This window comes from Thalassophryne amazonica, chromosome 6 (genome assembly GCF_902500255.1).
Source record: "Thalassophryne amazonica chromosome 6, fThaAma1.1, whole genome shotgun sequence".
NCBI classification, from domain to species: Eukaryota; Metazoa; Chordata; class Actinopteri; order Batrachoidiformes; family Batrachoididae; genus Thalassophryne; species Thalassophryne amazonica.
The window spans coordinates 29673780-29745868 of NC_047108.1; the positions used below are offsets into that span (position 1 = coordinate 29673780).

At 42.3% G+C, this 72089-nt stretch overlaps 1 long non-coding RNA gene across 2 annotated transcripts; it reads right to left on the minus strand.

The window, feature by feature from the left end:
* Positions 1-18174: 18174 nt before the first annotated feature.
* LOC117511591 lies at positions 18175-40961 on the minus strand. 2 transcript variants are annotated; one of them, XR_004560983.1, is made up of 3 exons: positions 40951-40961; positions 35445-35449; positions 18175-18329 (listed from the first exon to the last, which is right to left on the minus strand). It is a non-coding gene; the product is annotated as an uncharacterized LOC117511591 (long non-coding RNA). The 2 variants fall into 2 exon arrangements; XR_004560982.1 differs by lacking the exons at positions 35445-35449; positions 40951-40961 and adding exons at positions 22644-22649; positions 36547-36558.
* Between the last annotated feature and the right edge of the window lie 31128 nt (positions 40962-72089).

Genomic DNA, 72089 nt, shown 5'->3' on the forward strand with positions numbered 1-72089 from the left:
AAACATAACATATAAAGTTGCATTTTACTAATTTACTGAGCAATTGTTCCCCTTAAAATAGTGGCATTACTTTTGTGTTTTAAATTGCTAAACCAACAACAAACTGTGCCAAGCAAGAGAGAACCATCCTCAATGAACAAAAGTGCATAAAGGCACCATTACCTTCACAATTCACATACTGTACCTAAGTTTTGGAAAAAGAAAAAAAAAGTGCATATCATGCAAATATTAAATACAAAATACAACGGCCATATCAGTCTACATTCTCACTCTTCAGCACACTTGAATATTTGTCTATTTTAAAGAAAACTCTGCCCAGAAAGTAATTAGGGCTAACTATCAGAATCATCACATTCAGCTAACATCTAACACGTTCCTAACTATTGCTATGTAGGAAAAAAAATGCATCTACATTTTCTGGACTGAGGGTGGCGCACCTCTCCTCACGTTTTACAAGCAGCATATAGCGTGTTAACACCGTCACACGCGACTCTCCTGCAGTTCAATAATATTTCCGCCTTCCCTGCCAATTCGGTGAGCTTAATAGATAAGTCGTTATTTCTGACTTTGCACTGGTTTCTTCTATGGTGTTTGCACCGTCCATTGCTCTTCTTCTTTGAATTCCTGTGGAAGGCAGCAGTCAGAAACACTGTTGGCTTCTGGGCCGTGTAATTCTTTTGACTTGCATTACAGTTTAGGTTTACTTTGTTTTCTTTATTCGATTAGTCGGTTCCCGCTCCCATCTGCTCCTGGTAACTTTTTAATCCTCTACCGTCCCAATCACGTGATGAATAGTAAAGTTGACTCTGATCCTGTGGGGTTCCCACAGGACTCCCGTGACCTGTGGGATTCCTGAAAAAATGTCAGCCTGTACCTGGGGTTATATAAGTTCATTGGGAGTGTTTGTCCCTCGCCGGTTTGTCGTGCCTTGTGCCTTCATCCCAGCTCTGTTCCTGCATTCATAGTCCTGCCTGCCTCATTGTGTGTATCTGACCTCCAGCCTGTAGCCTTGACCACGCTGTGTGCCTGATGTTTCTTGTACTGCTGCTTTTTCTGGATTGCTTACTCATGTACCGACCTCTGCTAGCCACATCATTAAAGCCTTATAAAAACCAGAGCTGTTTGTTTGAGCTGTGCATTTGTGTCCTGCAATTCTTGACCATCCAGCCTGATACACCAGTACTAGACCACTGTGTGCAGAGGTGCTGCTCTGGTTTTGAAACTATAGATCCTCCAAGAGCATGGTTGGAAATCAATCAAGAAGATAAATTGTAACTTCAGCACATATCACATTTTTAGATTATGTTACAACCCCAATTCCAAGGAAGTTGGGACGTTGTGTGAAATGTAAATAAAAACAGAATACAATAATTTACAAAGCCTCTTCAACCTATATTCAATTGAATATACCACAAAGACAAGATATTTAATGTTAAAACTGATAAATTTGTTGTTTTTGTGCAAATATTTGCTCATTTTGAAATGGATGCCTGTAACACATTTCAAAAAAGCTGGGACAGGGGCAACAAAATACTGGGAAAGTTGATGAATGCTCAAAGAACACCTGTTTGGAACATTCCACAGGTGAACAGGTTAATTGGAAACAGGTAGTGTCATGATTGGGTATAAAAGGAGCATCCCCAAAAGGCTCAGCCATTCATAAGCAAAGATGGGGCGATGATCACCACATTGTTCTTAAACTGTTGGACAATTTTTTCATGCAGTTGTTCACAGTGTTTCTCAGTGTTCACTTGCAAGGAATTTAGGGATTCCATCATCTACAGTCCACAATATAATCAGAAGATTCACAGAATCTGGAGAACTTTCTACACTTAAGTGGCAAGGCTGAAAAAGAACATTGAATGCCCGTGACCTTTGATCCTTCAGGCGACACTGTGTTAAAAACCAACATCATTGTGTAAAGGATCTTACCGCGTGGGCTCAGGAACACGTCAGAAAACCATTTTCAGTTAACACAGTTCATTGCTACATCTCCAAGTGCAAGTTAAAACTCTACCATGCAAAGCGAAAGCCATACATCAACAACATCCTGAAACACTGCCGCCTTCTCTGGACCCAAGTTCATTTGAAATGGACAGATGCAAATCGGAAAAGTGTGCTGTGGTCTGATGAGTCCACATTTCAAACTGTTTTTGGAAATCATGGACATCGTGTCCTCTGGACAAAAGAGGAAAAAGACCATCCAGATCGTTACCAGCGCAAAGTTCAAAAGCCAGCATCTGTGATGGTATGGGGGTGTGTTAGTGCCCAACTTACACATCTGTGATGGCACCATCAATGCTGAAAGGTACATCCAGGTTTTGGAGCAACACATGCTGCCATCCAAGCAACGTCTTTTTCAGGGACGTCCCTGCTTATTTCAGCAAGACAATGCCAAGCCACATTCTGCACGTGTTACAACAGCGTGGCTTCGTAGTAAAAGAGTGCAGGTACTAGACTGGCCTGACTGCAGTCCAGACCTGCTCCCCATTGAAAATGTGTGGGGCATTATGAAGTGTAAAACATGACAACGGCGACCCCAAACTGTTGAACAACTGAAGTCGTACATCAAGCAAGAATGGGAAAGAATTCCACCTACAAAGCTTCAACAATTAGTGTCCTCAGTTCCCAAATGCTTATTGAGTGTTGTTAGAAGGAAAGGTGATGTAACACAGTGGTAAACATACCACTGTCCCAGTTTTTTGAAACTTGTTGCAGGCATCCATTTCAAAATGAGCAGGTATTTGCACAAAAACAATAAAGTTTATCAGTTTGAACATTAAATATCTTAAATAGAGAATGGCAGAAAGATATCAACTTTGCCTTTATCAGTCTATTCATCGATTCAATCAATCACAACATGTTATGAATAATTCTCCAAAAATTTGGATGCCCTCTGAAGTTTCTCACTATACTTCAGTTCTATTATGGCATGATGGCAACGTCCTTATGGCTGATGAAACCTCTTCAACCTTTGATTCACGGTTGGCATGAAATAAGGCTGTATTCTGCCACCAGTGTTTTTCAACATCTACCTCTGAGTTACTCTGCTCTACAGAGATGCACTCACAGTGAACAGTGGCGTATGCATCCATTATCATCACTCTAGGACCTCTTCAGTCAATATTTTTAAACTTCAGTATGTTGCCAATTATGCTGATGTTTCCTTCCTCACAGATAGCCTTCAAAGGGTTGTTGCATCTATAAACACAATCTATGAATGGATGGGACACAACGTCAATGTGCAGAAGACACTGACGCTGCAAACCTCTTCAGCACAAGCCTCCTATAGCCATGACAGTACTAAGTGGTGCTGTACTATGGTGCACAACGTCCTTCATATACCAAGGAAGCATTGTCTCAGAAGATGCTTCACTCAACAAGAGGATCACTAATCGGATGTCCCACATTCGGCTGTCTTCACAGTCAGATATTCTCAAATTACCACCTTTACATTCATACATTCATTTACATTCCATGTCTGCCTTGCTGTAAGCATTTCCACTCTTCTGTGTGGATGTGAAACATGGACATGCTACAGAACACAAGTCAAGATTTTGGAAGCCTTCCATATCTGCTGCTTTCAATGCATCCTTGAAGTTTGTCCAAACTAATCTGATTTGTGCACATAATTATTGCTTGTTAAAGTCACTACTGAAGTATGCTATACAGTCATTCCAACCTGACAAAAGAACAGTTCAAGGACGTCATTAACGGCCCAAAATTGCCATAACATTCATGCCCATGATGAGTGTATGCAAACGTCCAACTACAACTGTAGCTGGCTACTTATGGCAGGTTGAGATGGACCAGTGGACTGCCTGAGGTTGTGCTGATCAGGACCTAGGACTGATATGGTGTTGACTGCAGCTGCTTTCTGCATAAGCACGTTTCCAGATTTGACCTGAGCCAACTTATGTACCCTCTGCTCACTGAAAATGCATTCACTGGCACACTCTTTTTAAATGGGCATATAATTATAAAAGTGTTGGCCGACAAATTATTTCTTTGCCTGTGAATTATAATGTTTTATAAAAATTATTTATTTATTTATTTATTTTTGCCCATTTTGATGCAGTATGTTTTGAATTATGAAGTGTGATTCATGTAAATGCAACCTTTTTATGTGATGGAAAAAGAGATACAGTTAAAAAATGGAAATGAAAGCACACAGCTGTCCTTTAAGGAACAATTGTGTCCACAGACTCCAGTCACACAGCATATATATGAGCTTACAGTCACGTCTTACATTCACAATTGCATCAGGTGCAAAATACACCCACACAAAATCAAAACACCATACAAAATGCATTTACTTTGTGAGAGCTCATATTTAACGGAAATCACTTTCTTTGTTGTTACTTGATGCCCAGAAGATGTAGAGGAGAACAGATTGTGTTCGGGCACTTTTCATTGCTGATTGCAGCCTTGACAGTAATTCTATGTTATGTTGTAGGAGGCGCCGGCCTATTCTCTTACCTGGAGATGGAAGTAATTTTAATGTCAATCCTGCCGAGGATAAAAACGCCAAGATTTTGGTATCAAAGCCATGTTCTTTGTTATAAAACTGAGCAATTTCAAAGACTGAATAGTGCATGCAGACTGTGCTGTGAGTGCTCACATTTACACACTGATTCTGCACCTGTCATTAGATTTTGACAGTATCAGTATCTGTTCCAGTCTGCAGCAGCCCGAGAAACAGACAGTGAAGTTGGCCTCCATGTCAGTGCCCAAAATGTGAAGCTTCAAAACTGGTGCTGTAAGCCAGTTAAAACAATAATCCAATTAACCAGAAGGTTTGTGATTATTTCATTTGCCTTTAATCACATGACGAATTGTTGAAAATAATATGCGTATGTCGCAGACATGAATATCTCACCATGTCATTTTTCTTTATTTGCCTCTCACATGCCTGGAAAAGCTCCTCGCCGTCTAACCATGTCCTTTAGGTCCTTAAGACTTTTTTCAATAGAACGGTTCTTGGGAGCATGACTAACCTTTTAGCTTCCACCTTTTGAAGCATTTTCCTTATTTTGCCTTTAGCTTCTGGAGGGGCTCTGCCCCTGATACCCCCCACCTTTTTAAGCATTTTTTCTTTTTTTGCTTTTCAGCTGACACCCCCCCCCCCCCCCCCCCCCCCCCCACCATTACAGCCCTCTTAACCTCCTGCCACTTTAAGCATTTTTTTTTATGTAGATGTAAATTAATATTCAAAGTTTTCAGCTAGTTGATAGTAGGGCAAATTATTGTATCTCAATTGTATCTTTTTTTTTTTTAAGATATTTATGTGTACCTCAGTAAACACTAGTAGAATTCCACTTTAGATTTGGAATGTATAATAGAAGATATACCTTACTGAATTTTCATACCAGTATGATATACAATATGACTATGATTTGACACAAAGTGCAGCAACAGTGAAAATTAAACATTCTTAAAGAAAACAGTAATAATATCACACTCATTTTGCACTCGTCATAAGGTTAAGATACTGTGTCCTCCAAAAGTATTGGAACACTTGGAATTTCACACATTTTAATTTGTTTATGTCATTTTAAATATAAGAAATACAAAAAATAAAGAATTAAAATTTCTAAAATGATCTTCCTCAAACTCAAACTGAAAGCAAGTGTCTAAAACCTGATAAAATCTATAAGTAATAATTAGGTTTATTGCCAGTTTTCTTTAAACAAGTCAGGAGATGGAAACATGAACATTTCCAAGTCACTGAATATGTCTTGGACTTTAGAAATAGAAATACAAATGTTTCTTTCACCAAAACATCAAATCTAGGCTTTCATCGCAAATGTACTTTCTGTCAAATTGTAGCTGAACTTTCAGGTCTTCTTTTTAAGAAACTCCTCCTCTACACCACTTCATCAGGAAGCTGGATTTTATATTTTTAATTAATTTATATCAAGTTGTAGAGATTTGCTTTCAGTTTCAGTTAAGGAAGATCATTTTATAAAAAAAAAATGTATTTCAAATGGAATAAACAAAGTAAAATGTGTGAAATACCAAGTGTTCCAATACTTTTGAGGGCAACTGAGAAACACTAATGAGCAGCATCTTACATCTCATATATATAGTGCAGCAGATAAGAGAATATTTAGAGTGGAATCCTGCAAATGGTGATACAAACATCAAATTTGGCACAAATAATCCATAGACATTAACTCTTAAAAAAAAAAAAAAAAATGATTGCCCACTTGGATTTTCAATAGGCAGCCAGTTAGGGGTCAATTGAAGAATTACACAGGGGTCAAAATCATGGGTGGGCAACTTATTCCAGAAAGTTCCAAGAGGGTGCAGGTTTTCTTTGCAGACACTGACTCCACCAGGTAATTTCACTGATTAATATCACTTTGAACAGATGGAAAAAGTCCCATGGGGTTGTAATGACCATTACAACCCCATGGGGCTCAGGGGTTGTGATGGTCAATAAGAAGAACAGTTCAAAGATGAGGTTCTGTGTCGACTACACACCGCTAATCAGTGTGACCAAGAAAGACTCGTACCCACTGCTCCACATTGACGAGTCCCTGGACTTGGTGTCCAGCTCATCCTGGTTGGACCTATGCAGTGAGTATTGGCAAGTGCCCTGAAGCCCTGAAGCCAGACCAAAGACTGCTTTCTGTACCGGCAGAGGGTTGTGGCAGTTTAGAGTCTGGCCATGTTTAAAAGACTGATGGAAAAGGTACTGGCTGACATCCCTCGACAGGAATGTCTCATCTACTTGGATGATATCCTGGTAAACAGAATTTCCTTCCAAGCAGCCTTGGGGGTCCTGCAGTTGGTTCTACAGAGGATAGCAGCAGCAGGTCTGAAGCTCCACCCCGACAAGTGCTGCTTCATGAAGAAAGAGTTGGAGTTTTTGGGACACAAAGTCAGGGTAGAGGGCATAGGCACTTTGGAGTAGAAAGTGTGGGCCGTAAGGGATTAGCTGATGCCCACCAACCCGCGTGAGCTGAAGAGCTTCATTGGGCTGATGTCCGACTGTCAGCGGTTTGTGCATGGCTTCTCTTGTATACCTGCACCCCTGTTCTGCCTGCAGAGGAAAGACAGTGAACTTTGTTGGACACCTCAGTGCAAGCAGGCCTTCAGCTCTTTGAATAATGTTTTGACAGAGTCCCCCATTGTCACCCCTCCAGACCCCAACCCGGAGTTGTTCTGTGCTGAGCTGTGAGCATTGCTGTGTCATTGGCGTGGTTACAGCCGACAGCAACCATTATTTTGCAGTAAGATAAAGAGCCGTTTTCCTGAAACTCCTCATTTTTTCTACGTCTTGACAGATGTTAAATCGGTGTGTAACTTTGCAAAAACAATGTCGGACTCTGTAGTTTTCTCTGGGCCCCTCCCCAATCAGACCGGGAGTGACATGCTTAGCCGCATGTTCTCCTTGAATTGCTGGCTGTCTGAGTGGTGTCCAAAAAATGAGGTGGGCTTCATAGATAATTGGCAAAGCTTCTGGGGAAAACCTGGTCTTGTTAGGAGAGACGGCATCCATCCCACTTTGGATGGAGCAGCTCTCATTTCTAGAAATCTGTAATGACTTCATGACTTTCTTTGCTAACAAAATTTTAACTATTAGAGAAAAAATTACTCATAACCATCCCAAAGACGTATCGTTATCTTTGGCTGCTTTCAGTGATGCCGGTATTTGGTTAGACTCTTTCTCTCCGATTGTTCTGTCTGAGTTATTTTCATTAGTTACTTCATCCAATCCATCAACATGTTTATTAGACCCCATTCCTGCCAGGCTGCTCAAGGAAGCCCTACCATTATTTAATGCTTCGATCTTAAATATGATCAATCTATCTTTGTTAGTTGGCTATGTACCACAGGCTTTTAAGGTGGCAGTAATTAAACCATTACTTAAAAAGCCATCACTTGACCCAGCTATCTTAGCTAATTATAGGCCAATCTCCAACCTTCCTTTTCTCTCAAAAATTCTTGAAAGGGTAGTTGTTGTAAAACAGCTAACTGATCATCTGCAGAGGAATGGTCTATTTGAAGAGTTTCAGTCAGGTTTTAGAATTCATCATAGTACAGAAACAGCATTAGTGAAGGTTACAAATGATCTTCTTATGGCCTCGGACAGTGGACTCATCTCTGTGCTTGTTCTGTTAGACCTCAGTGCTGCTTTTGATACTGTTGACCATAAAATTTTATTACAGAGATTAGAGCATGCCATAGGTATTAAAGGCACTGCGCTGCGGTGGTTTGAATCATATTTGTCTAATAGATTACAATTTGTTCATGTAATGGGGAATCTTCTTCACAGACTAAAGTTAATTATGGAGTTCCACAAGGTTCTGTGCTAGGACCAATTTTATTCACTTTATACATGCTTCCCTTAGGCAGTATTATTAGACGGTATTGCTTAAATTTTCATTGTTACGCAGATGATACCCAGCTTTATCTATCCATGAAGCCAGAGGACACACACCAATTAGCTAAACTGCAGGATTGTCTTACAGACATAAAGACATGGATGACTTCTAATTTCCTGCTTTTAAACTCAGATAAAACTGAAGTTATTGTACTTGGCCCCAGTGTTACAAGGACAACTCTTCACTGAGCCTTTATTGTAATAATTATCTTAATCATAATACCTCCAATGAAGAAGAAAATATACGTGTACAGGATGACTGCGGTCGCTGTGTGAACGTAACATTCTCTCCCTGCCAAGTGTTATTTGTGTCACCAGATCTGCAGACACCAGCGCCAATACGTCAAAGACTGTCACATATGATTACATCACGGTAACGGTCACAGCATTATTGACCTCTCTGTAACTGTTTCCTTGTGTGTTTTGAAAGGTTGTGTGCATTTTTTAGTCCTCCAAAATGCTACAATTTGTTTGGTAACTCATGTGAAATAAAGTGAGGTGACATTCAGTAAAATATTTAATACTTTTTCTTATGTGTCTTGAGAATTTCAGGCTTTGCATGCACTTTGTAATACTGCTGTTGACACTAAAACCATCTAAAAAACATTTAACCCATACAACAAGAAAATGGATTATTATGGGATGCAACATGAATTATAGCCCTTCAGCGCATCAGATTTTCTTCTACACCCACCTTTTCACAATAACTTCAAAACATCAAGTTCTGATGATAACCTTAAAATAATCATTCATCTATGTCACCCTGACAATAAAGCGCCTCCAGCAGCGCGCTGACAATGTGCCGGTGGGATTACAGTCATACCACGCAGTTTGTCGTGCCGCACTTTGCTGGGATCTTGAATAATTCTGCTCCTGCTGATGTTTTCATTTTGCAGTGGCACTACCATTACCAGTGTAATTGCATCTTCAAGCCGTCCAGAGATACAACCTTGTTGCAAAATCCATTAGCACACCACAACACTCTGCCCATGGGACGAGGAAAGGGGGCTTCCAACAAAGCTTAATATCACTCTGTGAGAGTGAATGAGACATGAACAGTTAGTCCTCTTCATCTGCCCTTCACTCATTTTTCAGCCACATGACTCATTTGTAAAATGAACATTACATCTTGTGTGTTTCTTAGTGCTAAAACATTTGACAACATATTTGTAAAAATGCAGTTAACCCTCTGGGGTCCGAGGGCATTTTTTGGACAGTTCACTCGCCTGGCATAAATGTTTATTATTGCTGTTAACAGCTCTCCCTGCATCCCACAATCAAATTTTATGTCTCTTTTTTTCAGGACAACCTGTGCTTTCAGAATATATATGTTTTTGTTGTGTTTTATAAGTGTAATAAAGGTTTACAATCAAAAATAGGCAAGGAAAAAATAAAGTGAAAAATAATTTTCCACACACATTTATTCAAAACACACAGCAAACTATAATAAACAACTGTTTTGACACTTTATAAAGGTAATTTGAGGTCTTGTGTGAAAGTCTGTACAACAAAAAGGTTTAAACAATAAACACAAATGCACATTTTGAACAATATATACAAAATGGTCTATGCGTTTTGTTGTCCATTGATATGGTAAACAGTGCTTTATGCAGAGAAAGCAACAAAGTTATCCAGTAACATTTACATGCAAACTAGTGGAGCAATCCTGATAGTTACACACTCTTTGTTTGAGCACGTGAGATTGTCATCAGAGGCTCTCTGTCTACCCTGCTTTCACTGATTGCTGTGCGTAATGGCGCAGGGGTGCACTGAGTATGTACTCACTGGAGTACTAGGGGGCTATTCAAACGGGCCAACTAGTAACACATCACTCCTGAAAATGATCTTTGGCTTTTCACATGAGGTAAATCTGCCCTACGATTGGATTTTTGAAAACCATGTGACAGTGAACCAATTCCGATTGGACATTCACATTGCGCATGTCATCACACAGCTTCTATTAGGAGTACAAAGATGGCCGATGGCTGGCTCGAAAGTCCGCGGAGTTAACTTTCAGCAAAAAAAGAGTAAGTTCTATCTCATATCATTCAAAAGTTATTTATAATTTAGTAAAGCTTGGTCTTAGCCGTCGTATATGACGGCGACGGCCCCAGAGTGTTAAAAAGGGTCCCTTGCTTTTTATGCAGAGTCACTATAATAGATTCAAGGAGGACCTACCTGACCCAACTGCAGATTGCTTAGAAAATGGGCAGAGTGGCCTTGAACCAGGAACATTCTGTGCTGGAAACAAGTGCACTTAATCACTTAGCCAACACCACTGATATTAAAGCAGTAAAGTGCCCTAAATGTTATTCTTCCAGGCTGAAATTTGATAAGGTTTCCTAAATTGACCCCCAAATTTAAATATTTAAAAATTTATACAGGTGCTCTAAAATTTTGTACATTTGACTTGGTTTGAGATGTTTATATGTGGAATGTGTTTTACATATGCACTTTGACATGTATAAATGTTACTAGATAAACCAGAGAAAAACACAAAACAGCACAAAAATGTGTTTCCATTGTGGTTCACATTACCACAGGCCCAACAATGAGGCTGTTCTGGGTCAAATTTGACTTGTATCTTTTCACATGAATTTAGATTTAGTGTGTGTTAAATCAGGCAGCATGGTGGCTTAGTGGTTAGCACTGTTGCCTCACAGCGAGAAGGTCATGGGTTTGATTCCCACCTGTGGCCTTTCTTTCTTTCTTTCTTTCTTTCTTTCTTTATTTATTTATTTATTTGTCAAGGACATTGCACAATAAATGTGTTGCACAGACCAGATTTAGCTACAAGCTAATTTTCATCTGTTGTCCCCGGGCAGAAGAAAGGCCAATTTTCTTAAATCCTCCAAACCGTGACTATCCAGGGTTGGGACCAGGAAGCAGAGTTGTAGTCTTACACACCTCTCTGCAGCTTCTCTCCCCCTGCCATCCTCTCATTACCCCATCCCCGTAGAGACGGTGCCTGCTCCCAGACTACCAATAACCAGCAAAAATCTATTTAAGCATAAAATTCAAAAAGAAAAAATAATATAGCACCTTCAACTGCACCACAGACTAAAACAGTTAAATGTGGTCTATTAAACATTAGGTCTCTCTCTTCTAAGTCCCTGTTGGTAAATGATATAATAATTGATCAACATATTGATTTATTCTGCCTTACAGAAACCTGGTTACAGCAGGATGAATATGTTAGTTTAAATGAGTCAACACCCCCGAGTCACACTAACTGTCAGAATGCTCGTAGCACGGGCCGGGGCGGAGGATTAGCAGCAGTCTTCCATTCCAGCTTATTAATTAATCAAAAACCCAGACAGAGCTTTAATTCATTTGAAAGCTTGACTCTTAGTCTTGTCCATCCAAATTGGAAGTCCCAAAAACCAGTTTTATTTGTTATTATCTATCGTCCACCTGGTCGTTACTGTGAGTTTCTCTGTGAATTTCAGACCTTTTGTCTGACTTAGTGCTTAGCTCAGATAAGATAATTATAGTGGGCGATTTTAACATCCACACAGATGCTGAGAATGACAGCCTCAACACTGCATTTAATCTATTATTAGACTCTATTGGCTTTGCTCAAAATGTAAATGAGTCCACCCACCACTTTAATCATATCTTAGATCTTGTTCTGACTTATGGTATGGAAATAGAAGACTTAACAGTATTCCCTGAAAACTCCCTTCTGTCTGATCATTTCTTAATAACATTTACATTTACTCTGATGGACTACCCACCAGTGGGGAATAAGTTTCATTACACTAGACGTCTTTCAGAAAGCGCTGTAACTAGGTTTAAGGATATGATTCCTTCTTTATGTTCTCTAATGCCACATACCAACACAGTGCAGAGTAGCTACCTAAACTCTGTAAGTGAGATAGAGTATCTCGTCAATAGTTTTACATCCTCATTGAAGACAACTTTGGATGCTGTAGCTCCTCTGAAAAAGAGAGCTTTAAATCAGAAGTGCCTGACTCCGTGGTATAACTCACAAACTCGTAGCTTAAAGCAGATAACCCGTAAGTTGGAGAGGAAATGGCGTCTCACTAATTTAGAAGATCTTCACTTAGCCTGGAAAAAGAGTCTGTTGCTCTATAAAAAAAAAGCCCTCCGTAAAGCTAGGACATCTTTCTACTCATCACTAATTGAAGAAAATAAGAACAACCCCAGGTTTCTTTTCAGCACTGTAGCCAGGCTGACAAAGAGTCAGAGCTCTATTGAGCTGAGTATTCCATTAACTTTAACTAGTAATGACTTCATGACTTTCTTTGCTAACAAAATTTTAACTATTAGAGAAAAAATTACTCATAACCATCCCAAAGACGTATCGTTATCTTTGGCTGCTTTCAGTGATGCCGGTATTTGGTTAGACTCTTTCTCTCCGATTGTTCTGTCTGAGTTATTTTCATTAGTTACTTCATCCAAACCATCAACATGTTTATTAGACCCCATTCCTACCAGGCTGCTCAAGGAAGCCCTACCATTATTTAATGCTTCGATCTTAAATATGATCAATCTATCTTTGTTAGTTGGCTATGTACCACAGGCTTTTAAGGTGGCAGTAATTAAACCATTACTTAAAAAGCCATCACTTGACCCAGCTATCTTAGCTAATTATAGGCCAATCTCCAACCTTCCTTTTCTCTCAAAAATTCTTGAAAGGGTAGTTGTTGTAAAACAGCTAACTGATCATCTGCAGAGGAATGGTCTATTTGAAGAGTTTCAGTCAGGTTTTAGAATTCATCATAGTACAGAAACAGCATTAGTGAAGGTTACAAATGATCTTCTTATGGCCTCGGACAGTGGACTCATTTCTGTGCTTGTTCTGTTAGACCTCAGTGCTGCTTTTGATACTGTTGACCATAAAATTTTATTACAGAGATTAGAGCATGCCATAGGTATTAAAGGCACTGCGCTGCGGTGGTTTGAATCATATTTGTCTAATAGATTACAATTTGTTCATGTAAATGGGGAATCTTCTTCACAGACTAAAGTTAATTATGGAGTTCCACAAGGTTCTGTGCTAGGACCAATTTATTCACTTTATACATGCTTCCCTTAGGCAGTATTATTAGACGGTATTGCTTAAATTTTCATTGTTACGCAGATGATACCCAGCTTTATCTATCCATGAAGCCAGAGGACACACACCAATTAGCTAAACTGCAGGATTGTCTTACAGACATAAAGACATGGATGACTTCTAATTTCCTGCTTTTAAACTCAGATAAAACTGAAGTTATTGTACTTGGCCCCACAAATCTTAGAAACATGGTGTCTAACCAGATCCTTACTCTGGATGGCATTACCCTGAGCTCTAGTAATACTGTGAGAAATCTTGGAGTCATTTTTGATCAGGATATGTCATTCAAAGCGCATATTAAACAAATATGTAGGACTGCTTTTTTGCATTTACGCAATATCTCTAAAATCAGAATGGTCTTGTCTCAGAGTGATGCTGAAAAACTAATTCATGCATTTATTTCCTCTAGGCTGGACTATTGTAATTCATTATTATCAGGTTGTCCTAAAAGTTCCCTAAAAAGCCTTCAGTTAATTCAAAATGCTGCAGCTAGAGTACTGACGGGGACTAGAAGGAGAGAGCATATCTCACCCATATTGGCCTCACTTCATTGGCTTCCTGTTAATTCTAGAATAGAATTTAAAATTCTTCTTCTTACTTATAAGGTTTTGAATAATCAGGTCCCATCTTATCTTAGGGACCTCGTAGTACCATATCACCCCAATAGAGCGCTTCGCTCTCAGACTGCAGGCTTACTTGTAGTTCCTAGGGTTTGTAAGAGTAGAATGGGAGGCAGAGCCTTCAGCTTTCAGGCTCCTCTCCTGTGGAACCAGCTCCCAATTCAGATCAGGGAGACAGACACCCTCTCTACTTTTAAGATTAGGCTTAAAACTTTCCTTTTTGCTAAAGCTTATAGTTAGGGCTGGATCAGGTGACCCTGAACCATCCCTTAGTTATGCTGCTATAGACGTAAACTGCTGGGGGGTTCCCATGATGCACTGTTTCTTTCTCTTTTTGCTCTGTATGCACCACTCTGCATTTAATCATTAGTGATCGATCTCTGCTCCCCTCCACAGCATGTCTTTTTCCTGGTTCTCTCCCTCAGCCCCAACCAGTCCCAGCAGAAGACTGCCCCTCCCTGAGCCTGGTTCTGCTGGAGGTTTCTTCCTGTTAAAAGGGAGTTTTTCCTTCCCACTGTAGCCAAGTGCTTGCTCACAGGGGGTCGTTTTGACCGTTGGGGTTTTACATAATTATTGTATGGCCTTGCCTTACAATATAAAGCGCCTTGGGGCAACTGTTTGTTGTGATTTGGCGCTATATAAAAAAATTGATTGAAATTGATTGTTACAATATTTATATTTCAGCACTTGCAGTGTGAGACAGCAGTGATGAAATTAAATTAAATGTGTACGTTAACCATTTATCAGTCCCAATGGAATAATTATGGCATACAAATAAATATGCTATTTTTTTTAATTCTGATAAAGTACATGTACATGTCATGTGTGTTAATGAGTGAACACGGTTAGTCAGGTTTTGACTCACTGGCACACGACATCATTATATGTAATGCTGCCATTCACAGTTTTTCGACTATTACTTCAGTAAGTCCCTTCGGCTGCTCCCTTGTTTTGCACTTGGGGTCTCCACAGGTAATCCGAGGTGGATCTGCATGTTGAACTGGCACAGGTTTTATGCCCTTCCTGATGCAACTCCACAGTACATGGAGGAATGTGACGGATGGAGTTTGAACCAGGAAGTGCATTAACCACTTGGCCACCACCATCTCCAAAATGTTTGTGCATGTATGCAAACACTTCTCCATCTAATTCGTTTTCATAAATCCCAACAAATTCATTAAAAAAATTGTCCACATGTTTTAGGGCCTGTTTGTATGTGCACAATGGTTATAAATGAGGGCTCTGGAGTTTTGCTGTGGTGGATTTATCTGTGTGCTGTGACTCAGAAGGAGTGAGGTGTTTCTCTTCAAGCTGGAGTGTGAGATTAGTGTTTGTAATGTGTTACTTTACCAAAGTACGAGTTGTTGTGCATATTAAATTTTCATTTAGCTGTTATGGGATACTAAGTGGTTGATGAATGAATAAAGGGCTGGAAACACTTTCTGGATACACTCTTTTAAAAACTGGCAAAATCCAATGTGAAACACTGAAAATAGTGACAATTGAGGCCAGTGTTACAAGGACAACTCTTCACTGAGCCTTTATTGTAATAATTATCTTAATCATAATACCTCCAATGAAGAAGACAATATACGTGTACAGGATGACTGCGGTCGCTGTGTGAACGTAACATTCTCTCCCTGCCAAGTGTTATTTGTGTCACCAGATCTGCAGACACCAGCGCCAATACGTCAAAGACTGTCACATATGATTACATCACGGTAACGGTCACAGCATTATTGACCTCTCTGTAACTGTTTCCTTGTGTGTTTTTGAAAGGTTGTGTGCATTTTTTAGTCCTCCAAAATGCTACAATTTGTTTGGTAACTCATGTGAAATAAAGTGAGGTGACATTCAGTAAAATATTTAATACTTTTTCTTATGTGTCTTGAGAATTTCAGGCTTTGCATGCACTTTGTAATACTGCTGTTGACACTAAAACCATCTAAAAAACATTTAACCCATACAACAAAGAAAATGGATTATTATGGGATGCAACATGAATTATAGCCCTTCAGCGCATCAGATTTTCTTCTACACCCACCTTTTCACAATAAACTTCAAAACATCAAGTTCTGATGATAACCTTAAAATAATCATTCATCTATGTCACCCTGACAATAAAGCGCCTCCAGCAGCGCGCTGACAATGTGCCGGGTGGGATTACAGTCATACCACGCAGTTTGTCGTGCCGCACTTTGCTGGGATCTTGAATAATTCTGCTCCTGCTGATGTTTTCATTTTGCAGTGGCACTACCATTACCAGTGTAATTGCATCTTCAAGCCGTCCAGAGATACAACCTTGTTGCAAAATCCATTAGCACACCACAACACTCTGCCCGTGGGACGAGGAAAGGGGGCTTCCAACAAAGCTTAATATCACTCTGTGAGAGTGAATGAGACATGAACAGTTAGTCCTCTTCATCTGCCCTTCACTCATTTTTCAGCCACATGACTCATTTGTAAAATGAACATTACATCTTGTGTGTTTCTTAGTGCTAAAACATTTGACAACATATTTGTAAAAATGCAGTTAACCCTCTGGGGTCCGAGGGCATTTTTTGGACAGTTCACTCGCCTGGCATAAATGTTTTATTATTGCTGTTAACAGCTCTCCCTGCATCCCACAATCAAATTTTATGTCTCTTTTTTTCAGGACAACCTGTGCTTTCAGAATATATATGTTTTTGTTGTGTTTTATAAGTGTAATAAAGGTTTACAATCAAAAATAGGCAAGGAAAAAATAAAGTGAAAAATAATTTTCCACACACATTTATTCAAAACACACAGCAAACTATAATAAACAACTGTTTTGACACTTTATAAAGGTAATTTGAGGTCTTGTGTGAAAGTCTGTACAACAAAAAGGTTTAAACAATAAACACAAATGCACATTTTGAACAATATATACAAAATGGTCTATGCGTTTTGTTGTCCATTGATATGGTAAACAGTGCTTTATGCAGAGAAAGCAACAAAGTTATCCAGTAACATTTACATGCAAACTAGTGGAGCAATCCTGATAGTTACACACTCTTTGTTTGAGCACGTGAGATTGTCATCAGAGGCTCTCTGTCTACCCCTGCTTTCACTGATCGCTGTGCGTAATGGCGCAGGGTGCACTGAGTATGTACTCACTGGAGTACTAGGGGGCTATTCAAACGGGCCAACTAGTAACACATCACTCCTGAAAATGATCTTTGGCTTTTCACATGAGGTAAATCTGCCCTACGATTGGATTTTTGAAAACCATGTGACAGTGAACCAATTCCGATTGGACATTCACATTGCGCATGTCATCACACAGCTTCTATTAGGAGTACAAAGATGGCCGATGGCTGGCTCGAAAGTCCGCGGAGTTAACTTTTCAGCAAAAAAAGAGTAAGTTTCTATCTCATATCATTCAAAAGTTATTTATAATTTAGTAAAGCTTGGTCTTAGCCGTCGTATATGACGGCGACGGCCCCAGAGTGTTAAAAAGGGTCCCTTGCTTTTTATGCAGAGTCACTATAATAGATTCAAGGAGGACCTACCTGACCCAACTGCAGATTGCTTAGAAAATGGGCAGAGTGGCCTTGAACCAGCAACATTCTGTGCTGGAAACAAGTGCACTTAATCACTTAGCCAACACCACTGATATTAAAGCAGTAAAGTGCCCTAAATGTTATTCTTCCAGGCTGAAATTTGATAAGGTTTCCTAAATTGACCCCAAAATTTAAATATTTAAAAATTTATACAGGTGCTCTAAAATTTTGTACATTTGACTTGGTTTGAGATGTTTATATGTGGAATGTGTTTTACATATGCACTTTGACATGTATAAATGTTACTAGATAAACCAGAGAAAAACACAAAACAGCACAAAAATGTGTTTCCATTGTGGTTCACATTACCACAGGCCCAACAATGAGGCTGTTCTGGGTCAAATTTGACTTGTATCTTTTCACATGAATTTAGATTTAGTGTGTGTTAAATCAGGCAGCATGGTGGCTTAGTGGTTAGCACTGTTGCCTCACAGCGAGAAGGTCATGGGTTTGATTCCCACCTGTGGCCTTTCTTTCTTTCTTTCTTTCTTTCTTTCTTTCTTTCTTTCTTTCTTTATTTATTTATTTATTTATTTGTCAAGGACATTGCACAATAAATGTGTTGCACAGACCAGATTTAGCTACAAGCTAATTTTCATCTGTTGTCCCCGGGCAGAAGAAAGAAACAGCAGGTCACAATGTACAAAATACTACAAAATAGAAAAATAGAAAATAGAAAAATAGATACAACCCCCACAAGCACCAACAAGAAACACCAGCAACGGATTACTCATAATTAATTAATGTTTGGTGGAATGTCTCAGTGGAATGGTGTTCTCTGAAACCGAACTGAAGGGGATTCAGAGGGTGGTCACCATAATTTAAATGGTCTCTCAGTTGTATGGCCACGACCTTCTCAACTACCTTAGATATTATAGGTCTTCTGTGTGGAGTTTACGTGTTCTCCCCGTGTTTGCATGGGTTCTCTCTGGGTGCTCCTGCTTCCCCTCAGCCAAAGACATGCAGGTTAGTTGAAATGGAAATTTGAAATTGTCCGTATGTGTGCGTGCGGGTGTGGCTGTGTTTGTTTGTCTATATGTGGCCCTGTGACAGACTGGTCCTGTTCAGGGTGTGCCCTGCCTCCCGCTCTCTATGACTGCTGGGATAGGCTCCAGCCCCCCACAACACTTAATTGGACAAAGCAGTTGAAGATGTGTGTGTGTGTGTGTGTGTGTGTGTGTGTGTGTGTGTGTGTGTGTGTGTGTGTGTGTGTGTGTGTGTGTGTGTGTGTGTGTGTGTGTGTGTGTGCGGGGAGGGGGGGCAAATCAAGGAAAAATTTGGTCTGAGGGTATTTTGAAACTTTGAAACTGTAATTGTCATATTTGTATTTTTTTTTTTTATGGGACAGTGGTTTCAGATTTCAAGGGGAACCTTGACACTGTCACGAGAACTTTCTCTGTTCCCACCACATTTACCCAAATTCCCAGAGAGAGAACCTGGTGGTCTTTGAGGGGTTATGGGTGAATATCGAAACAGTGAAACAGCGTAGGAGTAATCATATATGGTGCACATGTATCAAGCCTGCCCCAACATGGTAATAATATCTATGTTGTGTGTTGAAGTATGATAGACACAAGCAACAGCTGGCTTCCCAGCCGGAGGGGCATTTGTGAAGATGTTTCACTACCGCTTTTCCACATGGACACCTCTCATCAACTCGTGTGGAAGCTGACTGAAGAGAATGGTGCACAGCAACAGGGAGTGACATTGTCAGACACCACACAACTAAAACAGAATTCAAATAAAAACTTGTACTGAAGCTGATATATACAGGAAAATCAATGACAAGATGTAAACAAAAAAAAAAAGGAATGTGGATTATTGGTTACACACATAAGGAACAGAGGTCATACAGAGGACAGAGGGCGCCCTCACATAGACACAAGATATGCATCTACAAAAACAAACATACATTTATTAATGTCAGATAGGCTCTTTATACATTCCAAATTGATGTGTAATTCAAAATTCTGGATTGACACTTATTATGAGGGAATTTTTGGCCTGAGTGAGAATGCTCCAGGAGATATTGTGAAGACATGAAACATTAAGAGTATGTAAGCGTTAATATTGTAACATATCTGCTGCATATTCACACAATGCCATAAGACATGTTCCAAATAGGCACAGCCCCAAGTCAGAAACCACTTGCATGTATGGTATACAAATAATGAATGTTTATGAGTTTAATGATACAAATATTTCATGAGGTGAAAGGTACGTTCCATCTTTTTAAATATTGTTCCAACATTTTCTGATTTGGGATTGTAGCAACACAAAAAAGAGGTTTCTGCATGGAGACGTTTTAGACCCTGTCACATATAGGCAGGGGTGGGCACAGTTCAGCATTATCGAAGCTAATGTTTTTGCTATCGGATTAGCTTTTCAGATAAGTTTAAAACCATCATCGGACCAATTATCTTCTGATAAATTTAGTTCTGAGAACTTTCAGTCCGATAACATTTTTTTTTTTTTTTTTTTTTTTTTGCTAGTAAAGTGAGCAAAGTTTAACGGTCAAAAACGTTTGTAAACCCTAAAATCAAACATTTGAGTCCATCTGTTGTATGTTTGTAGCAGACTGGCTGCCTGTCGCTTGCTGATGATCATCATTAAGCGCAAAACGTGATTGGCCAGTCAACACAGGGAGCATTGTGGGTAGCATGGGAGCAATTTGGTGGGGGATAGGGGGAACATGTCCCCCCCCCACCTTTTCAACCAGGGGGGACAGAATATGGTATGCCCCCCCCCACCTTCTGACATATATGTGTGTACTTGAAACATGCTATACCAGTCTTATGTGCAATATGTCAGTTTTATGTGCAAAACCATGTCAGAATAGTATCTTTGTTTCTGCAAGTTTGTATTTTTAGCAGCATTGACTTTTTTACAACACCTGTTTCTTGTTTGTCACATTCAGAATTTTCTGGGACTGCATTTGCCCAGATTTGAAACCAAAAATAGTTGCCTCTAGGGACTAGTGTCTACACATAAGTATCAATGGACCATATGCTAATTTACTAAATTCTGAAAGTTAGAAAAGGAAATCAGAAAAGCTATCTGGGACCTCAGAAAGCCCATCTGCAATTATTGATCTACAAAATCAGTCTATGCAAGCGAAATTATGTTCAGTATGAGTGTTGTCATTAGTGCCACTTCGAAAATTAAATTCATGATAAGTAATTTATCCTAAACTTATGATCTGTTGTTTTTTCAAACTTATGCAAAAACAAATCTTGAGAAAAAAATACAATATGCGATAGTTAATAATTATTAAGAGCCTGTTCTTTCATATTTATGAATACATTTTACCACACTGCAGTTGTTTTTTAATGAAAACTCAACCTATCATTCTTTTTGAGTTCTACACATGTGGTGATACCTTATTTACACCAGGATGTTAATAAAATTAATACTGGCTATTCTCAGAATAAAGTACTTATATATCCACAGTTTCAAATTGTATAAGTCAAATGGTGTCCACTTTATGGTCTTCTCAAAACATTAAAATTACTGTTCTGGATGCTCAGAATGCATTTGAGCTTATCTAGAAAATGTTGGCTTCTGGGGGCCTAAAGCAGCCCCCAGACCCCTGGCCTATGGGCTTCGGCCCTGCGGGCCTCGCACTTTATCCCCCCTAATTTCTAGTACTAAATTGTGTCCTTGGGTGATACCTTATTTACACCAGGATGTTAATAAAATCAATGCTGGCTATTCACAGAATAAAGTGCTTACAGTGAGGAAAATAAGTATTTGAACACCCTGTGGTTTTGCAAGTTCTCCCACTTAGAAATCATGGAGGGCCCACCCGGAAACCAAACGTTTTTTGAATGTTCATATAACGTTTGCATGCAAACGTTTGCAAACAAGCCATGAACACTGCATGAACGTCAGACGAACAAAGAATGAGGACAGGTAATGTTTGCACATGAACATTGTATGAACAGCTGAAGCAGAACATTCAGTGAACATCTGTATAATGTTCATGTAACATTTTGTATGCAAACATTATATGAACATTATACAAATGTTCATTGAATGTCCTGCTTCAACTGTTCATATAATGTTTGTGGACATTTGTATAATGTTCATATAACGTTCATATATGAACGTTATATGAACATTCCAGAAATTTTCATTGATTGCAAGTGGGACATGTCCCGCTTCAGCTGAACATTACAGAAATTTTCATTAATTGCAATCAATGAAAATTTCTGTAATGTTCAGCTGAAGTGGGACATGTCCCGCTTCAGCTGTTCATGTTTGTATGTTATATATGCCAACATTATACATTTACATGCAGGCATTGGCCTACAATTTGATTGTATGAAAGGTTTACTCTCCATATTGAAAACCAAAAAGTGAAGTAAAACAAACTATGAATGTTTCAAAATTCAGTGTTTTATTCCGATGACTTGGAAATCAAATGAAACAAACCACCCCAAATGTTTTCATGCAGACAAGAAACTTAAGTTATAACACACTGCAAGCAATATTTCCAGAGTGGGAAAGAAAAAAGTACAAAAAGTGAAAAAAAAAAAAATACTGCAAGTTTTATTACATACAGACGTTGAAAATAGTATGGCAGTCAGATACTGTTTGGAAAGTGTAAGTACACGGACCCACAACAGGGGGCGCAAATGAACGGACAATGGAATAGGTCAAATAACACACTTTACTGTTGTGAATATGCACAACAAGGACAACAGATTACAATAAAGGACAAAGTCAAATTCACACAGGTGTCGTGTGGGCAGGCTCGAAGATAGGAGACGCCTCTCCAAAGTAGAACCGGAACCACACGGTTTCCTCCGCCACCAGACCCCGGGAATACTGGAGCCGCCAAGTCCCGAACTCCCAGGTGGCCACTGCCTCCGTGTGTCGGACCTGGTACTGCTGGCGAGGAATAAAGAACAGTTAAAGGAGGGCGCGTTCGCACCCAGGAATCCGAACGGCAGGTAAGCTACCTCCACCTCTCGTTGGGAAGTTCTCTCAGAGAAATGCACAAAGTCACAAAGATCACTGTCAAACAGTTAGCTGAGTACGTTACCTTCTCGGTAGAAACGATATCTCGGCAAAGAGGTGGAGACGTCGTCCTGCTGATATACTCCTGCCGATCAGATGATTGGTAACAGCTGTTGCAGGTGATGCGTGACAGCTGTCACCCTGGCTGCTCCTGTGAGGCGGCTGCGCCCTCTGGTGCCTGGAGCCCGCACTCCAGACAGGGCGCCCTCTGGTGGTGGGCCAGCAGTACCTCCTCTTCTGGCGGCCCACACAACAGATACAACACAATGGAAATGAGCATTATGCTTTATTATATTATCTGTGACATTGAGACATTCACCACATTTTAACGGAGTCTGAAAGAAAAAACAAAAAACAAAGGCGTATCTCCATGTGAGGAAACTGCTCCTCGACCGAGGGAAATGGTAACGTATGGCACTATGGTGTTTTTTTTTTTTTTATGTGGTTTTGGCACTGATCTGACACCCTGCAATTTGGAAGTGGATTCTGCCATGACCTGATGTCATGGTGCATCTCTACTCTGATTGGCTGTCATCACAGTCATCTAAATAATCCACCTCCAGTACCTCTTCAGATTCAGAAGACGACACCCCGGGTGCAGACAGAACTCCACGTGTCTTCTGAAGATTCATTAATGGAAAAAGAGGCTGTTGTCTGGTAGAGCACTCTGGAGATGAGGCCGGAATGTCCTCCTTGGAGTACTCATCAGAGGAGAGAGGCCTACCATTGACAGAGCTGATGGCAATGGCTGGGTGGATTATGGTGTCCTCAGTTGTTTTATTCTCCTTTTTTCTGGTCAGGAAAAAGTTCAGGATGGTCCTGTCTATACTTCCTTGATTCTTCCTCATTGAAGACAGCTTTGGATGCTGTAGCTCCTCTGAAAAAGAGAGCTTTAAATCAGAAGTGTCTGACTCCATGGTATAACTCTCAAACTCGTAGCTTAAAGCAGATAACCCGGAAGTTGGAGAGGAAATGGCGTCTCACTAATTTAGAAGATCTTCACTTAGCCTGGAAAAAGAGTCTGTTGGTCTATAAAAAAGCCCTCCGTAAAGCTAGGACATCTTTCTACTCATCACTAATTGAAGAAAATAAGAACAACCCCAGGTTTCTTTTCAGCACTGTAGCCAGGCTGACAAAGAGTCAGAGCTCTATTGAGCTGAGTATTCCATTAACTTTAACTAGTAATGAGTTCATGACTTTCTTTGCTAACAAAATTTTAACTATTAGAGAAAAAATTACTCATAACCATCCCAAAGACGTATCGTTATCTTTGGCTGCTTTCAGTGATGCCGGTATTTGGTTAGACTCTTTCTCTCCGATTGTTCTGTCTGAGTTATTTTCATTAGTTACTTCATCCAAACCATCAACATGTTTATTAGACCCCATTCCTACCAGGCTGCTCAAGGAAGCCCTACCATTATTTAATGCTTCAATCTTAAATATGATCAATCTATCTTTGTTAGTTGGCTATGTACCACAGGCTTTTAAGGTGGCAGTAATTAAACCATTACTTAAAAAGCCATCACTTGACCCAGCTATCTTAGCTAATTATAGGCCAATCTCCAACCTTCCTTTTCTCTCAAAAATTCTTGAAAGGGTAGTTGTAAAACAGCTAACTGATCATCTGCGGAGGAATGGTCTATTTGAAGAGTTTCAGTCAGGTTTTAGAATTCATCATAGTACAGAAACAGCATTAGTGAAGGTTACAAATGATCTTCTTATGGCCTCGGACAGTGGACTCATCTCTGTGCTTGTTCTGTTAGACCTCAGTGCTGCTTTTGATACTGTTGACCATAAAATTTTATTACAGAGATTAGAGCATGCCATAGGTATTAAAGGCACTGCGCTGCGGTGGTTTGAATCATATTTGTCTAATAGATTACAATTTGTTCATGTAAATGGGGAATCTTCTTCACAGACTAAAGTTAATTATGGAATTCCACAAGGTTCTGTGCTAGGACCAATTTTATTCACTTTATATATGCTTCCCTTAGGCAGTATTATTAGACGGTATTGCTTAAATTTTCATTGTTACGCAGATGATACCCAGCTTTATCTATCCATGAAGCCAGACGACACACACCAATTAGCTAAACTGCAGGATTGTCTTACAGACATAAAGACATGGATGACCTCTAATTTCCTGCTTTTAAACTCAGATAAAACTGAAGTTATTGTACTTGGCCCCACAAATCTTAGAAACATGGTGTCTAACCAGATCCTTACTCTGGATGGCATTACCCTGACCTCTAGTAATACTGTGAGAAATCTTGGAGTCATTTTTGATCAGGATATGTCATTCAAAGCGCATATTAAACAAATATGTAGGACTGCTTTTTTGCATTTACGCAATATCTCTAAAATCAGAAAGGTCTTGTCTCAGAGTGATGCTGAAAAACTAATTCATGCATTTATTTCCTCTAGGCTGGACTATTGTAATTCATTATTATCAGGTTGTCCTAAAAGTTCCCTAAAAAGCCTTCAGTTAATTCAAAATGCTGCAGCTAGAGTGCTGACGGGGACTAGAAGGAGAGAGCATATCTCACCCATATTGGCCTCTCTTCATTGGCTTCCTGTTAATTCTAGAATAGAATTTAAAATTCTTCTTCTTACTTATAAGGTTTTGAATAATCAGGTCCCATCTTATATTAGGGACCTCATAGTACCATATCACCCCAATAGAGCGCTTCGCTCTCAGACTGCAGGCTTACTTGTAGTTCCTAGGGTTTGTAAGAGTAGAATGGGAGGCAGAGCCTTCAGCTTTCAGGCTCCTCTCCTGTGGAACCAGCTCCCAATTCAGATCAGGGAGACAGACACCCTCTCTACTTTTAAGATTAGGCTTAAAACTTTCCTTTTTGCTAAAGCTTATAGTTAGGGCTGGATCAGGTGACCCTGAACCATCCCTTAGTTATGCTGCTATAGACGTAGACTGCTGGGGGGTTCCCATGATGCACTGTTTCTTTCTCTTTTTGCTCTGTATGCACCACTCTGCATTTAATCATTAGTGATCGATCTCTGCTCCCCTCCACAGCATGTCTTTTTCCTGGTTCTCTCCCTCAGCCCCAACCAGTCCCAGCAGGAGACTGCCCCTCCCTGAGCCTGGTTCTGCTGGAGGTTTCTTCCTGTTAAAAGGGAGTTTTTCCTTCCCACTGTAGCCAAGTGCTTGCTCACAGGGGGTCGTTTTGACCGTTGGGGTTTTACATCATTATTGTATGGCCTTGCCTTACAATATAAAGCGCCTTGGGGCAACTGTTTGTTGTGATTTGGCGCTATATAAAAAAAAAATTGATTGATTGATTGATTCTGCTCTGTTGGGACAGCTTCGTATTACGGTACTAATCGTAGAAATTATAGTGTTGCTGTCCATTGATGTAATAGCTATTACAGCTGCCATGACAACCCTATACATTTGTGGAAGATCCCTGGCAAGGCTGCCTTTGGCAGTTCCCGACTTTCCCTGACTGCTGAAGCACTGCCAGAGATAAACTGGGGCTATAGCATACAAGCAGTCCCTGACAATGCTGGTTATAGTATTCTTTCCATGTCCAATTCCAGGGGCATATGCAGTCAAAGCGTTGATGAGGGCATTCCTTCGGCGCCTGGCTCCCTTGTCCTCACCATCAAGTTTCTCATTGGCACTCTTCAGCTGCAAGTTGAAAATTGCCATTGTTATTCATAAGAAATGAGACACATTTTACTATTAAGATACTATACAATTTCAGCAGCATGGTCAGAATTGGTATTCTCAACCCAACAACCTATTGTACAGGCCCTATATTTTTTATCAAGCTGTTTATACTGGTTGCAGAATTTTCTCAAGTTATGTAGTTATCAGCTACCACAATGGAGAAAACTCAGAAGTGGTATATGCCATAAATACAGCATGTTGTTTCATAATATACTCTAAAAAAAATAAAACAAAATTTTGTTAAGTGAAGAGGATAGACAAATGTAAAATGTATTAACTCACTTCTTCAAGTGACTTTACAGGAAGGCCCAAGACTTCCAGGCACTGCTTGTAATTTGCTGTAGCTCACATTTCCGGATTAGAGCTGGACATTCTTCTAACAATCATCTCAGTAGCATCCTCATCATCAAGTTCAAGTTCCCTCTCCTGGTATGTTCGGGAACGGACACTTTATGTGAGCAATGCATCAACTTTGCAGATGAGGTCATTCTGCTTCTCCTGGAACATAAAATGTGCACACAAATATTACTACCTTAATACAGAAGTTCCCATTGACACCCCCCCCCCCCCAATCTACAACAAAATCAGTTTTTAGTTGGGACAGGTCACTTTTTTTTTTGCCCTAGAGAGAGTATACAGTTTTGTGTGTGTGTGTGTGTGTGTATGTATATATATATATATATATATATATATATATATATATATATATATATATATATATATATATATATATATATATATACACACACACACACACACCATGGTCAGTGAGAATTACATGTCTAACTGGCGTGCATTATTTTTGTGAATACGCACACGTAGTTCAGCAAGTTAAGTCAGTGTAATATCACTCCGTTGTGGTCGGCACCACAGCAACGCACAAATCATTTGGCACAGATCAGCTGTGTTTTGACAGGTGAATAACAGAAACGTGATAAAACACGGATTTCCAAGTGAATTTTAATATTTTTGGCCTAAATTAAATGTTTGAGGAATGGGAAGAGGAGGAGAGCAAATAGTGCAGCAGATTTGAGAATATTTACAGGGGAATCTTTCAAATGGTGATACAAGCACCAAATTCAACACAAATAGTCCTTACACATTACTCTTTTGAAAAAGCAGAGTATCCACTCGATTTTTCAATAGGCAGTCAGGTAGGGGTCAATGAGAATTACACAGGGATCAAAATTAAAAGATGCTGCAATCATATTGAAAACTATACCACATTATTCGTCCAACCATAAAGATTCCAAAAGATATAGTTTGGACTATCTTTGACTGAATGTTCCGAAGTTATGGGTCAAAAATAGCAAAAAACTGTGACAAAGCTTAATTTCAGTTTGTACGGGAGGCAAAAGTTCCAAGCTCCAATTTTGGTAAATAGTGATAAACAATAAATAGTGGTAATGTTGTGTGGGCCGCTGAAGAGGAGGTACTGCTGGCCCACCACCACCAGAGGGCGCCCTGCCTGGAGTGCGGGCTCCAGGCACCAGAGGGCGCTGCTGCCTCACAGGAGCAGCCGGGGTGACAGCTGTCACTTATCACCGACGACAGCTGTCATCAATCACCAGATCTACAGAGGTATATCAGCAAGACGGCATCTCCACCTCATTGCCGAGATATCGCTCTACTAAGGAGGTAATATTCTCAGCTGACTGTGTTTGTTGACAGGAATATCTGTTACTTGTGTGAGTTGGACAGTATTCATTCTGTTCCTTTTTTCGACGAGAGGTGGAGGTGTTTTCCCACCATACGTGTTGCTGGGTGCACACGCACCCACTTCTAACTGTGTTTGCTCCTCGCCAGCAGTACCAGATCCGACACGCGGAGGCAGTGGTCACCTGGGAGTTCGGGACTTGGCGGCTCCAGTATTCCCGGGGTTCGGTGGCGGAGGAAATCGTGTGGTTCCGGTTCGACTTCGGACCGATGTCTCCTATCTTCGAGCCTGCCCACATGACATCTTGTATTTGACTTCATTCACTATTGTAATCGGTTGTTGTTGTGCATTTTCACAACAGTAAAGGGTTGTATTTGGCTTTATCCATTGTCCGTTCATTTGCGCCCCCTGTTGTGGGTCCGTGCTCCTACACTTTCCCAACAGGATATCTCGGCCAACGTCATGGATCCCGAGGGGCGTCAACCGGCTGTTGAACGGCCAATGGAAGAACAGGGCGCACAGGCGTCCGCAGGAGGAGTGATCGGTGAGTTGCAGCGAATCGTCACCGCTTTCACGGCTCGGATGGATTTAATGACCGAGCAGAACGTCCTCCTTAACCGCAGGGTGGAGGCTCTCGCCGCACAGGTGGAAGCGCGCCCTCAGGGCGATGCTGCGGCTCTCCCTCCTTTCTACCCTGTGCGTAACAGTGACATTCCACAGGTCGTTCAACGACCCCTCCCACCATCCCCGGAAGCATACATAAGCCCGCCAGAGCCGTACGACGGTTGTGTGGAGACGTGCGCTGATTTCCTTATGCAGTGTTCGCTCGTCTTCGCACAACATCCCGTTATGTATGCGACTGATGCTAGTAAAGTAGCTTATGTCATAAATTTGCTTCGTGGTGAGGCACGCGCTTGGGCTACAGCACTCTGGGAGCAGAATTCACGGCTCCTTCAGGTGTATGATGGGTTTGTGAGGGAGTTCAGAACAGTGTTCGATCACCCAAATAGAGGTGAGACCGCTTAAGCCGTGATGCTGTCAATGAGACAGGGGCGCCGGAGTGCAGCTGCCTATGCAGTCGACTTCCGCATCGCGGCTGCAAGGTCCGGCTGGAATAGCACTGCCCTCCGCGCCGCCTTTGTAAACGGACTGTCACTGGTTCTAAAGGAGCACCTGGTGGCTAAGGACGAACCGCGGGATTTAGATGGGCTAATCGATCTCGTCATACGATTAGACAATCGGTTAGAAGAACGCCGTCGGGAACGAGACGAAGGGCGTGGCCGGGCACGCGTCGTTCCTCTCCCTTCCAGTTCCGACCGCGTTCCGCCCTCCCCACGCTCCACGGCCCCTGCGCTCCGTGTGGTGACAGCTCCCCCTGCTGACGAAGCTATGGACACGAGCAGGGCCACATTTAGGGCACCAGATAGACAGAGGAGGCTGGCCCGCGGAGCGTGTTTTGTTTGTGGCTCGATAGAGCATCAGGTAAGAGACTGCCCCGAGCGGTTAAACGCCAACGCCCGCCCCTAGAAACTGGGCTAGGGGTGGGCTGAGACATTCACGTGGGACACACCCACATTGCCACACGACTCCCAGTTACAATCCTTTATGAGGATTTAACCCTGAAGGCCCCAGCACTGGTGGACACGGGCTCTGAAGGGAATCTGTTAGACAGCAGATGGGCCAGGGAGATAGGGCTCCCTCTGGTTGCTCTTACCTCGCCTGTGCAGGTACGGGCACTAGATGGCTCCCTCCTCCCTCCAATCACACACAGGACACCACCAGTAACTCTGGTGGTGTCAGGAAATCACCAGGAGGAGATTGAGTTTTTTGTGACTCCAACTACCTCCCGTGTGATTTTAGGGTTCCCTTGGATGTTAAAACACAATCCCCGGATCGATTGGCCGTCCGGGGTAGTGGTTCAGTGGAGCGAGACCTGCCATCGGGTATGTTTAGGTTCCTCGGTTCCTCCCGGTTCCCAGGCTAAGGAGGATGTCAGAGTCCCACCCAATCTAGGGACGGTGCAGGTGGAGTACCACGATCTTGTGGATGTGTTCAGCAAGGATCTGGCGCTCACCCTTCCCCCCCACCGTCCGTACGATTGTGCCATTGATTTGGTTCCAGGCGGTGAGTTCCCGTCCAGCAGGCTGTACAACCTCTCACGGCCTGAGCGCGAATCAATGAAGACCTACATCCGGGACTCTTTAGCCGCCGGGTTGATCCGGAATTCCACCTCCCCGATGGGTGCAACTTTCTTTTTTGTGGGTAAAAAAGATGGCGGACTTCGTCCATGCATTGATTACAGGGGACTGAACGAAATCACGGTTCGTAATCGATACCCGTTGCCCCTGTTGGATTCGGTGTTCACGCCCCTGCATGGAGCCCGAATATTCACCAAACTGGATCTTAGAAATGCGTATCACCTGGTTCGGATCCGGAAGGGAGACGAGTGGAAGACGGCATTTAACACCCCCTTAGGTCACTTTGAGTACCTGGTCATGCCGTTCGGTCTTACAAACGCCCCCGCGACGTTCCAAGCTTTGGTTAATGATGTCTTGCGGGACTTCCTGCACCGATTCGTCTTCGTGTATCTAGACGATATACTCATCTTTTCTCCGGATCCTGAGACCCATGTCCGACATGTACGTCAGGTCCTGCAGCGGTTGTTGGAGAACCGGCTGTTTGTGAAGGGCGAGAAGTGTGAGTTCCACCGCACATCTTTGTCCTTCCTGGGATGTATCATCTCCTCCAACTCCGTCGCTCCTGATCCGGCCAAGGTTGCGGCAGTGAGAGACTGGCCCCAACCCACAAGCCGTAGGAAGCTGCAACAGTTCCTCGGCTTTGCTAATTTCTACAGGAGGTTCATTAAGGGCTACAGTCAGGTAGTTAGCCCCCTGACAGCCCTGACCTCACCAAAAGTCCCCTTCACCTGGTCGGATCGTTGCGATGCCGCGTTCAAGGAGTTGAAACGGCGCTTCTCGTCTGCACCCGTTCTGGTGCAGCCCGATCCTAGCCGCCAGTTAGTGGTTGAAGTGGACGCCTCGGACTCAGGGATAGGAGCTGTGCTGTCCCAGAGCGGGAAGACCGATAAGGTCCTTCACCCGTGTGCCTATTTTTCCCGCAGGTTAACCCCGGCCGAACGGAACTATGACGTCGGCAATCGAGAACTCCTTGCGGTGAAAGAGGCTCTAGAAGAGTGGAGACATCTGTTGGAGGGAACGTCCGTGCCATTCACGGTTTTCACTGACCACCGGAACCTGGAGTATATCAGGACCGCCAAGCGGCTGAATCCCAGGCAAGCCCGCTGGTCACTGTTCTTCGGCCGTTTTGACTTCCGGATCACCTACCGTCCCGGGACCAAAAACCAGAGGTCGGATGCTTTGTCCCGGGTACATGAAGACGAAGTCAAAACGGAGTTGTCGGATCCACCGGAACCCATCATCCCGGAGTCCACTATCATGGCCACCCTCACCTGGGACGTAGAGAGAACCGTCCGGGAGGCCCTGGCACGAAGCCCGGACCCCGGAACTGGACCGAAGAATAGACTTTACGTCCCACCAGAAGCTAGGGCTGCAGTCCTGGACTTCTGTCACGGCTCTAAGCTCTCCTGTCATCCAGGGGTGCGAAGAACCGTGGCAGTTGTCCGGCAGCGCTTCTGGTGGGCGTCCCTAGAGGCCGACGTCCGGGAGTATATCCAGGCCTGTACCACCTGCGCCAGGGGCAAGGCCGACCATCGCAAGGCTTCGGGATTGTTACAGCCGCTGCCCGTGCCTCATCGCCCCTGGTCCCACATCGGCCTGGATTTTGTCACGGGCCTCCCGCCGTCCCAGGGCAACACCACCATTCTCACGATAGTGGACCGATTCTCCAAGGCGGCCCACATCGTGGCCCTCCCGAAGCTCCCAACAGCCCAGGAGACAGCGGACCTCCTGGTCCACCACGTCGTCCGGCTGCATGGGATTCCAACAGATATTGTCTCCGATCGCGGTCCCCAGTTCTCCTCGCACGTCTGGAGGAGCTTCTGCCGGGAACTGGGGGCCACGGTCAGTCTCTCATCCGGGTATCATCCCCAAACCAACGGGCAAGCAGAACGGGCCAATCAAGAGATGGAGCAGACCCTGCGTTGCGTGACAGCCGCGCACCCGGCGGCCTGGAGTACCCATCTGGCCTGGATCGAGTATGCCCACAACAGCCAAGTGTCGTCCGCCACCGGCCTCTCCCCTTTTGAGGTGTGTCTGGGGTATCAGCCCCCATTGTTCCCGGTGGTTGAGGGAGAGGTCGGTGTGCCCTCGGTCCAGGCCCACCTGCGGAAGTGCCGTCGGGTGTGGCGTGCCGCCCGTTCTGCTTTGCTGAGGGCCCGGATGAGGACAAAGGCCCATGCAGACCGGCAGCGGACCCCGGCTCCTACGTATCGTCCTGGGCAGGAAGTGTGGTTGTCAACCAAGGACATTCCACTGCAAGTGGCCTCCCCAAAATTACAGGAACGGTACATAGGTCCATTTAAGATTCTCAAGGTCATCAGTCCTGCCGCAGTGAGGCTTCAGCTTCCGGCCTCACTGCGGATCCATCCCGTGTTCCACGTGTCCAGGATTAAACCGCATCACACCTCACCCCTCTGCACTTCGGGTCCGACACCACCTCCTGCCCGGATCATCGATGGCGAGCCGGCTTGGACAGTGCGCTGGCTTTTGGATGTCCGACGGATGGGCCGGGGCTTCCAGTATTTGGTGGACTGGGAGGGGTACGGCCCCGAAGAACGCTCCTGGGTGAAGAAGAGCTTCATCCTGGACCCGGCCCTCCTGGCCGACTTCTACCGCCGCCACTCGGACAAGCCCGGTCGGGCGCCAGGAGGCGCCCGTTGAGGGAGGGGTCCTGTTGTGTGGGCCGCTGAAGAGGAGGTACTGCTGGCCCACCACCACCAGAGGGCGCCCTGCCTGGAGTGCGGGCTCCAGGCACCAGAGGGCGCTGCCGCCTCACAGGAGCAGCCGGGGTGACAGCTGTCACTTATCACCGACGACAGCTGTCATCAATCACCAGATCTACAGAGGTATATCAGCAAGACGGCATCTCCACCTCATTGCCGAGATATCGCTCTACTAAGGAGGTAATATTCTCAGCTGACTGTGTTTGTTGACAGGAATATCTGTTACTTGTGTGAGTTGGACAGTATTCATTCTGTTCCTTTTTTCGACGAGAGGTGGAGGTGTTTTCCCACCATACGTGTTGCTGGGTGCACACGCACCCACTTCTAACTGTGTTTGCTCCTCGCCAGCAGTACCAGATCCGACACGCGGAGGCAGTGGTCACCTGGGAGTTCGGGACTTGGCGGCTCCAGTATTCCCGGGGTTCGGTGGCGGAGGAAATCGTGTGGTTCCGGTTCGACTTCGGACCGATGTCTCCTATGTTCGAGCCTGCCCACATGACATCTTGTATTTGACTTCATTCACTATTGTAATCGGTTGTTGTTGTGCATTTTCACAACAGTAAAGGGTTGTATTTGGCTTTATCCATTGTCCGTTCATTTGTGCCCCCTGTTGTGGGTCCGTGCTCCTACACTTTCCCAACAGGTAAACGTGAATAGTGATGGAGCAACTTTAATTTTGGCCCCCTGTACAAACTGAGGTTGACCTTTGTTACCATTTATGCTGTTTTCACACCATAACGTCAAGACATTTAATCAAAGATAGACTAAGTGATACCTTTTTGGTATCTGTATGATCAGATGAATATGGTATACTTTTCAATATGATTGGAGCATTTGTAAATCTTGACCTCTGTAATTCTTCATTGACCCCTACTTGGCCGCCTACTGAACAATCAAGTGGATAGTCTGGTTTCTCAAAAGAATAATGTCTAAAGAATACATGTCCCAAATTTGGTGCTTGTATCACCATTTGAAAGATTGTTTCAGTTATCTACTGCACTAAAACAAGAAGAACAGCAAAAGCAACGGCATAAAGATTTAACATCCGACGACCTGGACAAGATTGAAGACAGGAAAGAAGATGATAACGGTTGGCAAGGATGAAAATATCTTGAGACTGGCATAAACTAGTCCCAAATACTTACGCATTTTTAATCAAGTTCTGTTAACTTAAATAAGTATTTGTGTGTTAGTTCACTGTGTGGGACCATGGTATAAGGATTAAACAACTTGAAGCCATGCATTATACGGTTTGAACGCACGAGGCGGAGTCTAAAACACCACAACGTGAAGCAGAGCGGTGTTACTCCACGAAGTGCTCACACACACACACACACACACACAGTCAAGCTGGAAAAGGGTTAGGGTGTGCCGAGTGCACAGTGTTTCATAGTCTCCTAGTTCGCATACAGCACAACATGAGCTTTGAACTCAGTGTTGTTAAAAAGCGGTCTCCTTTTGCATACGTCATTTCAGACCGCCAGCAGTGATTCACAGATTTTCACCTTGTTCTTATTCTAAAGTCAGTTTAAAGCACAAACAAGGCAATGTTCTGTTAATTTGCTGCTGACTGTCCGAAATGACACATGCGCAGTACACAAAAGGGGACAGTTCAAACTGTGACACAGGGACCAGTGCATTAGTGCTAGGCCACCACAGCTCCCTTTATAATTGTATAATATAAAAAGGTAAAACTTGAGTAAATTAAACATACCATCAATATGCCCAGCATCTGCATGATGCTGCCAAGTCCTTCTGTTGGCGTCAACTCAACACAAGGAATCTCAGACAGCTGTGCATCTGCAGCAGAAACACTTGCCAAATGACGACATGCCGTAAGCTCAGCCGCAGGTCTTCTTGCAGATGACAAAGCTTCAAAAAACAAAAGCAGTGACATATATATAATCACCATTTCCAAGAAAATTACAAACATATGGAAACACAACCACTAACTGGCTAGACAAGAGAATGTGCAAGATGCATAATCACTAAACCTCTGTATTATCACCCCAGACTTATTACACCTATACAAATTTTTTCAATGTACATTATATGAAAACTTGTAGACTCTAGAGCAGGGGTAGGCAACTTGTTGACCAGAATGGGCCATTAGGGTGCAGGTTTTCTTTGCAGCCACTGACTCCACCAGGTGATTTCACTGATTAAATCTGCTCAAAGTGATATTAATCAATGAAATCACCTGGTGGAGTCAGTGGCTGCAAAGAAAACCTGCACCCTCTTGGCCCTTTCTGGAACAAGTTGCCCACCCCTGATCTTGAGCATCCTTTAGAGAATTTGTCAACAGATGCTGTCTGCAGGACATGCGTCTTCACACAACTGCCGGCACATGTTCAGAAGGTGTCAGTTCTCAGTCAAGACTAGCTGATGTTTCTATGCCAAAAGAAAATAAACACTCAATATTAAAAGTAAGTCGCTGTACAATCTCATTTAAACAAAATACAAACCTGTGGATTCACTACTACTTTCCGATTTAGACTGATCGGGCTGTTGGTGTGACTGAACTGCCATCATGGCGTTTGGCTCAGGCTCAACCGGTTGGTCGGATGGAATCACTGATGTGGCAGCTCTTATGACAGCAGGCATGGTTACTTTTGAAAAGAAAAATAAACAATAACCCAAAAAATTATTATTATTGGTCGCATTTGTAAAGGGGAAACAAACAATTTGAAGTAATTACACATGCAAAACCTATGGCAGTAATGAAAGTTACAATCAATAATTAAATATTCACACAAAAATATAAAACAGTTGTGGCAATGCAAAAACACAACTGAATCAAACTTATTTTCACAAAGTCTCTTTCTGTGCACTAACGTTATTTGAACTTCAATTTCCTGAATGCCTATAAATTTTAATTCTGGTTATAAAAAGTTATGTACATTGAGAGGAAGGATAAATAAATAATAAATAAAGCATGTAAATGATAAAATACTCACATGGGCATATAAAAACAATATTACGCAAAAGAGACATCTAAAGGTCTCTTTTCAAATTTATATTCTGCTCCGAGTTGTAGATATATATATATATATATATATATATATATATATATATATATATAGCGAGCACATTTACTGGATCAGAACCACTGAAAATGCTACAAAGGACAAAGGGGTTTCCTTTGTTTTCACTTACTTTAAAATGGTGACTAGGGTGCGCTTCAGATCACGTGACCAGTGTCCCAGATGTCCGTTTTCCTCGATTAATACAAGTTCAGCTCTGTTGAAATAAAACAATTGGGGTTATATTTTTTTTGTTTTTTAATGCAAAAATATATTGAAAAAGACAAAACAATTAATGTGCAACATTATATTAACTTAGATTTTGACAGAAACATGCAAAAAAGAACTTTGATATTACAAACATTACAACATAAATGTCATATTTGTCTATTATTCCTGTTTAGAATGCATTGGAAGTTCTGTATCCCCTGTCTTTATAGCTGGTCCTACACCCTACCATCAGGTATTCTGTCTGGGCCATACTAAAATATGAAATGGAGACTACTAATCACGAAATGGGGTACAATGTAACAAAATGGAGCAGAGTGAACCAGACTCCAATAATTACTTCTATTTAATTGTTTAGCTTTTGTTTTTGTAAGATGGCCTCAGTATACATTATAATTGTCTTAGCAAGTTTTCAGGGTATCATGCAGCAGTCTCTTATTAACGTAATAAAAAGCAGAAAAAAAATTACATTTTTGTAGTATAACATTCTACAATTGTCATCATGTGGATTCTCTATATGTTTGACTGCAGCGACTCTCTGACACGCAAGGGATTATGGGATACATCAATAGGGCGAATTGGAATTGAAGGCCTCGATCTGGGGATTTTTTCAGGCCTACTGCGTTTTTTTTTTTCGTTCCAGCATAATAAATGTAAAATGTCAAGTATTATTCGAACTTCAAATTTATTATTAACAAGCCACGAACTGCATGACTCGCGGCAATGGTTTAATGTTGTTTTGGAGACGATAATAATTAAGATTTGTGCCAAGCCATCCAGGCCGTGGATTGATCAGATAAACAAGTTGTTGCTAAATACAGACCTCTATCCAAACTTTTAGACAGGTCAGCTATGTCGTGAGCATAACATATACATGCTTTTTCATTGTTATGTAAGTCCAAAGTGTGTTTCTTAAGAAATTAAAGACGGTAAATCAATGGAAAGACGCAATCAGATCAGTTCAAAAAGAAAACATCACAGTTATAACGTAAAAACGACAATAAGTATAATATGGAGACCAGCGTATAACCACGACGTTCCGATAATTTTTGCAGTATGTTTGAAAGCGTTGCAATAGATATTTCTTACCTGATGGCGATAGATTTTAATTCACAAATTCGGCGCACCTCTCTCCAAGCTCCCAAACCGCAAAATGGAGATGGGAAACGAAGGCCGTACTCATGTGCCCTTCAGGTCTCAAATCTCGCGCAAATCACGCGCGATTTTAAAGGTACTGGGCTTGCGGGGAGTCGCGTGCGACCAACAAACTTCTTGATTACACACAAAAAAGAAGGAAAAAAAAAACCGCTCGACAAATTAATACAGCCAAATATAAACACAAAAAATGCTCTGCAAATTACCATGACACAACCAACAAACACACAAAAAATTCTCTGCAAATTAAGGCAAATAAATAGACAAACATTCAATGTTTGATACATGCAAATGTTCGCTTCCAAACATAACGATCATATAAACACAATAAAAAAATAAAATACAAAAAAAGCACCCAGCAAATTACACAACCAAACATAAAGGCTGCACTTTACCTCTGCATACCCTAAGGCTGTTGTGACCAGAGAATCCTGAGTTGTGCAGTGAGGTGCCGTACAAAAATGCAACAAAAAGAAAAAAAAAAACATCTCTGCACCACACAACCAAATATAAACACAACAAAAAATACGCTGCAAATCACCACATATCAAGGCTCTGCTATATCATGACGCAACCAAATGAAAACACAGCCAAAAAAAAAAAAAAACGCTCCGCTATGGCAACCAAACACTCTATGAACGTTTGATACGTACGTTTGCAAATGTTCGCTTCCATGCAAACATCACACAAACATCGCGAACATTACATGAACGCTCTCAAACTTGCTGAACAATAAGCAAACATTCTATGAACATTTGCTCGCAAATGTTCGCTTATGACCTGTAAAAAATATTATTTGTCTATGAGCTGTTTTATTTAAATGTCAGTGTTTCCTGCTCATGCATGTTGAAAACATTATTTTGTAAATCAATTTTTAATACCTTTATATATTTTCCTTATTTACAAAAATGTTAAAGATATTATGCTTTTATAAAATTTATACTTATAATAAGACTTATAATAAGCTGGCATTGCAATCTGTTTCCATAAAAAAAATATATTTTTGGTAGCTGACAATCTAGTGACTTAAATTATTTTGCAAAAATTAATATTTCAACAGATTGCATGTTTATGCAAGTTGCCCAAGACATGTTTTCTGTCAGTTTATCACAGTAATCTTGAAATTCTATATTCAGTATAGGCCTGAATAAATCATAAATAGACAAATTATTGGTTACCATGGTAGAGTGCTTAAATTATTTCCTGTTCATTCTACCTATGTTTGCATACATGATTTAAATGGAGTCCAACATTAACTTTCTGTAGGCAAAATGATATTTATTGTTTTCCTAGCTGTATATGAAATTTTACAAAATTTTAGAATATATATATTTTTATTTAGAGGCAAGCTTTGCACATACACCATGAACATTATGTGAATGTTCGCAAACACACTGAACATTAAGCATACATTCTATAAACATTTGATTGATTTTTGCAAATGTTTCCTTACATGTTTGTCTAATGTTTGCTTCCATGCAAACATTAGACAAACATCACAAACATTATATGAATGTTCGCAAACTTGCTGAACATTAAATGAACATTCTATGAATGTTCAGTTGATGTTCACAAATTTTCGCCTCCATGCAAACTTGGTGAACAGTAAACAAACATTCTATGAACATTTGTTTGATGTTTGCAAATGTTCGCTTCCGGGTGGGGGGTCTGAAATTTTCATCTTAGGTGCATGTCCACTGTGAGATTTTTCTGTGTAGGCTCTCAGTTGTCCAGGTGGTTTCCATAGTAGAGAAGTACTCTTGTAGAGAGGAAGTTTCTTCTCTACAAGAGTCAGACAGAAGTCAGACTTCCAGAGCAAGAATTTTAGCTGAGGAAGCTTCTGCGATTTGAAGCGAAACGTCCTCGCGTCAAGCAACCCAGTCCAGTCGAAGATTCAAGCTTCTCTACTATGTCCGCTGTGAGAGACATAATCTAAAAAAAAAAATCTGTAAATCACAATGTATGATTTTTTTAATAATTTATTTGTATTTATTAGTATCTGTGACACCACAGGCAGGTGCACCCCACTGCTGCCTCATGCGCTTCATTGCACACGTCAGAGGCTCATACCTGAATGGATCTCACCACTGTAATATACATATTATTACTTGATCACCATCTAACTCTGTAGGATATAGAGAATTTACATGCCTTGCAAGGGGGCACCAATATAAAATATGTAGCGAAACTCTAAATCGCCCACGGGCATACCAAAATAAAATGTAACGAAATTACATTAATTATTTGGAATGAATGGCACTTCACACGGGCATCAATTTAATGTAGTGAACAAGTAGTTAAGCCTCGCAATGTGTTATTGGCCTCACGGAGAGCACCAAAATATGTAGTGAAATATTATTAAACTCCCAAATTGAATTAGATTGGCCTAGACCTCATTTAATGGGTCACCAAAATAAGTAACAATTTTAGGGTTTAATAATTATTTATACATCCTCAGGGCACCACCTATTTAAAGCATAGGTACTTTAATTTAAACATTCATTAATTTATCAGTCTCAAACTAATCAGTCTCAATTTTAATTAATCAGCCTCGGGTTTGAAAGTCTGAATTCTACAATACAATTGACCAAGGATTTCCTTCTGAACACAAAATGAACCACAGCAGAAATATTTACATTTTATTTACAAATAAACAAGAAATGAACAGTTTACTGGCATTTTGAGTGGACAGTGATTAAATAAGTTCATTTATGGAAACAATTTGCTTACTCATGAGATGTTGAAAGAAAGTAGAGAGATAAAGCTTAAAGACTTTAAGTAAATAAATCTGATTAGAATTTAGTGATGAAATTTGTAGCCAATTATTAAGAAAAATTATTAAACAAACACATGAATATGTTTAAAAAGAAGCCACTTTGCATCCATTGACAACAAAATCCTTTTTCTGGAACCTTTAACTGGGTCACTGAGCTGATCTGTTGACGAGGGGGTTTGGATGACGCGTCCATCCTTTGTTGATGTGTTAGGCTCTTTGGAGCATGCTCACTTGGGTCAGGGGTTAACTCAGTGGTCTCCCCAGGTGATCCCAAGGCTTCAGCATCCACTTCAGCGTCGGCTGGCTTTACCAACAGGATGGCTGATAGTCTGAAATCAGCTCCGTGGTCAGCATGCTTGACCCCAGAGGTGGAAGGTGTTTGTTGAAAATGGGTTCTGGTAGCTTTTAGAATGTTTGTTGGAGCCAGATTAAAAGTCTTTGTGAATTTAGATTAAAAGTAAAAACTTTAAGAGCAGCATTGTACAGAAAAGGAAAGTCGCTTTTCTGTAAATTCGCTATTATTTTGAAAAGTTCAGATTGGAAGTTCTCTTAAAAATTTGAAACACTTGACAAACCTTAAAAGCGTCAGGCTATTACTTTGTTAAGAGGTTATCAAAGAATAACAACTATTGAAACAACAAATGATTATTATATTGTGCGCACGTTTTATTATATTGTGCGCTCATTTTATGATATTGCACGAACGTTTTAGTATATTGTGCGCTCATTTTATGATATTGTGTGCACGTTTTAAGCATTGTTTGAGTAAAACAAGGGCATGATCTACTTAAAAGTGGCCACAATTTGTAAAACGTGTACTCAATATTGTCTTGACACATAAATGTTGACTATTAGCCAACAAACCAGGAGACAGTGTAATACATTTCCCCATTAGAAATGGATCTGGTCAGGGTATATCATCATGGTTTGGGCGCACAAGGACATAAAGAACTCTGGTTACCCAGCATGGCATCATCTGGAATTTAAGCATATTAAAAAGGATGCTGAGGGCGAAGCGTCTCCCCGTCGTGAGGATGACAATGTAGGTCATATCATTTTGAATGAAAGGAAGACGTGCGCGCGTTTTATTATAATTTGAGAGCTCAATTAAAGGAAAACGTGCGCACGTTTTGTTAATTTAAGGGCTCAATTAAAGGAAAACGTGCACACATTTTATTAATTTGAGGGCTCAATTAAAGGAAAAGGTGCACACGAATTATCACGGCCAGGAAAACGTGTGCACCTTTTATTAATTTGAGAGCACGTTTTATTAATTTGTGGGCTCAATTAAAGGAAAACATGCACACAAATTATCATGGCCAGAAACAAAATCTCACTTTAAGTGAACTCTCCCGGGTTCCGTATGAATTTGATTAAGAAATTAAATATTTTATTCATTCAGTTGTAGAATTGTTTCAGTTAAAATATTGGCTTTAGGTAATAACCAATTTGGTTGTAGGATTACTTCAGTGTTCAAAGAATTAATTTGGAAAATCAAAAAGAGTAAAAATGCAAAATTAGACAAATGTCATAAATCAGAATACAAATTAATTCGATTTAGAGTTGTGTTATCTCAATTTATTAAAGTGAAGGAGTTAGTTACTAACACTTTATTTTCCACTGGAATCAGGATTGTACCAGCTTAATGTTTAAAAGTGATATAAGTGCAATAAGTTTAATTGATCAGTGTCAGTTATTCACAAAAGAAAGCTGGTCAACTATTTATGAATTGGGCTTTATCTTTTTGGAGGTAAGTAGGATGCAATGCGGTCCTCCACCTATAGGTGGGATCACTGCTCAAAAGGCTTGAAGAGTCAAGAAGAAGAAAGGAACAGGAGGGGTTCCCCCCACTTGTTTCCAGGTTTGATGGCGGTCCCAGGTGGACTTTATTGACTCTGCTTAAGAAGAAATACATTTTGGTAAACTATCTTCTGGCTGTTTTGGGTCCTGTCGACGACTGTCGCTTAAGCACTGCAACTTTTACAATGCACTTCAACAGGAACTTTGTGACTTTCGGAGGCTTTCCGAGTGAGTTAGTAGAGGTTAGCTTAGCTTGGCTTAGCTTAGCCCATGTGCTGTTGTGCTAACTTTTAAATTTTAACGTATTATAAATTTGCACATGCAGCAGCTTGTTCAGCCTTTATGAACACAGACACACACAGCTGAGCGATCTTTTTATCACCTGTTCTACACACATGCACATGCAATCAACTGCTGTGAAGTCAGTGACGAAAGAGAGGACGAGCGAATATGTGATTGCATGAGAGTGAGTGACAGTACCAATGCCGGCTTTGACACATATGGCCTGAGTCCAGTCCATACGTTGGTTGTACTCCAATGTCCAGTTCCGACAGGTACTTTGCAAAGACAGGAACACAGAGCTGCCTCCCACTCTGGTCCTGTGTTTGCCATCGAGACATTTGGACATCGGACAGTCTTCAGTGCTTTTTATGACCTTCTGACAGCAGTCTTTGTTGTGTAACTGCTGTCTAAATACTCTTTGGATGCGATCATGCAGGTGTGGACGAGGTAGTCTGGACATTAGCCACCCACAGTCTACATGCCTTGTTCCCTCCCAACTACGTCTGGATTATGGCCATTTTTGCAGTGTCGGCCTGGTTCCAGCGCATTCTTACTATGTGTGATGGGGTATTACTGATTCTACTGTCTAATGCATTGCAAATTTAAATATTTAAATGAATAAAATATAGCTATACTGAGAAGAAAATCATTAAGTAAATGTAATGGATCTGGATGTACCGATGATCCCACTGCAGAGAACAGACAGCATGGTGAGTCCAGAGTTCTTTCAACGCAGTGCTTTAACAGGCCAAAGTCACACAGAGTGAATCAGTCAGTGTAGCAGATGTGTCCATGAGGAATTAATCAGAGGCAGGTCCAGAATACAGGCCGGTGGTCAAAAGTCAGAAGATCACTCAGCATAGCAGCAGTGTCCATGAAGGGAAAAGCACTAGTTGGTTTCCAAAAGGCATGCAAATTGATCAACTCACTATTTAGACAGTCAGACCAGGCAAACTAATCCACTAGGCTCCTGAGGGAGACAAGTTTTAACAGGAATGACACTGGTCACGAAATAAGAATCAAAAGGACGGGGTCCCCAGTCCTGTTGATGGAAATCATCTACCCTGCCTGTTTTAACAGGTGTACCTGCTTCTGATGTTTCTTAGTATTGAATGGCTGAACACACTTGACTTGGTGTACATACACACACACACACACACACACACACACACACACACACACACACATATATATATATATACACGAGGTCTATTAGAAAGTATCCGACCTTATTATTTTTTTCAAAAACCATATGGATTTGAATCACGTGTGATTACATCAGACATGCTTGAACCCTCGTGGGCATGCGAGAGTTTTTTCACGCCTGTCGGTTACATCATTCGCCTGTGGGCAGTCTTTGAGTGAGGAGTCGCCCACCCTCTCGTCGATTTTTTCATTGTTTAGGAATGGCTCAGAGACTGCTCCTTTGTTTGATCAAAATTTTTTCAAAACTGTAGGGCACAACTGAATGGACACCATTCGATAAATTCAGCTGGTTTTTGGTAAAAATTTTAACGGCTGATGAGAGATTTTGGTCTGGTAGTGTCGCTTTAAGGACGGCCCACGGCGCCTGACGGCGATCTGCGCTTCGAGGCGGCAACATCTCGCCGTTTCAAGTTGAAAACTTCCACATTTCAGGCTCTGTTGACCCAGTAAGTCATCAGAGAACAGAGAACTTTCAGAAGAAGTCGGCATGAGGAGTTTATTCGGACATTCCATTGTTAACGGACATTTTGTAATGAAAGAACGTGCGGGCAGAGTCGCATGTCGGGCCGGACCCGACCGCAGGGGTCGCGACAGGAAAAACGCCTCCGTGTTGGAAACCTTAACAGACAAGTTGAAACATGCCCAAGCTGTTAAACAATTTCTCAGTTACTCACTTGTTGAAAGCCATCAAAAGCCGCCTGAATTTTACAAATGGTTTTCAACACGGAGGTGTTTTTCCTGTCGCGGCGCACACAGAAAGACGTGTGCAAATTCGCCGAGTCGTTTCCGTGACGACTCGGCGAATTTGCACACGTCTTTCATTAAAAAATGTCCTTAAACAGTGGAATGTCCACATAAAGTCCTCATGCCGGCCTCTTCTGAATCTTCTCTGTTCTCTCACGACGTCCTGGGTGAATTAAGCCTTAAATTAGGATGTTTCAGGTCGCCTGGAAGCGCTGCAGGACGTCCCACTCCGTGGGAAGTCCTTACACTGACAGAAACACCCCCATAATCTCTCATCAGCCGCTAAACCTTTCTATATATATATATATATATATATATATATATATACAGTGGGGAAGTATTTGATCCCCTGTCAGTTTTGCAGGTTTTCCCACCTACAAAGAATGGAGAGGTTTTTATTGTAGGTACACTTCAACTGTGAGAGACAGAATCTAAAAAAAATCCAGAAAATCAAATTGTATGATTTTTAAATAATTAATTTGCATTTTATTGCATGAAATAAGTATTTGATCCCCTAGAAAAACAGAGCTTAACAATTGGTACAGAAACATTTGTCTGCCATTACAGAGGTCAGACATTTCCTGTAGTTCTTGACCAAGTTTCCACACACTGCAACAGGGATTTTGGTCCACTCCTCCATACACATCTCCAGATCTTTCAGATTTGGAGTTTCAGCTCCCTCCAAGGATTTTCTATTGACTTCACGTCTGGAGACTTCAATGCTCTTACTGAGGGAAGGAGGTTGTTTGCCAAAATCTTGCAATACATGACCCCATCCATCCTACCCTTAAATACGATGCAGTCATCCTGTCCCCTTTGCAGAAGAGCACCCCCAGAGTATGATGTTTCCACCCCCATGCTTCACAGTTGGGATGATATTCTTGGGGCCAGAGCCAGAATTCTTGCTGGTTGGTAGGGGATCAAATACTTATTTCATGCAATAAAATGCAAATTAATTATTTAAAACTCATACAATGTGATTTGTGTTTTTTTTTTTGTTTGTTTTTTTTTTTAGATTCTGTCTCTCACAGTTGAAGTGTACCTACGATAAAATTACAGACCTCTCCATTCTTTGTAGGTGGGAAACCTGCAAAACTGACAGGGGATCAAATACTTATTTTCCCCACTGTGTGTGTATATATATATATATATATATATATATATACACATTCTGGCTCTCACAGACCTGTTAATTTTTCTTTAAGAAGCCCTCTTATTCTGCACTCTTTACCTGTTATTAATTGCACCTGTTTTTTTATTTTTTTGGAAAACCCCCTTTTTGTTGACCTGTATAAAAGATCACCTGTTCACACACTTACACTCATGCAATCCACACTCCAACCTGTCCACCATACGCCAAGACCAAAGAGCTGTCGAAGGACACCAGGGACCAAAACTGTAGACCTGCACACGGCTGGGATGGACTACAGGACAAATCAGGCAAGCAGCTTGGTAGAAGACAACAAATGTTATGTTAGTTTACTAGAAAGTGGAAGAAACACAAGAGACTGTCAAAATCTCCCTTGGTATAGATTCCCTGGCAAGATCTCACTTTGTGGGGTAAGAATGGATTCTGAGAATAGCTCAGAACTACACAGGGAGGACCGGGTCAATGGCCTGATAGAGAGCGGGGACCACAGTCACAAAGATTACATTAGTAACATAGGATGCTGTCAGTGGTTTAAAATCCTGCAGGGCAGCAAGGTCCCCCTGCTCAAGCCAGCACATGTCCAGACCCATTTGAAGTTCACCAGTGACCATGTGGATGATCCAGAGGAGGCATGGAAGAAGGTCATGTGGTCAGATGAGACCAGAATAGAGCTTTTTGGAATCAACTCCCTTACCAGTTTTAGAGGATGGAACAACCCAAGAAAACCATCCCAACTCTGAAGCATGGAGGTGGAAACATCCATACTCTGGGGGTGCTCTTCTGCAGAGGGGACAGGAACGACTGCACCATATTGAAGGGAGGATGGAATGGGGTCATTATTGCGAGATTTTGGCAAAAAAAACACATTAGTAAGCATTGAAGATGGGGTCAGGCGGGTCTTCCAGGATGACAATGACCCCAAACACACAGCCAGGGCAACTAAGGAGGGGCTCTGTAAGAAGCATTTCAAGGTCCTGGAGTGGCCTGGACAGTCTCCAGACCTGAACTCAATAGAAAATCTTTGGAGGGAGCTGAAACTCCAAACCTGAAAGATCTAGAGAAGATCTGTATGGAGGAGTGGACCAAAATCCCTGCTGCAGTGTGTGCAAAACCTGGTGAAAAACTACAGGAAATGTTTGAACTCTGTAATTGCAAACAAAGGCTACTGTACCAAATATTAACATTGATTTCACAGGTGTTGAAATACTTATTTGCAGCAGTAACATACAAATAAAGTATTAAAAATCATACATTGGATTCCGGATTTTTTTTTTTTTTAGATTATGTCTCTCACAGTGGACATGCACCTAAGATGAAAAAGTTCTTCACTGTATATATATATATATATATAGTATATAATATTAGGTATATGTTTATATATTCTATATATATATTATAATAATATATATATATAATATATATATATATATATTATATATATAATATATATATATATATATATATAATATATTTATATATTCACTGTATATATATATATATGTGTGTGTGTGTGTACATAAGTATTTACAGCCTTGCCATGAAGCTCAAAGTTAATTCAGTTGATTGGACATGATTTAGAAAGACATATACCTGCCTGCATATAAGGTCACACAGTTGACAGTGCTGTCTGAGCACAAACCAAGCATGAAGCCAGAGGAATTGTCCTGTAGACCTCCAAGACAGGATTTCAAGGCACAAATCTGAGGAAGGGTACAGAAACATTTCTGCTGCTTTGAAGGTCCCAGTGAGCCTCCATCACTATAAATGGAATACGTTTGGATCCACCAGGACTCTTCTTTGAGTTTGCCACCTGTCTAAACTGAGTGATCGGGGGCGAAGGGTTTTAGTCAGGGATGTGACCGAGAACCCAATGGTCACCGTGTCAGAGCTTCAGCATTCCTCTGTGGAGAGAGGAGAACCTTCCAGAAGGACAACCATCTCTGCAAAACTCAAAAAAAAAAACTCAAACAGGCCTGTATGGTAGAGTGGCCAAACAAAAACCACTCCTTAGTAAAAGGCACATGGCAGCCTGCCTGGAATTTGTCAAAAGGCACCTAACGGGCTCTCAGAGGATGAGAAACAAAATTCTCTGGTCTGATGCAAAAAAAGATTGAACCTTGTGTGAAATGCCAGGTGTCATGTTTGGGAGGAAACCAGGTACCATCCCTCCAGTGAAGCTGGTGGTGGCCAGCATCATGCTGTGGGATGTTTTTCAACAGCACCAACTTGGAGACTAGTCAGGATTGAGGGAAAGATGAATGCAGAAATGTACAGAGACATCCTGGATGAAAACCTGCTCCAGAGCGCTCTTGACCTTAGACTAGGGGACAGTTCAACTTTCAGCAGGACAATGACCCTCAGCACACAGCCAAGATATCAAAGGATTGGCTTCAGAACAAGTCTGTGAATGTCCTTCAGTGGCCCAGACAGAGCCCACACCTGAATCTGATTGAACATCTCTGGAGAGATCTGAAAATGGTTGTGCACAGACATTCCCCATCCAACCGAATGGAGCTTGAGAGGTGCTGCAAAGAGGAATGGGCAAAACTGTCCAAAGAAAGGTGCACCAACCTTGTGGCATCATATTCATGAAGACTTTAGGCTGTAATTGCTGCCAAAGGTGCATCAACAAATTATTGGGCAAATGTTGTGAATTTTAATGTACATGGGATTTATTATTATTATTATTATTATTAATAATAATAATAAATTTGCAAAAATAAAAAAAAGCTTTTTCATGTTGTCATTATGGGGTGTTGTGAGTAGAATTTTGAGGGAAAAAAAATAATTTACTCTGTTTCATAAGTAACAATATAACAACATAAAATAACAAAATGTGAAAAAAGTGAAGCGTACATTCCAGATATAATTCTCTGAATTATAATGTGAATACTTTCATAGTAAAATGATTTTCATTAATGACCTCACTTGTGGGACCAGGAGGCAGAGCTGTGGTCTTATACACCTCTCTGCAGCTTCTCTCCCCCTGCCATCCCCCTATTACCCCATCCCCGTAGAGACGGTGCCTGCTCCCAGACCACCAATAACTAGCAAAAATCTATTTAAGCATAAAAATTCAAAAAGAAAAATAATATAGCACCTTCAATTGCACCACAGACTAAAACAGTTAAATGTGGTCTATTAAACATTAGGTCTCTTTCTTCTAAGTCCCTGTTGGTAAATGATATAATAATTGATCAACGTATTGATTTATTCTGCCTAACAGAAACTTGGTTACAGCAGGATGAATATGTTAGTTTAAATGAGTCAACACCCCCGAGTCACACTAACTGTCAGAATGCTCGTAGCACGGGCCGGGGCGGAGGATTAGCAGCAATCTTCCATTCCAGCTTATTAATTAATCAAAAACCTAGACAGAGCTTTAATTCATTTGAAAGCTTGTCTCTTAGTCTTGTCCATCCAAATTGGAAGTCCCAAAAACCAGTTTTATTTGTTATTATCTATCGTCCACCTGGTCGTTACTGTGAGTTTCTCTGTGAATTTTCAGACCTTTTGTCTGACTTAGTGCTTAGCTCAGATAAGATAATTATAGTGGGCGATTTTAACATCCACACAGATGCTGAGAATGACAGCCTCAACACTGCATTTAATCTATTATTAGACTCTATCGGCTTTGCGCAAAAAGTAAATGAGTCCACCCACCACTTTAATCATATCTTAGATCTTGTTCTGACTTATGGTATGGAAATAGAAGACTTAACAGTATTCCCTGAAAACTCCCTTTTGTCTGATCATTTTTTAATAACATTTACATTTACCCTGATGGACTACCCTGCAGTGGGGAATAAGTTTCATTACACTAGAAGTCTTTCAGAAAGCGCTGTAACTAGGTTTAAGGATATGATTCCTTCTTTATGTTCTCTAATGTCATATACCAACACAGAGCAGAGTAGCTACCTAAACTCTGTAAGGGAGTTAGAGTATCTTGTCAATAGTTTTACATCCTCATTGAAGACAACTTTGGATGCTGTAGCTCCTCTGAAAAAGAGAGCTTTAAATCAGAAGTGTCTGACTCCGTGGTATAACTCACAAACTCGTAGCTTAAAGCTGATAACCCGTAAGTTGGAGAGGAAATGGCGTCTCACTAATTTAGAAGATCTTCACTTAGCCTGGAAAAAGAGTTTGTTGCTCTATAAGAAAGCCCTTCGTGAAGCTAGGACATCTTTCTACTCATCACTAATTGAAGAAAATAAGAACAACCCCAGGTTTCTTTTCAGCACTGTAGCCAGGCTGACAAAGAGTCAGAGCTCTATTGAGCTGAGTATTCCATTAACTTTAACTAGTAATGACTTCATGACTTTCTTTGCTAACAAAATGTTGACTATTAGAGAAAAAATTACTCATAACCATCCCAAAGATGTATCGTTATCTTTGGCTGCTTTCAGTGATGCCGGTATTTGGTTAGACTCTTTCTCTCCGATTGTTCTGTCTGAGTTATTTTCATTAGTTACTTCATCCAAACCATCAACATGCTTATTAGACCCCATTCCTGCCAGGCTGCTCAAGGAAGTCCTACCATTATTTAATGCTTCAATCTTAAATATGATCAATCTATCTTTGTTAGTTGGTTATGTACCACAGGCCTTTAAGGTGGCAGTAATTAAACCATTACTTAAAAAGCCATCACTTGACCCAGCTATCTTAGCTAATTATAGGCCAATCTCCAACCTTCCTTTTCTCTCAAAGATTCTTGAGAGGGTAGTTGTAAAACAGCTAACTGATCACCTGCAGAGGAATGGTCTATTTGAAGAGTTTCAGTCAGGTTTTAGAATTCATCATAGTACAGAAACAGCATTAGTGAAGGTTACAAATGATCTTCTTATGGCTTCGGACAGTGGACTTATCTCTGTGCTTGTTCTGTTGGACCTCAGTGCTGCTTTTGATACTGTTGACCATAAAATTTTATTACAGAGATTAGAGCATGTCATAGGTATTAAAGGCATTGCGCTGCGGTGGTTTGAATCATATTTGTCTAATAGATTACAGTTTGTTCATGTAAATGGGGAATCTTCTTCACAGACTAAAGTTAATTATGGAGTTCCACAAGGTTCTGTGCTAGGACCAATTTTATTCACTTTATACATGCTTCCCTTGGGCAGTATTATTAGACGGTATTGCTTAAATTTTCATTGTTACGCAGATGATACCCAGCTTTATCTATCCATGAAGCCAGAGGATACGCACCAATTAGCTAAACTGCAGGATTGTCTTACAGACATAAAGACATGGATGACCTCTAATTTCCTGCTTTTAAACTCAGATAAAACTGAAGTTATTGTACTTGGCCCCACAAATCTTAGAAGCATGGTGTCTAACCAGATCGTTACTCTGGATGGCATTTCCCTGATCTCTAGTAATACTGTGAGAAATCTTGGAGTTATTTTTGATCAGGATATGTCATTCAAAGCGCATATTAAACAAATATGTAGGACTGCCTTTTTGCATTTACGCAATATCTCTAAAATCAGAAAGGTCTTGTCTCAGAGTGATGCTGAAAAAGTAATTCATGCATTTATTTCCTCTAGGCTGGACTATTGTAATTCATTATTATCAGGTTGTCCTAAAAGTTCCCTAAAAAGCCTTCAGTTGGTTCAGAATGCTGCAGCTAGAGTACTGACGGGGACTAGCAGGAGAGAGCATATCTCACCCGTGTTGGCCTCCCTTCATTGGCTTCCTGTTAATGCTAGAATAGAATTTAAAATTCTTCTTCTTACTTATAAGGTTTTGAATAATCAGGTCCCATCTTATCTTAGGGACCTCGTAGTACCATATTACCCCATTAGAGCGCTTCGCTCTCAGACTGCGGGCTTACTTGTAGTTCCTAGGGTTTGTAAGAGTAGAATGGGAGGCAGAGCCTTCAGCTTTCAGGCTCCTCTCTTGTGGAACCAGCTCCCAATTCAGATCAGGGAGACAGATACCCTCTCTACTTTTAAGATTAGGCTTAAAACTTTCCTTTTCGCTAAGGCTTATAGTTAGGGCTGGATCGGGTGACCCTGGACCATCCCTTGGTTATGTTGCTTTAGACGTAGACTGTGTTTCATAATTATTGTATGGCCTTGCCTTGCAATGTGGAGCGCCTTGGGGCAACTGTTTGTTGTGATTTGGCGCTATACAAGAAAAAAGTTGATTGATTGATTGATTGTTTGCCAAAATAATGCTTGGTCACTTGAAAGTAAAATGAACTGTGTGATGGGACAGATGCGCACGCACACACACAAACAAGCTCAACAACACCTTTAATTTACCTTTTTGACCTTTATTTTTATTAAATTATTATTATTATTGCATCAAATTTGCTATCAAGAATCATATAATTTCATTGGTAGCATGGTGGCTTAGTAGTGAGCACTGCTGCTTCACAGCAAGAAGGTCATTGGATCGATCCTTGCCTCTGGCCTTTCTGTGTGGAGTTTGCACGTTTCCCCCTTGTTTGCATGGGTTCCCTCTGGGTGCTTCCTCCCACATCCAAAGACATGCAGGGTGGATTGGGGTTTTGGGGTCGGGGACTTCATCTCCACTATCTGGTGATGTGGGTATTAATATACTGTATGGACTGTGATGGGCGGCTTCATTGTTATCTGGTCAGGTCAGGTATGTTGCTGTTGTTGGTGATGGTGGTGTGTCCTGGGTTGATGATGGTGTTCCTCAAGGGTTGTTTCTACTGACAGGCCTACATTATTATGAAAAATATGTGATTCAATATTTATATGAATAAAACTGTCAAATTTTGCAAAATGTATTCATAGATATTAGGTACTTGTCACGTTTTATCTGTGTAAAGTGTTGAGCTTGACATAAAATGACCTCTGTAAGTGTAAAATCCTGCACAATTCCACATCATTTTATTTTGTCATAGTCCATTTTAAAACTCACAACTAAACAATAATGTTTTTAGATGTTTTTCATCGTCATACAATATTTTGCTTTCAGTCATTTGATTCTCAGACAGCCTCTGTGGACGGAATGTGAAGCACATTTCACTGTTCTGGTGTGGGTCCCTGGAGGAAGCCACAGCTTGCTTTCTTCTTCTCGTCGTTTCCAGCTCCATCCCACACTGCCCTATACTGTCAGTTATGTAATGTTTACACACCACCTGGGGGCAACACTTCTTCCAGCGACGGGGGAAACTCTCACAAACAACCGCTCTCGTTTTTATTTTGCATTAAGCCAGATATTAAATTCTTTACACACACTTTCATAGTTGAGACACAAGAGTCAAACTTTATAAAAGGGGAAATGAATTCTGCAATATCACAAGTTTAAGCACACAAATATGAAATTCCAATAAGGCACAATATAATTCACAGTGCACGTCACAGAGTATGTGCAGGAAATTAAAATGATGCCTTTCCAAACCATGAAGCACTACGAGGCAGCAAAAGATTGAAAGTCATCTGTGCATTCTGATCCTTTCACATACGTCTGACCAGAGGGAAAAGGTTTTATTTACCTGGTAAATATTGAAGCATGTGTTTCTGTGCACACAGCAACACAACAAAGCAGGATCAGCAAACAGCTGCTGCACGTCTGCACTGAAGCAACCCGCTGTAAAACATTGAGAAAGAGTTTGCAAGAAAAGCCTCCAACTGTTGTAAGCTTCTCTCAAAGCTTTCACTGATTGTCAACAGTTTAACAGCTACCTGGTTGAGCATAAACATACATGATACTGTACGTAGTAATCTTCAAGATAATAAATGGACACATCAGGCGTGATTTACTAAGATCCCAGCTAATAGTGCTAAATTGCATGGGCAATTCAAATGCTTGCACGTTAGGGACGAGACAGTTTTGCCAGGGACGGTGCTATGTGGTGACCAGTGGGGTGGCCTTCTCCGGGCCATCCCACTGGCCACCCCGACGGCTGGGCAATAATTTTTACAAACACAGCTCTGTGGAACATTTGTTCCACCTAACCGCCGTTTCCGCACGGACGCATTTCACTGCAGTAGAGGTGGACGATACTGGGAATTTTGGTATTGATCCGATACCAAGTAAATACAGGCCCAGTATCACCGATATCGATACAGATACCGATACTTTTTTCATATTTAAGTTTCAGAAATCTAAAGGATCCAAAAGACCTAGGATAGAATTTCGCCAAACATTGCATGTGACAACAAAATACTTTATTATCACAATCAACATTTTTGTTTAAAAAATATCACTCAACACAACTTAAAACAAAATCTCCTGAGGTAGAGGGCTGACAAACCACAATACAAGCAGAGGGTGCACTGCTCCGTGTTGTGCGACACAGCACAGCACTGCTCTTACAGACGGAGAGTAGACTTTGATTATCTGTGTGCGCAGTGTCAGTGTGTGCGGGAGAGAAAAAAGCTTGAGCACGATCTTTTTACATGAGGATTGTTCAATATCAATACCAGCATTGGTATCGATATTATCGATATTAGGATCGATCCGCCCACCTCTACACTGCAGCACACAACTTTCCTGAGAGTAAAAGAGCAGATTTGCACATTGTCTGTAAGATTTTAACTGCGTCTCACATGTACTGCAAGCGGTAGGTAAGTTTGACATTCGTATTTCTAAGTAATTTATTAACACTCGTTTTGTTGAATTTGACTTAAGTTCTGAAACGTTTTATAGACAGACATCTGGTAGTCTCTCAGCGGTAGCACAAAAGCAGAGCGTTTCTGCTCCCACTTATATTACATTGTGTGTGTGTGTGTGTGTGTGTGTGTGTGTGTGTGTGTGTGTGTGTGTGTGTGTGTGTTCATTGATTTTTAAAACGAGTCCTCTTGTACAGTTACAAAATTAAAAATCCATTTATCATTGAATGACCAGCAGCAGCAATGTTTCATTCCCACATTTAGCACATAACTCTGTTTAATCGTGGAAGCTCTCTGTAGCAGCGCAAGTGGACAAACACTCATCCAGTCATGTGGTTAGAATGTATTCTGGTGCTTTATTTACCTGTCAGACGAAATTAAAAGAAAGATTACTGTATACTTCAGCAAGTGTAGTAAAAAAGTAAAAAGCGATGGAAGTCTTGAAAGGAGGGACAGTGAGGTCAGGCAGGATGAGACAGAAGTCAGAGAAGAACCAGCACAGGTCCACGCTGTACAGCTTGTGAAGATATACGAGGGTAGGCTGAAAGTTCTAAGGCTGACTATGATGCAGTTGTCGAACTGAACAAATTCAGGGTTATTTTTCTACATAGTCTCCCTGTAACTCCACACACTTCTTCCAGTGGTGCTTGAGTGCTTCGATTCCCTTGGCATAGAAGCTTTCATCTTGAGAGTCAAAATAGTGCTCAACGGCAGCCATCACCTCATCATTGCTCCGATAGTGCTTCCCAGCCAAGTTTTTTTTTCAGGTTTGGGAACAGATGAAAGTCCGAGGGTGCCAAGTCAGGGGAGTATGGTGGGTGATCTACCAGTTCGAATCCACACTCGTGGATAGTGGCCATGGACACTGTTGACTTGTGAGCTGGGGCATTGTCTTGATGGAACAGCACCCCTTTCATCAGCTTTCCTGGTCGCTTCTTTTTGATAGCCTCGCGTAACTGTCTCAGTAGGTTAGAATACGTACTGTCCATTTATGGTTTGTCCTTTTCAAGAATAGTCACAAAACACAATGCCTTGGCATCCCATAAAAACTGAAACATGACCTTCCCCGCAGACTAAACAACCGATGGCCCTTCTTTGGAGGTGTGACCTTGGTTGTTTCCACTGCATTGATTGTTTTTTTTGTCCTCTGGTTCAAAAGTGGTGAACCAACACTCATTCTGGGTAAAGAAAACGTTCCATGTAATTGGCTGATCCTCTTCAAATTGCGCCAAGTTTGCCTTCGACATGACTAGCCTGTGCGTTTCCTGATCAGAAGCGTCAGAAGACGTGGCACCCACCGAGCGGACAACCTTTGACAATTCCAAGTTCTTCATGAATGGGGCAAGAATGTGTTCATTCTCTCACTGTGATAGTTCCCACAGCATCTGCTAGCTGATTAATCGTTGATCGTCTGTCCGTCCATCACCATTCATGAACAGGTCAATGTTTTTCTGGGTTGTGGCTGTTGCAGGCCGCCCAGACCCTTGGGTTGTCTTCAAGGCTCTCTCTGCCCCTCTTAAATTCAGCTGCCCACTTCTGCATGTAGATATGGAGGGAGCTTCATCCCCTATGTAGCAAACATATCTGCATGAATGTCCTTGGGCTTTAACCCCTTCTTATGCAGGTACTTAATCACACCGCAATGCCAGATTTTGTCCATTTTTGCCATTTCCCTCTACCACGAACTTTCAAACTTGGCTATGAACCACAAACTACCTCACAACCTGGAAGAAAATAACACAGTTAGTCATCAGAAGAGTTGAACTTAATGCATGCCAAGTTTTATTGAAATGGCATTTCTCCTTCTTGGTGAGCCTTAGAACTTTTCAGCCTACTCTAGTATATGTTATTTTGCTCATAATTAGCTTTGCATGCTAACAATGCTAATAGTTACCACATTGAATAAAATGTTTTGTGTTCATTATTTTGGAAAGTAACAAATGTTTAGAAGTAGGTGCACCATTCTGTTCTAATGAACAAGGTACTGTATGGATTAAATAAAAGCTCCGGTGTGATATTTTTGCTATAATGTCTTTAAGGGATTTATCATGATGCCAAACAAATGAAAATGTGTATGCTTATGTTTGGGTGTTTAATTGATTTATGATGGTTTTGAAATGATACGATATTATATGGTTTGATTAAGGATTGTAATATGTGCTTATGATGAATTGTACTGACCATGTCTAACTGCTGACATGTGTTGTTGACTTCCTATAGGTAAGCCCGGCATTGACCACTTTGAATAAAGTCATTATTTGTTGCCGGCATGATGCTTATGCTATAATATGCTTAAGGATCTGATGTTTTGCTAAACTACACATAATCCTTTGGAAATGCTTTGGATGATTTATCACTGCAATTGGAATAATGTTTCATCATTATAGATTGTTGACTGAACTGTTGTTGACTGAACTCTGATGTGACCTTTTTCTGCTGACTCCCTGTGGAAATGTTTGACTCTCCTGACATAGGAACTGAAACTTTCATCTGTGCTGATATTAGAACTGTGGTTTCTCGCTGTCTGTACAATGGCGCACTTAAACTGAAGACCCCTCATATATAGACTGTTGAACAGGTTTTAAACTGGTTTTTGGATCAGATGTCCCGCCAGACATCTGACTCAGCAATCTGTTTGCCCCAGACACCCCCCCCCCCCCCCCCCCATGCCACTTCCCGAAGACCTTTCCCCCGCCAACCTTCCCGAAAACCTCTCATGACTCCTGGTCTCCCCCCGATTAGCCAATCAGAAAGACGATAACACCCCAACTGAACTGAACTGAACTGTATAAAGACTGTGTGTTTCCAGCACTGGAGGTTCTTTACACACAACCTGTTGGTATCGTTGTTGCGTAATAAAGTGTGTTGCATTGAACCCACCCTGTGCTTGGTGAATAACGGCAATCCGCTAATCTGTTCTGCTGTATTCATCAATAAACCCTTTAAGGTCTGTATAATTGCAAATTGAATTCTGAGTTTTTTGTGTCTCTTACGATTCACAAACACGCAAGGAACAATTCCAGGTCCTTTGAGATGTGGGGAAGGGTGGTATCCTTAACACTTGCTATGTGTGGAGGTTTCGACCTTCTGCACACAATCACCTGTGTGTTCTTTGTTGCGTACTTCCTGACAGTCTCAACATTTGTGTTTCAGACAATGTTACAATGAAACCCAAGTACCAAATGCTACTGTTCACATTTGATCTCATGTTTTTCAGCTGATAGGAGTCAAGAGACTGGACCCTCCACAGCAGAAGACTGTGAACAACCCGGGGGTGACTGGGCCTCCTGCAGACATATAAATTAGGAATGCAACTAATGATCAATTTAATAACTGATTAATCTGTGGATTTAAAAAATTTTTTTTTTTTAATATTTCAAAATGACAGTGAAAAAAAGTGCATAAATCTCAGGCTGCTGCTTGAACATTCCTGAGCTGTTAATACATTATTAATGAAAACAAATAGTTGAAAAAAAAACAGCTAAATGTTGATGGCAAATTATTTAACTCCTAACAGGCCATGAACTAATACAACCCCTGGCAATAATTATGGAATCACCGGCCTCGGAGGATGTTCATATCAGTTGTTTAATTTGTAGAAAAAAGAGGATCACAGACATGACACAAAACTAAAGTCCATTTCAAATGGCAACATTCTGGCTTTAAGAAACACTATAGAATCAGGAAAAAATAATTGTTGGCAGTCAGTAATGGTTACTTTTTTAGATCAAGCAGAGGGAAAAATATGGAATCACTCAATTCTTGAGGAATAAATTATGGAATCACCCTGTAAATTTTCAACACCTGCATCAAATCAGATCTGCCTCGTTAGTCTGCATCTAAAAGGAGTGATCACACCTTGGAGAGCTGTTGCACCAAGTGGACTGACATGAATCATGGCTCCAAACACGAGAGATGTCAATTGAAACAAGGGAGAGGATTATCAAACTCTTAAAAGAGGGTAATCATCACGCATATTGCAAAGATGTTGGTTGTTCACAGTCAGCTGTGTCTAAAACTCTGGACCAATACAAACAACATGGGAAGGTTGTTAAAGGCAAACATACTGGTAGACCAAGGAAGACATCAAGCATCAAGACAGAAACTTAAAGCAATTTGTCTCAAAAATTGAAAATGCACAACAAAACAAATGAGGAACGAATGGGAGGAAACTGGAGTCAATGTCTGTGACCGAACTGTAAGAAACCGCCTAAAGGAATGGGATTTACATACAGAAAAGCTAAATGAAAGCCATCATTACATCTAACAGAAACAAACAAGGTTACAATGGGCTAAGGAAAGCAATCGTGGACTGTGGATGACTGGATGAATAAGTCATTCAGTGATGAATCTCGAATCTGCATTGGGCAAGGTGATGATGCTGAACGTTGTTTGGTGCCGTTCCAATGAGATTAAAGATTGACTGCCTGAAGAGAACATGTAAATTTCCACAGTCATTGATGATATGGGGCTGCATGTCAGGTAAATGCACTGGGGGAGATGGCTGTCCTTACATCATCAATAAATGCACAAGTTTACATTGATATTGTTGGACACTTTTCTTATCCCATCAATTGACCGGATGTTTGGGGATGATGAAATCATTTCTCAAGATGATAATGCATCTTTGCCATAGAGCAAAACTGTGAACAACATTCCTTGCAAAAAGACACATAGGGTCAATGTCATGGCCTGCAAATAGTGCGGATCTTAATCCAATTGAAAATCTTTGGTGGAAGTTGAAGAAAATGGTCCATGACAAGACTCCAACCTGCAAAGCTGATCTGGCAACAGCAATCAGAGAAAGTTGGAGCCAGAACTGATGAAGAGTACTTTTGTCACTCCTTAAGTCCATGCCTCAGAGACTGCAAGCTGTTAAAAAGCCAGAGGTGGTGCAACAAATACTAGTGATGTGTTGGAGCGTTCTTTTGTTTTTCATGATTCCATAATTTTTTTCCTCAGAATTGAGTGATTCCATATTTTTTTCCCTCTGCTTGGTCTACAAAAAGTACACGTTACTGCCTGCCGCAATTTTTTTTCTTGATTTCTTATAGTGTTTCTTAAAGCCAGAAAGTTGCCATTGAAATGACTTTAGTTTTGTGTCATGTCTGTGATCTGCTTTTTTTCTACAAAATTAAACAACTGAATGAACATCCTCCGAGGCCGGTGATTCCATAATTTTGCCGGGGTTGTATAAACTAACTGTTAAAAGGATTTGTTTCAATATTAAAACTTTTTCTTTATAGGTAGCTACAAACTAAGTAAGAGAGATCTTAATGACACTCTCTACGCAGTCTCTCACATTCACATATCACACATACACACTCATGCTTAGACTCACACACAAACACACACTAAGACTTATTCTTGCTCCCCTCTGCGTTTGAAACTACCAGGCACTTACTAACACTCTTTGCTTTTCTTCTTTTGTGTTTATGGCAGTTTGCAAGAAATACTATAGGACATTGACTATGTACACTGAAATATTTAATGACATGGTTGAAATGTCTTACAGTGTTTTTTTCTTTTGTTAGACATCCCCAAATCAAGGGCCGATGCACCTGTCCAGCCACTACTAAAGTTTTTCCCAAGGACAGCCTTTGGAGATAGGCAAAGAAATGTCAATGCCTCGTGGTCCACTCAGCACACATGGACTGAGACCTCCCAGTGCAAGGATGCCTGTAGACACTTTAGCTTTCCGAACAGAGTTAAAACTTTCACACATGCAGGCTACAACAACTGGAAGAAGGCATTGTTCACAGATGGAGGCTTTGCTGCTCATGCTAAATCTGAGGTGCACATCAATGCCACGTCAGCTTGTAAAGATTTTGAGAAAATTGGCCGAGACACTCCGATGAAATCAATGTCACAAGAGTACACAAATTTGGTACAAAAACAAAACTATCATTACATTAAATGTGTTGTTGAAGTGTTATTGTTAAACCTCTGGGGTCGACGCCGTCGTATACGACAGCTGGGACCAAGCTTTACTAAATTATAAATGACGGTGTGCAGAGAGGGTGGCTGGCATCGTCCACAATAAACCATCCCCTCAGTCCTCTAATTTCTAATCCCCCCCCCAACACACACACAAACACACACACACTTTCTTAACAGCCCAGGATTACGGCTGTTTTCCAAAATCACTAAAAGCACTGATATGCAAACTGAAGCTTTACATCACACACCACCACCTTAACCCTCTGGGGCCAATGCTGTCATATATGACAGCTGGGACCAAGCTTTACTAAATTATAAATAACTTTTTAATGATATGAGATAGAAACTTACTTTTTTGCTGAAAAGTTAACTCTGCGGACTTTCGATCCAACGTCGGCCATCTTTGTACTCCTCATAGAAGCTGAACCAGAATTCGTTCACCATCACATGGTTTTCCAAAATCCAATCGTAGGGCAGATTTACCTCACGTGATAACCAAAGATCATTTTCAGGTAGTGATATCTTACTAGTTGGCCAATTTGATAGCCCCCTAACTCCTCCAATGTGCCTGCCCCATTACGCACAGTGAAAGTGAAAGTACACGGAAAGCTTCACATGACAATCTCACGTCCTCAAACAAAGAGTGTGTAAATACGGATTGCGCCACTAGTTGCATTTTGAAATGTACTAGATTGGCTCTCTCCCCTCTGGCATAAAGCACTGTTTACCATATGAATGGGGTGAGGAGAGGGGCCACACCTCAGACTGGAGCATAAAGCATAGACCATTTTCTATATATTGTTCAAAATGTGCATTTGTGTTTATTGTTTGAACTTTTTTGTTGTACAGTCGTTCACACAAGACCTCAAATTACCTTTATAAAGTGTCAAAACAGTTGTTTATTATAGTTTGCTGTGACAAAATAACAGTGATGCCGGTAACGCGTTACTTAGCAACGCATTACTCTAATCTGACCACTTTTTTTTTGTAACGAGTAATCTAACGCATTAATCTTCCAAATCATAATCGATTAAAGTTACTTCCTTCCATGTCACTGTTGCGTTACTATTATTTTTCATTGTGGTCGATAGCAACATTAAAGTGGTCTGTGGGCAGGAGGTCGGGGTCGACTGAACTGCCCAACTTTAAGTGAGCTGTGAGCTTTTTCATCCACGGGTTTTTGCAGCTGCTCGACTCGTCCTCACCTCTTAAAGCGCGGTGATCAGCACACCTGCACTGAGCTTTACAAAGACATTTTTATACTTTTTTTGCTCCTTTATTTAGAATTCTGAGCTGAGCCGCTCCGTATCTGCACGTTAAAACAGCTGATCCTCCGCGACGCGTCAACAACTAACACTATTTTCCACTCAAATGCACCTAAACGCTCTTTCTGAGGACCACATGATGTGAAAACGCAATACAACTTTCTTACCTGTAAATCTGGTCCTGTTTTCTGCATAAATAAATATTATCCATTCTTTGTGCTCAAACGCCAAAGCAGGGGCAAATCCAGATGGAATGGGGGCGTGGGGCAGGGATGTGCCCCCCCTCACAACACCCTTAGATTAAAGGTCCAGTTTTGAAGCTGTTTTTTACTACAACTACTAATATTGCTTAAAATAATAATAATTTTGACAAGTAAAATGTTTAGAGAGAATTTAAATGTTAGAAAAATGTTAGAATTTAATAGTTACATTTATAAACAATGTAGGTTTGAAATTTCAAGTTTTACTGTTACAGTGCTGTCAACAGTTAAATATGAGGTCAAGAAAGAGGTCTTTATTTTACTTTTTATAAAACAAGTATTTATTTTCATTGAAGTCAAGAAAGGGTGACTATGAAGTGAGTTTTGGCAAAACAGGTATCATTGTCATGTTGACGTGGGTTGTTGTCGGCAGCTGGGAAAAGTAACTAAAAAAGTAACTAGTAATCTAACTTAGTTACTTTTACAATTGAGTAATCAGTAAAGTAACTAAGTTACTTTTTCAAGGAGTAATCAGTAATCAGTAATTGGATTACTTTTTCAAAGTAACTGTGGCAACACTGAAAATGAAGCAACACTGTGTGTGGAAAATTATTTTTCGCTTTAGTTTTTCCTTTGTTATTTTTGATTGTAAACCTTTATTACACTTATAAAACACAACAAAAGCATATATATTATGAAAGAACAGGTTGTCCTGAAAAAAGAGACATAAAACTTGATTGTGGGATGCAGGGAGAGCTGTTAACAGCAATAATAAAACATTTATGCCAGGCGAGTGAACTGTCCAAAAAATGCTCTCGGACCCCAGAGGGTTAACTGCCACTCAGAATATATCACAAAGAGGCCACAGGGAGACTGAAAGTGATGCTAACCAAGGAAACCTTTTAACCATTTTAGAACTCCTTGCACAGCATGACATGGTTGTTGAGAAAAAAATGGGCTGCGTAATGCCAAATATACTTCACATCACATCCAAAATAAAGTTTTAGATGTGTTAGCAGAAATGGTGCGCTCCACCATTATAAATGAAGTGAAGGAGAATGAGGTCTTTGCACTTTTAGCAGATGAATCTAAAGATGTTGGAAAGACAGAACAGATGTCTTTTGTACTCAGGTACTGTGATCGTGGCCAGGGCAGGCAGTCACACACCTACACCCACCTGTGTTCCATTTGAATGAGGAAAGACAAGCTGGTACATTTTATCGAGACATGACACATCTATTCATCATTGTTGTTCTTCACCTCCAGTAATTACACTATGTAACAAATTTTTATTTTTGTTTTGTTCCTGGGTACACAGTGTGTTTTCCTAGCCTGTTATGCCTTAAATAAATAGAAAATAGCTGTTATTCCACAGAAACTTTGCTTCTGTGATCAGGACAATGATATTTTGAAATTTGTCTGTTTTCAAGAATATTCTCGATTCTCCTTCACTACTACTGAGTAGTCTTCTAGAATATTCTTTAACTGCTAGAACTGTCCAGAATTTTCTAGAAGTTTCCAGAATTATCTAGAAATTTCAAGAAACTTTTTGAACTTTCTAGAACATAAAAAAATAAATAAATAAATAAAATCAAAGTTTGTGCTGAATGTAGTCATTTTTCCATAGACTTTAGACATAAGCAGTTGAAATATAACACTTAGAAGCCAGGAACAAAAATTGTGTTACATAGTGTTATTATTATTAAATCTGTGGTGACTTTAATTTATATGAGGCAGAGCTTTCCCACAGCAGCTCATATTAACTTTATTGTTTTTGTTAAATAAAAGATAGCTTTCAAACATGTCGTTTGCTCAAGGACCTTTTTGTTCTTGCATAGCCGCCTAGAGTCAGTAGTGACTTTCAAAATGTACACGATTGACATGGATTTTGTTCTTGGGGAAACTAGACACTAAAAGAAGTAATGTAATGTACCATTGTCATGTAGGAACAAGCTGATATGGGTTTATTAATATTTACATTTGTGAAGATTTCCTCTTAATCTAAGTCATAGGAATGGGGACAGGCCAACTGTTATAAGGTCTCGCTAAAAATAAGTAAATAAATCTACAGTAACAATCATAATATTGAAAACAGTCATCAAGACATTTCAGGTATCAACTTATTGCCACCCCTCTGTGAGTAATGGTCTCACCCTGGCCACCCCAATGAAAAATTTCTGGCCCCGCCACTGAGTTTTGCAGGTGATCATAATGATTTAACTCTGCAGTTGATAGCGAGAGGTAATGTGATGTACAACCCCAATTCCAATGAAGTTTCGTCATTGTGTAAAATGTAAATTAAAAACCAAATGCAATGATTTGCAAATCCTCTTCACCCTATATTCAGCTGAATACACCACAAAGATAAGATATTTAATGTTCGCGGCAGGTCCCTGTTCCCCCCAAGCTGGCGGTGGCGTGACTCCTGTTGCAGCGGCTACCACACGCTCACATACCCTCAATTCGGAAAACGGACTGTTTCAAGTTTAGTGCACATAAACAATGTCAAATGTATATGTGTTGTGTTAATTCTGAGGTGTAAATGTTCATGTATCCTTCTCCTGACATGTCTAAAGGCCCCTTCACACAATAACCCGAAGATCTGCGAACCAAAAACAAAATGAGGATCCGGGAAACATTCCCCCTGCTGTCGGGAGGAACACACGGTCGGACAGGCGTGCACAATACCGTGGAGACGGTTTTGTGCACGCTTGTGTTCACGTGCATGAACACAGTGTAAGCACATGGAAAGTCACGCACACAGCAGCGGAGCAAAGAATTCATAAAACACCACAGTTTATAATACTTAATTCCTGTTATAAAGAGCGGATTTAGCCTCTGCCTAGAAGTACACCAGGAAGTAATGAAATGATGTGGATTACCGTTCTCCCTTTTATGTTTTACATTAACTACATGATGCGCTTCTCTCATGAAGACATCAGCCAGGCTTTCATCTCATGGAGAGCCGGCTCTCGTCTCATGAAGATCCGGCTCTTGTATCATGAACACATCAGCCAGCATGGCATGTCCAGCACGCAGTGATCCGCTGGTGACCGCGTTGCAAATGTGATATGTGTTTTAATTATTACAATGTGGGGAAATCCCGCAGTGACACGTGCCTTGCGGCTCCAGGTTGCAGGGGAACACGTCGCCCTTTGTCCGTGGATGTCATTGCTGCAGGCAAAAAAATAAAATCCACACACCATAAAAAAAACCACTGCAATTTAGTGAATCCCTCTTATCAACCAGACAATACGAGTATGATCCTTCTGTTTCTCTGTAGATGACCCATGGTCATAGACATACAGTCATGAAATGACATGAATGAAGCAGTGCGCTCTTATCATGTCCACATCTACTAGGCCCGTGTGCAGCCGGCCCTGCATGCAGGTCCAGCAAGCGGTGCTCCGAAGAAGAGACACTGCATCATGTGGACCAGAGCTCACGTGGGTGATGTGACATTCAGATCGCAAGCTGAGTGTTCACATGATCAGACAATCCTTTTCACATGAAGCAGCTTGACGGTGTGCGCACTGAGTGGCTGCTCCAGCCCATGGCAAAGGCGATATATGTTTTTATGTATTTCTGTGTGAGGACAGCGGGCAGAGGCAGGCGCTTTACGGCGTAGAGTTGTAAGGTCATCTCCTTCAAAACACGGTACATGTTCTCCAGCTGTGACTCGTGGACCTGGAGATCTCAACAGCTGATGCTGTTTGGGGCCACGCCCACCTGTTCATGCAGTGCACAGAACAAAGAGTCACTCTCTGTTTCTGTGATTAATTATTTTAGTTATTTGTTATGTAATTGTGTATGTAGTTATTGTAGTAATTATTTATATACCTGTATTGGCTGTGGTCTTTGTGTTTTTAATTCAACACATCATGTACACTGAGACTGTTGTGAAAGTGACGTGACACGGACCCACAACAGGGGGCGGTAATGAACGGACAATGGATAAGCCAAAAAGTAACAATTTAATGTTGTGATTCGCACAACGACGTACAGACAATAACAATATGGTGGACTGTCAATCATACACCAGGTGACGTGTGGGCAGGCTCGACGATAGAAGACGCCTGGCGAGAGAAGAGCTGGATCCCCACACAGCTTCTACCACCAACGGAGCTGAAGAACACCGGAGCCGCCAAGCCCTGCGCCCCAGGTGGCCGCTGTCTTCAGCAGTCAGACCCGGTACTGCTGGCAGAAAACAGAGACAGTCCTGATGAGTGTGAGTTCACACACTCAGTAATCCCACAGTCAGTGTTCTTTTGGGAGGGAGCACCTCCACCTCCAGTCACACACTCGTGCCGCTCCTGTTTAACTACTTATCTTGGTTTGGGGTGTGAGGCGAAGCCGTCGCTGATCACACCAAATGCCAATCCCACAGATAAGGCAAACACCACAGGATAATGGCTGCAAAAGAAGTTCAGGTTATCACTCAATGATTTGAGTCAGCAGAGAAAGTTACCTGAATGGTAGCTGATTTCTCGGCGGGGAGGTGAAGTTGCAGTCCGGCCTTTATGGTGGTGGTGATGAGTAGTGGATGAGTGACAGCTGGTACGGATGATGAGTGACAGCTGTCACTCCTGGTTGCTCCGACGCCCTCTCGTGCTTGAAACCCGCACTTCAAGCAGGGCGCCATCTTGTGGTGGTGGGCCAGCAGTACCTCCTCTTCAGCGGCCCACACAACAGGAACCCCCCCCCTCAACGGGCGCCTCCTGGCGCCCGACCAGGCTTGTCCGGGTGCCGCTGGTAGAAGTCGGCCAGGAGGGCCGGGTCCAGGATGAAGCTCCTCTTCACCCAGGAGCGTTCTTCGGGTCCATACCCCTCCCAGTCCACCAAATACTGGAACCCCCGGCCCTTCCGACGGACATCCAGGAGCCGGTGCACAGTCCAAGCCGGCTCCCCGTCGATGATCCGGGCAGGAGGCGGCGCCGGTCCAGGGGTACAGAGGGGTGAAATGTGGTGAGGTTTGATGTGTGACACATGGAAAACCGGGTGGATCCGCAGTGAAGCTGGCAGCTTCAGCTTCACTGCGGCTGGACTGAGGACTTTGAGGATGGGGAAAGGTCCAATGTATCTGTCCTTCAACTTTTGGGATTCCACTTGCAGGGGAATGTCCTTTGTGGAAAGCCAAACCTCCTGCACAGGCTGATACGCAGGGGCCGGGGCACGCCGGCGGTCTGCATGGTTCTTGGCCCTCGTCCGGGCTTTGAGCAGGGCAGAGCGGGCGGTACGCCACACCCGACGGCACCTTCTCAGATGGGCCTGGACCGAGGGCACCCCGACCTCTCCCTCCACTAGCGGGAACAATGGGGGCTGGTACCCCAAACACACTTCAAATGGGGAGATGCCGGTGGCAGACGAGACTTGGCTGTTATGAGCGTACTCAATCCAGGCCAGATGGTCACTCCAGGCCGTCGGGTGCGCGGAGGTCATGCAACGGAGGGCCTGCTCCAGTTCCTGGTTAGTCCGCTCTGCCTGCCCATTCATCTGGGGGTGGTACCCAGACGAGAGACTGACGGTGGCCCCCAGTTCCCTACAGAAACTCCGCCAGACCTGGGAGGAGAACTGAGGACCACGATCTGAGACAATGTCTGATGGAATCCCATGCAGATGCACGACGTGGTGGACCAGGAGGTCTGCAGTCTCCTGGGCCGTCGGGAGCTTCGGGAGGGCCACGAAGTGGGCCGCCTTGGAGAACCGGTCCACTATCGTTAAAATGGTGGTGTTTTCCTGGGACGGCGGGAGGCCCATGACAAAGTCCAGGCCGATATGAGACCAGGGGCAACGAGGCACAGGCAGAGGCTGGAGGAGGCCTTGGGCCTTGTGGTGGTCGGCTTTGCCCCTGGCACAGGTGGTGCAGGCCTGGACATACTCCCGGACGTCAGCTTCCATAGACGCCCACCAGAAGCGCTGCCGGACCACTGCCACGGTCCTTCGCACCCCTGGGTGACAGGAGAGCTTGGAACCGTGACAGAAGTCAAGGATCGCAGCCCTGGCCCTGGTGGGACGTACAGTTTGTTCTTCGGACCGGTCCCCGGGTCCGGGCTCCATGTCAGGGCCTCCCGGACGGTCTTCTCCACGTCCCAGGTAAGGGCGGCCACGACAGTGGACTCGGGGATGATGGTTTCAGGGGGGTCTGACAGCTCGGTCTTGACCTCCTCTTCGTGCACCCGGGACAGGGCGTCAGATCGTTGGTTCTTTGTCCCGGGGCGGTAAGTGATCCGGAAGTCAAAACGCCCAAAGAACAGCGACCAGCGGGCTTGCCTGGGGTTCAGACGCTTCGCGGTCCAGATGTACTCCAGGTTCCGATGGTCCGTGAAAACCGTAAATGGTACCGATGCTCCCTCCAACAGGTGTCTCCACTCCTCAAGAGCCTCCTTCACCGTAAGAAGTTCCCAATTGCCGACGTCATAGTTCCGTTCAGCTGGGGTCAACCTGCGGGAAAAGTAGGCACATGGATGGAGAACCTTGTTGGACTGCCCGCTCTGGGATAGCACGGCTCCTATCCCTGAGTCAGAGGCATCCACTTCAACAACAAACTGGCGCTTGGGATCGAGCTGCACCAGAACCGGTGCAGTCGAGAACCGGCGTTTCAACTCCCTAAACGCGGCTTCGCACCGATCCGACCAGGTGAAGGGGACTTTTGTGGAGGTCAGGGCTGTCAGGGGGCTAACTACCTGACTGTAGCCCTTGATGAACCTCCGGTAGAAATTTGCAAAACCGAGGAACTGTTGTAGTTTCCTACGGTTCGTTGGTTGGGGCCAATCTCTCACCGCTGCAACCCTGGCCGGATCAGGGGCGACGGAGTTGGAGGAGATGATGAACCCTAAGAAGGACAAAGAAGTGCGGTGGAACTCACACTTCTCGCCCTTCACAAACAGCCGGTTCTCCAACAACCGCTGTAGGACCTGACGTACATGCTTGACATGGTCTCAGGATCCGGAGAAAAGATGAGTATATCGTCTAGATATACGAAGACAAACCGATGCAGGAAGTCCCGCAAGACGTCATTAACCAATGCTTGGAACGTCGCGGGCGCATTGGTGAGGCCGAACGGCATGACCAGGTACTCAAAGTGACCTAACGGGGTGTTAAATGCCGTCTTCCACTCGTCTCTCTCCCGGATCCGAACCAGGTGATAAGCATTCCTAAGATCCAATTTTGTGAAAATTTGGGCTCCATACAGGGGCGTGAACACTGAATCCAACAGAGGTAACGGGTATCGGTTGCGAACTGTGATCTCGTTCAGCCCTCTGTAATCAATGCATGGACGGAGTCCCCCGTCCTTCTTGCCCACAAAAAAGAAACCAGCACCCATCGGGGAGGTGGAGTTCCGGATCAACCCGGCAGCTAACGAGTCCCGGATGTAGGTCTCCATTGATTCGCGTTCCGGACATGAGAGGTTGTACAGCCTGCTGGACGGGTACTCAGCGCCCAGTATCAAATCAATGGCACAATCGTACGGACGGTGCGGGGGCAGCGTGAGTGCCAGATCCTTGCTGAAGACGTCAGCAAGGTCATGGTACTCAGCCGGCACCGCCGCCAGATTGGGGGGGACTAAAACCTCCTCCTTAGCTGTCACACCGGGTGGAACCGAGGATCCTAAACACTCCCGGTGGCAGGTTTCGCTCCACTGAACCACAACCCCAGACGGCCAATCAATCCGGGGATTGTGTTTTAACACCCATGGAAAACCCAAAATCACTCGGGAGGTAGAAGGTGTTACATAAAACACAATCTCCTCCCTGTGATTCCCAGACACCACCAATGTCACTGGCTGAGTCTGGTGTGTGATTAGTGGAAGAAGGGTGCCATCTAGTGCCCGCACCGACAATGGTGACGGTAAGGCCACTAGAGGGAGCCCAACCTCCTTTGCCCATCTGCTATCCAGCAGATTCCCCTCCGACCCCGTGTCCACCAGTGCTGGGGCGTGAAGGGTTAGATCCCCACTCAGGATCGTGACTGGGATTCGTGCAGATCGTCGGGGTTTCCCCACGTGGGTGTTGTGACCCACCCTTAGCCCAGTCTCTAAGGACGAGTGCTGCTGTTTTGACCGTTTGGGGCATTCTCTCTGTGTGTGCTCAGTAGAGCTGCAGAGAAAACACTCTCCACGGATCAGCCTCCTTTGTCTCTGATCTGATCATTGGCCCTGCTCGTTTCCATAGCAACGTCAGCAGGGGGAGCTGTTGTCACGTGGAGAGCCCTGGCAGTGGAGCGTGGGGAAGTCGGCTCCCTTTCAGACCCGGGAGGAAGAGAGACGGCTTGTACTTGACCACGCCCCTCGTCTTGCTGCCGTCGGTGTTCCGTTAATCGGTTGTCTAACCGTATAACCAGGTCGATAAGCCCATCTAAATCCCGCGGCTCGTCCTTCGCCACCAGGTGCTCCTTAAGGACCAGAGACAGTCCGTTTACAAAGGCGGCGTGGAGCGCAACAGCATTCCAGCCGGCTCGCGCTGCCGCGATGTGGAAGTCGACTGCATACTTCGCTGCGCTCCGACGCCCCTGCTGTATCGACAGCAGCACACTTGAAGCGGTCTCGCCTCTATGAGGGTGGTCGAACACCTGTCGGAACTCCCTCACAAACTCAGTATAAACCGTTAGGAGCCGTGAATTCTGCTCTGAAGAACACCGGAGCCGCCAAGCCCTGCGCCCCAGGTGGCCGCTGTCTTCAGCAGTCAGACCCGGTACTGCTGGCAGAAAACAGAGACAGTCCTGATGAGTGTGAGTTCGCACACTCAGTAATCCCACAATCAGTGTTCTTTTGGGAGGGAGCACCTCCACCTCCAGTCACACACTCGTGCAGCTCCTGTTTAACTACTTATCTTGGTTTGGGGTGTGAGGCGAAGCCGTCGCTGATCACACCAAACGCCAATCCTACAGATAAGGCAAACACCACAGGATAACGGCTGCAAAAGAAGTTCAGGTTATCACTCAATAATTTGAGTCAGCAGAGAAAGTTACCTGAATGGTAGCTGATTTCTCGGCGGGGAGGTGGAGTTGCAGTCCGGCCTTTATGGTGGTGGTGATGAGTAGTGGATGAGTGACAGCTGGTACGGATGATGAGTGACAGCTGTCACTCTTGGTTGCTCCGACGCCCTCTCGTGCTTGAAGCCCGCACTTCAAGCAGGGCGCCATCTTGTGGTGGTGGGCCAGCAGTACCTCCTCTTCAGCGGCCCACACAACAGAGACGTCATTCCCAGCTGTCAGTGAGTGACTGGCCAGACATTAGCTGAGAGGCATCATGCCATGCGCATGCATTCAGACGTGGCTGGCCGCTCCCCATGTGACCATGTCTGTACATACATATCAGCATTTCATGCAAGTGTGTGGGGGCGTGACACACGCACACATGCATAATACACATGCACATCACGTGTTGGGGGAGCTGGCATTCTGGCACGCCACGTGTGTGTTGCTAGGTTACGCCATACTCGTGGGGCACTTAGATACTTTTCACAGACAGGTCGAATGTGGTCCCGTGCTGTCTACTCTTGTGCAGGGAGTGTGAATAGCCACGTTTTTTCTAAGTACCCGGCGAGCAGTGTTGGATGTTTGTGTGTGGCACCTGGAATTTGGCTGACATCTGTCAAGAGTGGAGTCAGATGGGCACTCACAGGGCACTCGTTGTCTTTTGGTCGCTTCTGTGCGCGAATGGTTGTGGCGACAGGTGCACGTGGCCCTTGAGGTGGCTCCGATTTTTCACGAATGGCATGCAATTCCTCCTTCGTGCGCCAGTCAGCTTCAATTGTGTTATGTGTGAAGGGGCCCTAAAGAAAATTGGCTGTAAAAGTGATGATTTGAATGCTAATATTTGCAATAAATTCCCCCATTTCACCTTTTTTTTTTTTTTTTGGCAATGTGTTGCAGTAATGGATGTATATTAAAGTGTCACAGATAACAAAAGCCATAGGTTGGATCGGATCCGGTTTTTAAGCCACGGATTGGATTATTTTTTGGATCAGCAGAAAAAACAGGCAAATACTACTTTGCTTTCCATTTTTAAAAATAACTTAATGAGCAAAGAAAACAAAAACTATTGTTTTACCTGTGGACCTGAATGACAACAAGTTCAAAGGATGTCTACATTGTCTTGTGTTAGGTGAACGCTAATACTGTTATTTATAATCCTTTCAGGATAAATACATTTGTCCTACTTTCCAACACTGATCCGAATTCATTCATTTCAGTGCTCCTGCTGAGCGGATGCTTGTAAAATGTCAGGAATATGGTACTTGTTATTTTCTGAATCATACTGTATGCAATGAGAAGAAATCAAAGTAAATGCAAGAATCACAATGGGAGTTTTCTGTTTGTTTTTTTGCATATCAAATAATAATTGCATACTTCAGTGCGTGTTTGACATGCATTATTGAAATGTCTCTGTCAGTCAGTCACACTCACAGATAGGGTTGGGTATCGAGAACCGGTTCTTTTCGAGTATCGTTAAGAAATGATTCGATCCACCGATATCAATAGTCATTTTGCTTAAAGATTCCCTTATCGGTCCTTCAGAGCGGCTGTTGTTTTTGAGGGTGTTTGTCAGGAAAATGATCATTCCTCTGTGTTGATTACAGACCCTGCAGCGGCTCTGTAATCAACTGTTTCTGCAGCATGACTCCACTTTTAAGCGTGAACCAATGAAGCAATGCTTCGATCCACTAGCTTGTTGGTTCTTTGATTCGCTGCTCTTCAGAAATGGCAAGTCCGCTTCTTAACCCCTCTGAAAGCCATTAAAATATCATGTGTCACTTTTGTG